Below are 72,089 nucleotides of genomic sequence, written 5' to 3' on the forward strand. Positions count from 1 at the left end.
GTCATGAGTGAGAAAACTGCGGATAAGTTATGGGCAAAGTCAGAGGATTTATATGCGAAAAAATCCTCTGAAAATCGGCTACACTTGAAGAATCAATGGTATAACTTCAAGATAACAGATGGTGGAGATCTGCAAGCTCACATCAACAGCTTTAATAAATTAGTTTGTAAATTGTTGGATACGGAGGAAGTGATGAAAGTTAAAGAACAAGCATGTATATTACTGAATTCTCTTCTAGTGTCGTATGAGTCATTTAAGGACACAATGTGCACCACGAATAAAACCCTGAGTGTTGACACTGTTATCTCGGTCCTTCAAGGGAAGGCTATGAGAAAGCTTAATGTCGACATGGGGATATCTTCTGATGCACTGCTTACAGGGGATGAAAATTTTGAACAAGGTACAAATTCTAGATCCAAATCCAAGGGCAAGGGCAAAGGAAAGGTAAAGTGCTGGAATTATGAGATGGAAAGACACACAAAGAAGGATTGTACAAATCATAAATCTAAGAGAGAAGAATCTTACACTTCGTACAGGGAAGTCAATGCTGCCACGTCAGATGGATCGAGTGGATGTGATGGTAATATTTTGTCTGTGCCTACGATCAAACACTCATACAATGATTATAAGGGTGAGTGGATTTTAAACACAAAGGCATCCTTTCACATGGCTCTTCATCGGAGTTGGTTTACCAGCTACAGGGAGTACGATGGTGGACAGGTATTCATGGGCAATGACAGTGCTTGTAATGTTGTGTTGGTTGGTATAGTACGTGTCAAGATGTTTGATGGGACAGAGCGTACCCTGACTGGGGTAAGGCACGTTCCTAACATGAAGAAGAGCTTGATTTTTGTCGATACACTCGAAGCTATAGGATGCATGTTCACAAGTAATGATAGTGTCCTTAAAATATTTAAAGGGGCATGGATAATTATGAAAGCGCAACGACTCGATAATATTTATAGGTTGATCGGGAGCACTTCAACAGGTGGAGCTGCAGTGGTTGTAGCAGATTCCACATTTGCACGTGTGTGGTATGTTGGGCATGACCGCATGAGCGAGCAGGGCATGAAGGCTGAGATGCACGAATAGATATACAGAGCAAGTAAAACAGCCACCTGTGAGAAGAATCATACGACATAATCGCAAGTATCGCCAAGGTACATGGGTGACTCCAATATCGCAAGGGATCCATCTTCTATTCAGATGGCTCTAGGAGAACCTGGTGCTGAGAAGCGGAAGGTGACTATGGGCGATGTGATGGACTCGTTGTACCAGACCGGCAGATGGGAGCGGGTGGAGCTTCCAGTGAGCAGGAGAGCGATTGGATGCAGGTAGATCTTCAGGAGGATACAACACAGATACAGAGAGAGGTTGATAGCGAATGGTTATGCTCGGAGAGAAGGAATCGGCTTCTTAGAGATATTCGCGTTTACGGTATAGCAGATGTATATTAAATTCGTGATTGGCGTTGGCTGGCCAATACGATCTTGAGCTGCAATGATGGATGTGGAGTCTGCACTTCTGTACGAAAATTAGAAGAGCAGATGTACATGAAGCAATCATAGCGGTTCGAAGTTAAATGGCCTGAGAAAAAGAGTTTATAGGAGGTCATGGTACGACCTATCGCCTAGGCAGTGGTATAAAATTTGATTCATTCATGGTGAGTCAAGTATTGTATGCTGATGACATATACATCGCCAATTATGACATGTCTGAAATCAATGTACTGAAGACTCGGTTAAGTGAGACATTCAGAATGAATGATTGGGGGGCTGCAAAGATGGTTCTCGGCATTGAGACTGAAAGAGGAATGGATTTTGGTAATCATGGGTATAATACCTTGTATAGGTATTGATCAGGGATGTGATGGACCAGACAAAGCCAGATAGCATTTTCCATGCGTCTTTCCTCAAGTTTTCCTCAGGACATGTCCCAAAAACATATGAGGAAAAGCAGGATATATCTCATGAACCTTATTCGAATGCGGTTAACAATGCATGCCATGGTCTGTATTAGACCAGCTATTTCACAGGCTATCAGTGTTATGAGCAAATATCCCGACAAACAATATTGGATAGTGGTGAGATGGTAAGAAGACTACGTCTTTACTTTTGGGAAGATAGGGACAAAGTTGGTTGGGTATGTGGATTCAGATTACACAAGCGGTGTGGATTACAGAAAGTCGACTTCAAGTTACTTGTTTGTACTAACGGGTGGAGCAATTAGTTGGATGTCCATGTTATCCAACATGTGCTTGAGGAAAGAGGCGTAACTCTGGAGAAGAGTCACACCAGCGTGAATCCGGAAGACATGATCACCAAGGTTGTTCCTGCAGAGAAGTTCAAGTTTTGTGCGACTTCTCCAGGCTTGGCGATGGCGAAAAAGAAGGACGAAGTGTGCACGAGAAGCTATGATGTGATGCAGAGATAAGAAAAGAGGTTAAGAAGCTACACGGTTAAAGATTGAAGACATGGTAGAAATTGTTGTAAAACAGATATCATAAATCTGGTTTTACCGCGCTGCTCGACCAGTCAAAACCCAGTCTCGACCAGTCGAAGGTTACACAGATGGCTGCGGATTGTGTAAATTTAAGGCGTTTTCAGAGAAGTGCATAAGTGGAGTTTCCTAAATTATAAATAGGGGTCCCTAGGGCTTTTCTAAGTAATTCTAAGGCTTCCTAAATGTATTCCAAGGGTTTCTAAAAGGGTCTATAGGGTTATTAAAGGGTGTAGCAAGGGTAAGATTCATGTTTATTTGAATCGGGTAAGTCCCCTCTCTTTGTAATTTCTATTTTCATAGTGAAGATCTATCACTTTATGCCGTGATTTTTTTCCCGCAAGAGTTTTCCACATTAAACCTTTGTATTCTCTTATGATTGCTTGATGCTCTTGGATTGGGATCCTAGATCCATATCTATGTGATTCCACATATCAAATTCCTACACACTTTTCAACCGTTGCCCCATCCTTTTTGCCACATCTCGAGACTAGTCTCTCTATGGGCACTACAAATGCCATCACTAACTAATAATAATGGCTTCTGACAACAAGCTCCACTAAACTAAGTAGTGATCCTTTCACCCTTCAAAAAAGAAAAAAAGAAAAAGAAGAAAAGCAAATCCAAAGCTCAAGTGGACTACACCTTAGGAGTCATAAGAACTTTATTAATTTGAATTGATATTTATGTCTTAACCTCTTTTAGGTCTACTTGACATCGTGAGTAAGTTAATGTTGCTTTCTCCATGTTGCTACTATTGTTTGAATTATTGGTATCATTATAAGTTTTGTTGATTGGAGATGCAAAACTAATATTAATATTGATGATAACAAAATATGCCAGGAAATATGAGGAAAATGGTGCATTTTTTAAAGTGAATTTTTAAGAGATACTAAAAAAAATATATATTTATATATTTAGAAATTAAAAATTTGTAAAAAAATACATACGTGATATTTTTTATTCAACGGAGACCTAAAAACATGTACCATCATAAAAAATCAGTCCAAAAATTCCATCCATCCATTGGGCCATCCAACCTTTCATTAAAATATCTATTAATATTTTAATACATATGCATGCACATATATATATATACATATATACAATATAACATAACATAACATATTTTGCAATATGCTTAATATTATTGTCAACAAATATACTCATAAAAGAAGTAAAATTATATATTTTAAAATAATTTTGGTAATATCGAAACATTATTAATACTATCGAAATATCATCCATGGTAGTTTTTAATGGTGGGCGTTTACCCAACCTTTGTTATCTTTTTCTCGTGGTGTGGTTCACTTGAATTGTAGATCTGTCTCATGCTCTAAAAGCATCTGAAAAAATAAATATACAGCTGGATTTTATATATATATATATATATATATATATATATATATATAAAAGGGTGGGGCCTACAGAGCACCGTACAGTAGCCACCTCCGCGTCCCATGAAACACATATATAAAGGTGGGCTCCACAGGCAGAGGCACGTCGTGCTACAGGGGATATTCGTCGAGGAATGCGCCTCAGCGAATCGGCTTTTTGTAAGAGCCATGAAAGTATAATTTGCAAGGGATTTTGGTTACTTACCCAAGAAATGAGCTGAGGTGGATTAGTGTTGATGATGCAGGAGAGAAGAAGAGGGTAAGTGGTGGCTGCTGCTTATGTATTCGATGACTCTTCCTCCGCCCTCTCATCATCTGGTTGGGCCTCTCTCTTACCAAATGAGTTTTGGTCGACCACCATCAGTCTGGATTTCCAATAATTATTGTAGGGCCGTTTATTTTCTTCCCCAAAGAAAGAATTGTCTTTTCCGCTGTTGCAGCAGCAATAGCAATGACAATAATATGAGTTTTACCATTGAAGGACGCAATTTGAGTTTCTCTGTTACAATGAGGAAGAGGCATCTTAGTGGTGGTCAGGTGGAGGAGGTGGTTCCAATACTCAACCACTGTTCCATCCGGATTCCCACTGGACAGTTATGGATGCTTCTCGGACCCAATGGATGTGGCAAATCAACCCTTCTCAAGGTTTTGCTTCCATTCAATGCTCCTATACTCTATTGTCTGTCTGTCTCTCTCTCTCTCTCTCTCTCTCTCTCTCTCTCTCTCTCTCTCTCTCTCTCTCTCTCTCATACACACTCACAATTGGCGTGCGGGCCCACCATGGGTTTGTATGACGTTTCGCCCATCCACCAAGGTTGTCCCACCATGAATGTGGGATGACTTGAAAACCAGGTCTATCCAACAATGAAAATGGGATGCCCCATGTGAATGTGGAGTTTTTTGGGGTTGTTGTTTACGGTTTTCTATGGTGTGCCTTACTTGATAGTTGGATCAACCTGTAATGAAGATTGGTTTTTGTTCCATGAATTGAATACCCCACCCATGAAAAGGGAAAAAGATCTACTAACATGCCTTCTGCCATTATTGCACTAAAATTTGCATTTTCTGATGCGCCTTCAAACTATTTGGTAGCATCTAGATGCACACGCATTATTGCATTGAATTAAGCAATTCTCAATTCAATATACTGGCAATTGGAAAATGACCAAACTAGTATCCATCTTCATTGATGGTGGGACCAGGGTCCAAATGCTATTTTATTAATATCAAGTTGCACTTGTAAAAGAGAAGAAAAGAAAAAAAAAACGGTGGGCTTGATTGCAGTTTAAGGGTTACCTCCTTGTTATTACCACCAAGGAAGGTAACTTGAACTATGTCATTTCTACTCTATATTTTATTGCAATCCAATTCAACAAAGCATATAAATGCAGCCTCCCTTCTCAAATCCTGCTATATCAGCTAGAAATCAGGAAAATAAACCATAGGTGTGGCATGGAACTGTTGAAGCCAGGGAACTTCCCTCGGCCTTCGGTTGGTGCAATGTTAACATGTGTAGATGCAACAACTATGGGCTCTAATGTTGTTTCTTTCAGAAGAACCACAAACTTGAACTTCTAGATAAGTTATTCAAAGTAGTTGGGATAAGGCTTTAGATGATGATAGTGATGAGGATCACACACATCACGTCTTTTTCATGCTTATGATTATTGACTGTCTTTTGATCATTAGGTGGTGGTTGTTTCTTCCAAAATTTAAGATGAGAAAACCTTTTCTTGCTCTCATAATAAATATTAACATTGCAATTGATAATGTTGATATTTTGATACATTGATACTCTTTGAAGTGCCATCAGCCAAAGTCACAATGTTAAAGGAATTTTAAGGTATTTTGAAGTGGCATGAAGGCTCTAGATCAATCTTTGCAAATGTGTTATTTTGAGGGGTTGTGATGTCCTTCCATTATCAATAGCTATGGGTCTGTCCATTAGCAGTAGCTATGGGGTCTGTCCACTAGGGTGGCCATTTTACCTCTCATGTGAGGTTTTTATAGAAGGGGATTCTAGAAGTGCCATTTCATGATCCTCGCAGTCAAAATTGGAGCCATTTAAACTTTGCCCGTTTGTTAAAGAAAATCCGGGAGTTAGTTTCATCTTTACAAGTTTTCTTTAACCTGGTTCTTAGAGAGGCTAATGATTTAGCCAATAAGCTGGCAAAAAAGAAGGGATTACATGCACTAGTTTGTGATGTAGACCAAGGGTCAATCCAGTGTTTTAAATAGCGTGTAGCATATAGCGTGGCGTTTGGCGTGGCATAAGCTACATAGCGTGTAGCATAAGTTACACAATCCTTAATATTTTTAATTAAAATAATAGAAAATATGATAAAATTTACAAAATACATAATTTCTATGAGTTCATGACTACGAATTTGGATCATCAACCACTTATTTCCATGCAAAATCTCTCTTTCTCTCTCTTTCTCTGCCTTTAGACATCTCTAAGTGTGACTTCTTCTTTTAGATTGATCTAAGTGCTCCATCTATGATATGGACCACAATTTGGATGGCCTGGATTAGTTTAATATAGTGCCACGTGTCATAGGTATAAGTCATCGCCATTTTAAAATAGGTGTTAAACTAAAATAGAAAAAACACCCGAAAAAAAACTAGATTTTAAGTAGCTTACGCTATCTATGCTACACACTATGCTGCGCTACATGCAATGTAGTTTACGCTACATACCATGTAGCTTACGCTACCAGGGAATTATGCTAGTTGTGCACGCTACGTAGTGTTTTCGCTACTCTACACTACCTAGCATATGCTACACGCTACTCTATAATGCTACTGAAAACACTAGGTCAATCATAGCTCTTGCAATGTGCCAATGATATCCCACCCAAGCACTTGAGTGATCTGGGATCCTTTAGTTTTAAAAAAAGAATGGTGCTCTATGCCTATGCACTATAGTAAGGTACTACAATAAGTGCCAAAAAAACATGGTACGATGGCTGTATGGTATGTAATACAAAATGCATGCTATAGTTCACTATAATGCTCCTTGTAGTTAGAGTTTTATAAGTTCATATATATATATATATATATTAGTTCTTTAAGCAATGGTTGTTCCACATTTCTAATATGAAGCCTTATATAGGAGAGTAACCGTAATCGCTAAATGAAAGGGAAAAACTAGAGAAACTATGGGAGAGAATGATTGAGCTATACTTTGGAGGAAAAGTATCGTAGTAACTATTTTTAAGAATAAAGTAGACATACAGAGATGTAAAACTGTTGTGGGATTAAACATATGAACCATACTATGAAGCTATGGCAGAGAGTTATTGACCAAAGACAAAGGCATGAGTAAATATATCTAAACATCAGTTTGGTTTCATGCCAGTGAGGTCTACCACTAAAGCTATTTTCGTATTAGACAATTGATGGAGAAATATAGGGAGAGGAGGAAGGTTCAACACATGGTCTTTATCGACTTAGAGAAAGCATACAATAGGGTCCCTATAGAGTTAGTCCAGTGGGTGTTTAGAAAAAAATAGTTTCAAGAGGATGTATTGACATGATTAAGGATATGTATCAGGGAGCGATGACAAATGTGATGACTACTAGTGGCGAGACAAGTGAGTTCCCAATAGCTGTAGGCATGCACCAATTGAGTCTGTACCTTTTTAGATTGGTTATGGACAAGTTAATGAGGCATTTGGAGGATGATATCCTATTGCGTATGTTGTTTGCGGATGACATAGTTTTAATTGTCAAGATGAGGGAGGGCGTAGACACAACGCTAGATTTATGGAGGGGTGCTTTAGAATGTAAAGGATTTAAAAATAGAGTATATGGAGTGCAATTTTAATAACAACAACAGTGAAAATGAGGAGTTAAGATTGTTGACCAAAACGTTTCCCAAAATGATCACTTCCGATATCTTGGCTCAATAATTCATTAGGGTGGAGAGATTGAGAAGGATGTTGTCTATAGAATTCAAGCTAGATGGAAGAAATGGAGATGTGCCTCGTGAATTTTATGTAATCGTTGTTAGCACTAAACTAAAGTGAAAATTTATAGGATGGCTTTAAGACTAGCCATGCTTATGAGATAGAATGTTGGGCAATTAAGGAACAAGATGTTCATATGATGAATGTAGCTGAAATGAGGATCTTGAGATGGATGAGTGGCAAGACGAGGAGGGATAGAATTAGAGATGAAAGCATTCAAGGGAACGTAGTAGTAGTATCAATAGGTAATAAGATGAGGGAAAGTAGACTTAGATGGTTTGTTCATGTGCAACAAAGACCAAGGATTCTACCAGTTGGAGTGGGTTTTTTGAGAGAGAACAACAATTTATTAAAAAGCCGGCCAACAAGAGGGAAAAGAATACCACACAACAAAACTTAAAAAAGCCACAGAGAGATTCATAGCCGAAGCTGCCTTTACATTAACAACCCAATCCAAAACAAGACATTTAACCTTCCTAATAACTTCATCCATCGAGGCATTTTCTTTCTAAAAGTATTGACCATTACAAGCTCCCTAGAGAGCCCATAACATAGTTATGATGGTCAGCTTCCACACAACTTTACCAGCCTTGCCAACCCTTCCTCCATGCCAATCCCACAAAAGATCCTCCATTAAAAAAAAAAAAAAGCCCACAAAAGATCCTCCACTCCCTTCGACATCATCTAATAAGTATGAAACAAAAACAAAAAATGATCCCAAAATTTACTAGTGAATGAGTAGTGCAAAAAGAGGTGATCAATCGTCTTGTCATTCCACATTAAACAAACATTAGGAGAACTAAGGATATTCTTTGAAGATTGTCTATTGTGAGAACTCTCTTCCTCTCCACACCGGGTTGGGGGTTCCATAGAACTAATGATGAATGGGTGAGAAAGTCTTGTTTATTTATTTATTTATTTATTTTTTAAAGCGGGGGGCTGACAGATGCGTGGTCCAAATCATCGAGTCTTCTTTATGATCGAACAAATAAATACTCTTTAAACGATTAAGTAACTTGACAAACTCCCCCATCTCATCTGTCATGTTCCTACAACAAGGTGGGTTTCAAACCACTGAACCAACGAGTCTTCTTTATGATTGGACAAATAAATACTCTTCAAATGGTCAAGTAACCTGACAAACTCCCCCATCTCATCTGTCATGTTCCTACAACAAGGTGGGTTTCAAACCATTGAACCATCGCAATATGAGAAATAACCTGCTATGAAAATGAAATGATTGCGGGCAAGATGGGCCATCCTAGGGAAGAGATCCTGAAATACACGATCACCACACCAAATGTCACCCCATAAACAAATGCGATGCCAATTCCCAATAGGAAAGGCTATCCCTCTTTGCACCAAGCGGTCTATTGATGCAATTGCTTTCCAGACAGTAGTGGCTCTATATAAAGAGGAACTCTTACAAGAAGAGCCACATTCGTGTTACCCAAACATTTTTAACCAGCACCACTTGCCTTAATCGGCTTGCTGACCTCCTACTTGAGGAGATGAAATTTCCTTTCAAACTTAGTGCCTTTCCAAAAGAAACCTCTTCTCAGTTTTTCAAGCCTGTTTGACGACCTACCTAGGGCACTTGAAGAGGGACATAAAATACACAGGAATATTAGAGAAAGTTGCTTTAATAAGAGTCCACCTGCCTCCCAAAGAGAGATACTGACACTTCCAGCTTGCTAGTTTCCTCTCAATTCCTTCTAACACCTTATCCCCAAGGTATCTTTCCTACACAAAGCGACAGCCCTAAGTATGCTGAAGGAAACATTCCCATCTTGCACCTAAAAGTAATTGGTAAGCGCTGCAAATCTTCAGTACCAACGTGAGCTCCCAAAATTTCCATTTTGTTGACATTAATCTTTAAGCCTAGGAGTGAGTTAGTGCAACTTGAAGTCTCCAAAAGGGCAAGGAGAAGGCCTAAAATGACATAGGTGAGGTTATTAAGAAAAGATTTAATAACCTATGGTCTAAATGAAGTTATGGTCCTTGATAGATTGGAATGGTGGGGCACGATTCATGTAGCCGACCCTAATTAGTTGGGATAAGGCTTAGATGATGATGATTAGTTGGGATAAGAACTACCCTACATTAGTTATTTCACTGAGTTGTAAGAAATGGATATTTTGATTATTCCAATACATAAAGAGACTAAAAAACAAAAGCATATGCATGTGGACATGGGGCCACCTGTGGATCCACATATGTGATAACATGGGGCCCATTGATGTCCTGTGTTGCACACACGAGTATGTCTTGCTCGCATAAACTCCCCCTAGATTGGAAGTACTCTTCTCCGTCACAGTGAACTCACTGCACTGTTCTTAGAGCTCTGGATTTAATCTCTGGAACTCTTCTGTGGGGAGTGGGGACCCAAGTGCAATCATGTCTTGGTTGACCTCTCCACTTCACCAAAATCTTTTGGTACCTGTTTCTTGGACATGATCTGGTCACCTATTAGATTGTTGTACAACTCCAAGTACCTAAAGTTGCCAACTCTTCCATGTTCTCATACTCATGATGCTCGAAACAGGTGGGTCAGGTCTTCACATTGAAGATTGGGCTGATCTTCAGCTCAGGTGGAAGCTCAATGAGGTATAAGTTTTCTCCAACTTGCTTTTCAACATGTCAAGTACCCACATTGCCCAAATGTAACTTTTTATATGACCCTGGTGGAAAGTGTTCATGTTTATGTTGGGCTGTCACTTGGTCGCTTAGTTGAATTGTGTGAAGTCTCGCATCATTTCAGTTTATCCCTTATAATTTTCTTCACTTTCCATCATCTTATGCCTGACCTTCTTGTGCATCTCCTGGATATGTTGTACCCTCAGCTTCTTGGCTCAGTCTGGTAGTAATCGGTGATCGATAGGTTGTCAAGGCTTAAGCCCACCAACAAGTTTGGAAGGGGACAATCCTATCAAATAGTTAGCAAAAAATTTGTAGGTGAACTCTGCTCAATTTAGAACAAGATTTCACATGCTGATGTGGTTCATGGTAGAGTTATAAGTGACCACTGCTTGAGGATAGGAAAAAATCCCACATGCTAATGTGGTCACCCACAAGCATGGCATCCAAAAACAGTTATGTAACGTTAATGGTGGGTACCGCCATGTGTCAGAGAGCTTTTTCGAGAAGATGTTTTTGGAGGGCACCGCCTTCTTTTTCCTGTGAACTTCAATCCATCCTCCCTCCTCTTCCTCTTTCCCCTCCGCCACGCTATTTGAATCCTACATCGCCTTCTTTCCTATGACTCCAACAGGTCCGCCATTTGGATTATTCTGTACATCCAATTTTTTTTCGCCATTCCATCCTCGCCATCCCTAGGGGCGTGGAATCATAGCTACGTGCCATCTTAGAGAAGTGATCATCTATAATGCAAAAAAAATCATGATCACGTTGTCTTCAGCAACCCTAAGATGAAATCCATACTAAGATGTTCTATGGTCCATTTGGCACAGGTGGAGTATACAAACCGTTGTTTTGTTATCTTTCTTTACCAAGGTGACATGCTTGAAATCTTCGACACATGGTTAATAGACTCAGTGACTCAGACCAACTCATTTGGTCATGAGTGGGGCCAAATCATGTTAAGACTTGAGCTAAGAAATCAAGCAAATTCAAAACTCAACTGGGCCATTCCACAAGGATGCTTGTATTATTAACCTTTATTTACTTTTCTTATAATTTGTTTTTGAGAGATTGCTTTTCTAATAAAATTACAGTTACTGGTTAAAGAAAGTAGTCATCTATGTATTTACATGGACTGACATCCATGCACAACAGGTCTTGGCAGGGCTCCTAAGTCCAACTGATGGATATGTGTGCATCAAGAGGCCAAAGAGCTTTGTTTTCCAAAATCCAGATCACCAGGTTATTCTTTCTTAAGTAGATCAACATATTCTGCCATGATGTTTTTTTTTTTTTTCCTTCTTTTCTTTTTTCTTTTAATGATGACTATGATTTTATTCTTCAAAAGCAACCAAAATTACAAGCCAAAAAAACAAAAGCAAAGGAAGTGACCCTCTTGTCACCTTCCAGCTGAGCATGGATACAAAGAAGCATATCCAAAAAAAGAGGGATACAATTGGACCATCCAATATGGCACAACTGATGTTATCTTGGCCTGCAGAGTTGCAAGAGTCCAATTGATAATCATAGATGAGATTTACCTGGTCAAGACTGTAGGAAATGACTCTTCGTTTCAAAGTTCTTGATTTTCCTTTCCACCTAACCATCCCCCCCAGAAAAAAAAAAAAAAACATAAGCCACCATTTTTATTTTTTATTTTATTAACAACCTTTGGAAGGACCATGGATCCATTCACAAATCACCTCCCCAACCGAGCCATTAAACACCAATTTCATCCCAAATCCTCACAAAAAAAAAATGATCCCACACTTCCCCACACGACAGTGATGATCATCGGATTCCAGCCCTCGTTTACATTTTACTTTTGGAAGTTATCAACCGAAACACCAGGAGGGGGGCATATTTGTCTTGAAAACATAGGTCTCACTTATGAATGCCTGTCTGGAGACCATTTTCATGATCTCCTATCATCCATGGAGCGGTCAATATTCACAATTGACAGCTGACTCTAGAGAGTTGAAAAAGAGCAACCTCTTCATTGTCCAAATTTCTGCCAGGCTTGATGTTCCAAACCTCAGAATTCCCCAGTAATTCATAGCAGTCACTGATGAATTCTTCCTTACACATTGGAAGAGAAAATAAGGCCTGATGCGACACTGATAACAGGATGGACACAACCAGACGTCCATTCAAAACCTGAATTTATTACCTTTACCTACCAAAAAAAAGTGCTGGCTCAACTCTGCTCCTTTTCTCGCTGCTATGCACCTTTCCATTCCTCTAGCCTGATGACCAATTTTAGTCACAACTTTCCACACCACAGACCACCCAAACCAGGGAACCACTTTCCACGCCGTTCCCCATACTCCCCCTCAAATACTTTTCCCCACAATGTGTTCGCTTCCTCCCCAAATCTCTACCACCATTCGCTTGGCAAAGCCCAATTCTTTTCCTCAATGGTTTCTATCCCAAGATCCCATAACCCATGGGTTTTCGCCCCACCTTCGAATTGACAAGATGGAATTTGTGGACCTCTTTACAACCATTCCGTGAGAAATCCCTTGGGATATGATCAATCTTTGATACCATTGACACTGGAATTTTGAATAGAGACAGGAAATAGACCAGGAGATTTGCCAAAGCCATCTTGATTAGAGTTTTCCTCCCCCAAACTGAAAGATATTTCCCTTTCCACCTAGCAAGCTTTGAGCCAAATCTCTCGAATATGGGTGGCCCAAATAGTTTGATGTGTTAAAATAATCTTTTGTTGTTATTACGAGATCTGAAGTATGAATGGATAGGATGCTGAGAGCTATAGCTAATATAAGGAAATTTCATGTTATTATGTTTACTTAGTGAAATGAATTACGTAATCCTCGACACATGGATATGCATGTTTGCCACATGTCCTTAGTTGGTACAAGTGGGGCCTATGGTTTGATCATCAAGACTCCTAACCCAATGGCTCCGCAGTGGATGGACGATGATCCAAAGATCTTCTGTATGGGACAATTGTAACCCTTTGATCAGTGCTTGCAAATAGTGGGTGACGAAATACAGCCAACATCCACATTCAAGTGAACAAAAAACAAAGCCAAAGATCAATGGCGAGGATGATGATGAAAGATTAATGGCTAGGTTATTCCAATTTGAGATACTTTTGGGGCATGTTTGTTATGTTGGCGATGGGGTCAAGAAGATTAATGGTCTGTATCTTTGAATCTTGAGCTCCACTTGTACAGACTGAGGATGCCATGCACATCCTTGAGTTACTCATATAATTCCCTCTGAAAACCTTTGCAGCATGTGCTGTTAAAAACAATTGCAAGATTCTCTTTCTTCCTGGAAGGAATATTGATGAAAGGAATGGTTCCTCTTTGAATCAGAAGTGCAAGCTCATTGAAACACCACTCATGTTAATCTCAATTATTTATTGCTGAACCTCTCTTAGAAAGAGGTTTCCATGACTTTGAAAAGAATAACTCCAGGGCCTGCTGTATGTCCATTATAAAGTTTATGTAGACAAGGTTTACTATGGAATTAGTTTGGACAAAGCTTGACACATCATCGTTTGTTGTCCTATTCGCAGCCAGATTGCTGAATCCATCTACCTTGTTTTAAGCAGTGTTTTAAATATCAACGATATTGGCCGATATATCCCGTGATATATCTTGTATCCCACGTGCGGTACAAAACTCACAAGTAGTGTGATATATCTCACATGTTCGATTCGGTGAGCATTTTCGATTTTTGATCCCTTTTTTTTTCCCCCTGTAAACTATGTTAAATCAGTGTCAAATCGTTACAAATCCATGGTTTTTCATGTTTTGCATGAAAATCATGGATTGTGAGCTTCAGTTTCGAGATTTGGAGGAGATGGGCCAAGTTGTAGAAAATTGAAAAAAAAAAATCAAAAATTCCCACTTTCTTGCAAATTGGTTGCAATCCTTGTGTCCAAACATAAAATCAAACATGTATATAACCTGATCTAGTGATTCTTCTTTTGCTTTTGAATGTATTGTCTGTGTTTCCACACGTCTTCTTACATTTATAAATTATATGAATATACTTGCATTAATTCAGTTAGACAATGCATAGATTAGGAACCCATACAAAGAAAACCTATCATGTGAACTTATTTTTTTACAATGGTTTGATTTATAATGCGTGTCGATGTATTTTTTAACAATCACTGAAGTTTCATTGAAAAATTCGACCAATTTCCCCATGTTTCCAACAACAGTGATACATTGCGCAATACAACTGATATATCCCATGTAATAACCGATAAGTATATGTATCCCAAGGGTGCAATACGTAACGAGATACCGATATTTCGAACACTGGTTCTAAGGATGTGGATTCTTCTATGATTGTGTGGATTGCTACTGCAAGTGGATTGGCCAATCCATTGAATTTGTTGTAGTCAATCCTTAGGACTCGCGATCGACTAGTTCCTATTCTCATCATGATCATCACAATCATAGATTCATAGTCTTGTCCCAGCTATTAGAAGCTAGCTTTAAGGGTGTTGTTTTGCCTATCCATCCTATCTAAGGCCCTATTGTTGGTAAGTGAAAACCACCCTCCACATCCTCTCTCACCACCTCAATCCATGTTCTTTTAGGCTTTATTTATTTATTTATTTTTTTTTGAAAGGTTCCATTTAAGCTTTATTTCCTATCTTATTTTTGAATTGGCAGTGCTGCCCAGTGTTCGAAATATCGGTATTGTGTTACGTATTGGTTATCGCGCGGGACATGTCGTTTGTATCGGGTAATTTATCGCACTTTTTGAGAAACATGGGGAAACATTGGGAAAGTTGTTGGATTTTTCAATGAAACTTCAGGGATTGTTTAAAAAGACCTTAATAGATACTTTTAAATCATAACATCTCAAAAAAGAAGTGCACATAATAGGTTTCCTGAACTAATGCAACTATATTAAAATTGAATGCATAACATTTAGAGTGTATGTGATGATCGTTTCATTAAACACTCCTAAATACTTTAAAATTAGTCTCAATCGACAGCTGGTTGAAGAAAATAGTTGAAAAAAAAAATATTTTAATAAATTTTAAAATTTCCCAAAATTTCCCAAATTGCTTGCAATGTTGCACTCCAAACATGAAATCAAGCATATGTATGAGGGCTAATCTATTGATTTGTTAAGTCCTCGTCAATTTTTGGAGAATAAAAATCATCTTTTAATTAAAAATTGATTAAAATATTATTATTTCTTAAAATTTCCCTTTAATTAGCTATCAATTGAGACTAATTTCAAAGTATTTAGGAGTGTTTGATAAATTATTCTCAATCGACAGCTGGTTGAGGGGAATTTTTTTTGAAAATAATATTTTAATAAATTTTAATTAAAAAATGATTTTTATTTTCGAAAATTGACGAGGACTTAACAAATCTATAGGTTAGCCCTCATACATGCTTGATTTAATGTTTGGAGTGCAACATTGCAAGCAATTTAGGAAAAATTGGAAAACTTTTGAATTTTTCTCAATTTTCCCCAAATCGGACCACCTACACTCAAATTTCAAAATTAGAGTGTATGTGATAATCATTTCATCAAATACTCCTAAATTTTTTGAAATTAGTCTCAATTGGCAGCTGGTTGAATGAAATTTTTGAAAAAAAATGGAGAATATGAAGAACCAATGGATATCGAAATCAACGCTCCAACTCCATGATTTTTCATGCAAAACATGAAGAACCAATGGATTTATAACCATTTGACACTAATTTAACATAATTTGAATAAAAAAAGGGATTGAAAATTGAAAATGCTCACTGGATTGAACATGTGGGATGTATCAGCACTACCTGTGCGTTTCGTATCGCACAGGTGGGATGCAAGATATATCGTGGGATATATCAGCCGATATCATCGATATTTAAGACATTGGTGCTGTCATCTCTTTTGTAATTGAAGTTGTCAGTCAATTCTAGTAATTTTGAGAAAACAACCAGTCTCCCACACAATGCATGTTGGGAGAGAGTGTCATTAGCTTATATCTTGGCTCATAAGGATATGCAGCTTGGCTTCTATGATGACAAGAGGTAGGATATCTTCAGTAGACTGACATCATTCTTCACCCTATAGTGAGTTGATGCCTTAGTCGCAGACACCTTCTACCTTTCCTGTTCCCACTTAGCACTACTGCTTCAAACTCTTGTGCCCGCTCTCACTCCATAGCCATTTATACTTGCTGGTGCTTCCTTGCTTCCATACCCAAATTTGCTGCCGCCTCCTCTCCTGCTTCATGCCACTATAGTTGATTTTTTGCTTGAAATTTGCTTCATGCTTTTTTATTTATGCTGTGTTATAACTTGTAAGTTGTAACTATATTTCAAAACAGTGTTTGCAGTTCTGTTGCTTCATTTTAAATGTATAAGCATCATAATTTATCCCTTTCATTATCAGAATTCAGAAAATGGAGACAAGGATTGCTAAAATCATGTGCAATAGTTGTATGCTCCGTATAGTTCTAGGCGATACCTACTTACAGTGGTTATCTTAATGTTGCAATAATTGAGTGCTGGCTTGAATTTTACGAAGGTGCCATTCTCCTTGGACCATTCAGGTAGTGATGCCTACCGTAGAAGCAGACGTTGCTTTTGGTCTTGGCAAGTTCGATTTGACCCCAGATGAAGTTAGAAGCAGAGTGAAAAATGCTTTAGAGGCTGTGGGCATGTCAGAATACTTGCGAGTAGGTTATGGAAATTTCATGCATCTAGATTTATAACCCTCTTGAAAATACGACTCTTACCAGACCTGCCTTCTCAGAGGCCTGTTCAAACTCTCAGTGGCGGTCAGAAACAGAGGGTTGCCATTGCAGGGGCTTTGGCTGAATCCTGTGAAGTGCTATTATTAGATGAACTTACAACATTTTTGGATGAAAACGATCAGGTATTTTTCTAGATTATATCAATGGCTCAATGCATTTCACATCCTGGTGCACATATTCTTTCCAAGCATTGTGCCTTATTAATTTTACATTTCATTGTGTGGGTTATTTTTCACCTGTTGAATCATTGAATGGGTTTTCATGGTAGGTATTCATATCTATGAAAAGCTAGGATGTGGGTTTTTCCATTCCATGATGATATGTTTTGCTAATGAGGGATGGCATTGCTTCATACATTTCATTCTTAGATGCTTCAGGTGACCGATAAAGTGCCATTATACATTGAAGTTCTTTATTCACTCTTCTTGAATATCAATCTTAGCCTGGCATAAGCAGTCATCCCTACAATCTTTCTCCATTTCTTGGCTGCAACAGTGCGGTGTTTCCAGCTATGAAAGATATGGAAAGAAGCCAATTCAACTTATTTTCACAATGTCCATTGTACAGATGCGCAGGGACATATGTTCACCTGTAGATGAGTATTCAAGTGAACAAGAAAGGAAAATCATGTACACTCGCAAACACATTCATATTTTGCTCTAATGACGATTTAAACATATTCCAAATGACATCTCTCAAAAGAAGAAGAAGAAGAAGAAGAAGAAGAAGAAGAAGAAAGAAGAAAGAAAAAAATAAAATAAAAAAATCCAAATGGCACTTGTCCCAAAATTTAATGTTTAAACAATTCCTCTAAAGCTGAAAGTGATAGTTCTTTTGTCTAAATCATTCCTGCTCATGCGTGAGGGTAATGCATTAAATAAATGTGTTATCTAGATAGCAATCTTGTCACTATGAAGGGTGCATGTTCATCATTGACAGCTTTTCAACAAGGATTTTCTTTCTCTTTAAGTAGCTCTGATCACAATGTTGACCTGCATGACACCAAGTATTTCATCCGAAGAGTGCAATTCTTTCTGCAATCTTGAATGAACTAGCAAGACAGATAAATATTTATTAGTTCACTAAGGGCTCCTAGTTGAATTCATTGGTCTTGAGCCTGCAGTTAATAATATTTGGTACTTATGTGTGGGGTTAGCTAGGTTACAGGTTTCTCTACTTTTGGTTAATATCATAATAAGGGAAGGTGATGCAGGACCGATGCATGAACCAAATAACATGTGAGATCAAGTAGCAGAATTAAGACAATTAACCAAAAAACACAAGCATTGACATAATCATCACGAATCCCACGGAAACCAAAAGAACATCACGCATGATCCTAGCCTAAGTTACCAACATTGTCATACAAGTTCATTAAATAAAAGGAAATTAGGATCTAATGGATGTAGGAAATTAGCATAGGATATAGTCTATTTCAAAGTAGAAGGCCTAATACAACCTAGGGTAAAAAATTAGGGTTTGGTAATTTAGGAAAGTAGGAAAATTAGGAATTTAGGTTTAGGGTTAGGGTTTTGGGAATGGAAGAAAGGGATTTTGATATAAGGATGATAAAAGACCAAAAGGGGCAAGGTGTGACAGTACGACCAACCCGAAGGATTCACATGTGTGGCTGTACGGTCACACGTGCGGTGTGGGATGGACGGGTTAGGTCGGTTAGGGTTTGAGATTGTGGATAGGTAAAGGAAAAATGGATTTATGAAAGGATGAAGACTTAGGATGGGAGAATCGAAGAATTCGAAGAAAATACCTTGATGGAGGGGAAGAGATAAGATGGTGTGGGGATAGACGGAGGCCTCGCACCTCCATTGATGAGGATTAGCCTCACACTAATCTCTATTCCAAATCGCATGGAGGCATCTTCAAATCGCATGAATATGGAAGAAGAAAGCAAGAACTCTCTCTCTCTCTCTCTCTCTCTCTATCTCTCTCTCTTTTAATCACAAAATCCAATGAGGGAGGGGGTCACACCCACACCCTCTTTTATAGCTTCAAAAAAGTTCAAAAATTACAATTAACACCCTGTTTTGTGAATTTTGACGAAAATAACCCTAGTCTAACTAAAATCAACTAAAAACACCCATAATGGTGTCCAAACATAACATAAATAAAACTAAATCCTACAAACTGATAAAAGCTGCAAAAAAACTAGTATAGACGATCCACGATCAATGGCCCGATCATGTGATCCATTGACCCGATCGTTACGACCCTCCGATCTAATGGTCTGGATCACTCCATAAAGCAACCCATGTGCATCTTCCCAGTGTGGCGTCTTCTAGATGCTTGCACATGCACATGGGGTTTTCAACACAATCATGGATACTCCACAGGGAAATTGGTGCGGCCCGCCTCCTCCTCTAATACGTATGCAAGGGTGTACGTGAAGTGATGTCCTCAGTAGAAAGTGCTATAGAAAAATAAATTTAGCTGATTGCTAGTGACTGTTTCAATAACTAGGAAGGTTTTGGGAAAAATAAGTCATCCAATTGTGAAAATAAGATATCTATTCTATCTAAAGTTACTGAGCAAGAGGTTCCCTTGGCATGTTTATCTATCTCACTTTTGAGGTTTAGCTCTATAAATGCACATGATTGCTACACTTACATTATGGAAAATCCTAAAATTTAAATTGTTCTTTGTTAGAATCCTTGGATATGATCATCTCATCATGATTTATCATTCTTCGGAGAAGATCAACACTTTTATAAGGTGAATAGTTGATAGTTGAAAGCTTGAATCTTGAAAGTGACATTCAATGTTAAATAATAAGTTAATAACATTGATTGATTAAAACTGAAGGTTGGAGGATGCGCTCCTTGTTCATTGTGTGTGTGCGTGCGTGTGGTTTTTGTTTTTATTTTTTATTTTTAGGTCCATGGAATTATTCTTGGCTCTCATTTCTCAAGCTCTAGCAAGTAGGGAATACTTATTTTAGGGGTTGAAGGGCTCGAGAAGAGAATGAGAGGAAGACATTGAAGGACTTCGATCGAGGTGGTGAGAAGGGATATGAAGGCTTATTGATTTTTATTTTTTTATTTTTTTTAACAACATACTGTTAGGCCCTTATAAAATGGAAACTTATTATGTATAGTTTGCCTTTTGCCATATTTTGATTCCTACATATGTAAACATGTGTCTTTTAACACCTCCTGAAGTTTCACTGAAAATTCCACCTTTTTTGTCGATGTTTGCCCAATGTTTCCCTCATACAACGATATTTTCCAAGTATTGGCAATAATATCGGCAATACCGATACATGTTTTCGTATCCTCGGTCATCAATACATGTAACAATATCGATTCTTTAAAGACAAATTAAAACTAACCCAACAAACCTAAAGTAACTCTAACAAACTTTATAGTTCCCTAATTAATAACTAACAACTATACAACATGAGAAAATTACGAAAATACCCCAACCTCCAAAATTTACAAAATTCCTATTTGACATCATTTGTCTCAAACGTGCTCCATGCATCCTGACCGTGGGTAGTGCAATCCAAGCCGTCCAACTAAGACGTGGGTATTAGTGTTAGAGTGCCTAAGCAGGCTCCGTTTTGTTAAGATAGGTGCATTTGTTGGGTTGGAGAAAGGACCTAACTTAAAATGTAGTTGAATATCAATCTTTAATTTAGAATTTCAGCTTTTTAAGGGGTAAATGTCAATGTTAAGGGAGTCTAAAATTGGGTCGAAGTTTTTTGAGAATGGACAACCATGCTTATGGAGGGCATTTGCGATGGTGTTTTTTTTTTTGGTGGAAGTTGTATGTGTGCATTAGTTATTTGGCTAGATGGGACACTTGATATGATGAATGGACCATGTGGCATTCTTGCATTTTATGGGAGCTTGTGTATGATGAAGGTTTCATGTGGGCTTGCAGGAAGGCATGGGTTTTATGATGATGACTAGAATAGTATGAATGAAGGGTGATAATGAGGATTGTGTAGCTGAAAGTTGGTTAATGACTTATAAAGTAAGGGTTGTAAAAAGTGAGAGAGAGAGAGAGAGATGTGGGGTGTTGTTGTTAATGATGTGTGGTGTTGTTGTTAATGATGTGTAAAGGGCAATTGAGAGGTAAAGGTAAAAAAGTGAAAAGGTTCGTGTAGAGAATGGATGGTGTGCCAAGGTTGTGGGAAGAGACCAAAAGTATTATATAATGTGTAAAGGTGCTAGAAAAGAAAAGGTATTTGGTGATGTATAAAGAGAAAAATGTGGTAAAGGTGGGCGATTTGTAAAGGTATAAGTTTGAAAGGTGCTCTACGGGAAATAAACGAGGGTAGTGAGCTTAGATTGGGCAAGGTGGGCCTAGATTAGGGGGATGGGCCAAGATTGTGGGAATGGGCATACTATATAACGGAAAGGTGCTTGGCAGGAAGCAAGTTAGGGTAGTGAGCTTAGATTGGGTGAAGTGGGCCTAGCTTAGGGGGATGGGCCAAGATTGTGGGAATAGGCATAGCGTACTTGGAACTATGTTAATGAAACTTGTGTTCAAAGTATCGGTATTGTTGCATATATTGATGATTGGGGTATGGAAACATGTATAGGTATCGGTGTATTGCCTATAATTCTCGTTGCTACTTGGAAAAATATTGTTGTCTGAGGGAAACATTAGGAAAAAGGTGGAATTTTTCAATGTAATTTCAAGAGATGTTACAAGACATGTTTACATGTGGGAATAAAAATATTGTAAAAAACAACTATACATAATAAGTTCCCATTTTATAGGGGGCCTAACCATGTGTCGTTGCAAAACTAATATAAACTAGATATATAAAATTTTATAGTCTATCAATAGATTGTTCAACAATCAGTGATATATAAAATTTCTACATTAATTAATAGTAAAAAACACATTTTCCAATATAAAAAAGGAAAAATTAGGATTTTACCATTTCTCCCCATTTTAAACTTAAATGTTAAATTTTCTTTTTTTTATTTCCGGCCACAAATCCATGTTAATGCATGAGAGTCATATATAGACCCATGGATTTTCATTGCAATCCGTGTTAAATTTTGAAAAAATGAAGTTTCTATGGATTTTGGTCAAACTTCGACTCGTCTTTGTTTTGAGTTGAGATTTCTCCAAAAATCTAAATTTAGATTTAATAAAAACCATAGTGATTTAAATCACCTAACATTTTTTTTTTTTTTTTTGTTTGAGTTTTTGAAAAATTTCCTAAAATTCTGTTAATTTTTACCTATTTATAGTCCTTGTTATAAGAGATATTATCGTTGGTATTGGGGATATTATCGGTGATTTTAGGTATAATTCGTTGGTATCACCTATACTCAAGAGCTTTTATAAGGGATTCGTCTGAAAACATTGCTGATATCGCTAATATCACTAAATATTGTCAATATTATTGAAAATAACGCGGATATTATCGAAAATTTGGAATTTTTTGAACTTTAATTAGTTTTAGCATCACTGACCTGACAATATTGATAATATTGGTAATATTAATATCGCTAATATTTCGAACACTATGCAATTGATTATACTTTTACTCAGTATTTACAATATCGATATCGCGTTACGTATCGTACCCTTGGGATACAGATATCTCGCAATGGATATATCGTTTGTATCGGGTAATGTTATCGCACTTTTTAGGAAACATTGGAAATTGGTCGAAATTATCAATGAAACTTCAGGGATTGTAAAAAAGACCTTAATATACACTTTTAAATCATAACATCACAAAAAAATAATAATAATAAATCACATAATACGTTTCCTTTGTATGGGGTCCTAACTCCTAAGCCATGCGCTGTCTCACTGAACTGATGCAACCATATTCCAAGTGAATTCATAACAATTGTAAATGTAAGAAGAAATTTATGGAAACATAGCCAATACATTCAAAACCAAAAGAAGAGGGAAAAATTTAGAAATATACATGTGATTGATGTGTTTGGTTGTGGCTTAAACCCAAAAAAGAAATTTTGACTAAAAATTTATTTATTTATATTAATTTTTAATTAAAAATAAATTTTCTTTTCAAAAAATTAGAAAAATACGTGAATCTAGATTAAGCATCATACATGTTTGATTTCGTGTTTGGAGTGTAAAAGTGCAACTGATTTGAGAGAATTTGGTGAAATTTTGAATTTTCCCCAAATTTTACCAAATCAAACCTCCTACCTCAAAAATTTGAAATTAGAGTCTATGTGATGATGATTTCATCAAACATTCCTGAAATCGGATTTAGTTGACTATTTGCTAGAAGTGAAATTTTGAAAAAAAATTATATTTAATTAAAAATAATATTTTTTGAAATATCACAAAAACTTAATAAATCAATAAATCATGCCTCATACATGCTTGATTTCATGTTTGGAGTGTAAGATTGCAACCAATTTGGGAGAAATTGGGCAAATTTTGAATTTTCCTTGATTTCCCCCAAATTGGACCACCTACCCTCAAATTTTGAAATCGAAAGTTTAATTTCTTGATTTTTCATGCAAAACATGAAAAATCAAGAATTTCTAACATTTTCATGCTAATTTTGAAAGATTTACACAAAAAAGGGATCAAAATGCAAAAAACACTCACCAAATGAGAACCGGCCCCAAATCCGGAAAAATCTTGATTCCACTTTGAAATCTTTGGTTTTTCTCTCAAAAGATTGCAAATGATGAACCAAAATCCAACTACAATCTGTTTGGAAGGGAGAAGATTGAAGGAAGAAGTGAAAAAGAGAGAGTTAGAAATGGTTTTTGGAGGAAGTCCCATGGTTCCTATTTGGTGTCAATGATATTTGTCGATATCGATAGATATAGTTGATACCATTTTTTTTTTTCCCTTTTTGAGAGATAGGATAATTTATTAAGAAGCGCTGAAGCAAAAAATCCAAGCCCAAAACTGTAAAGAACTCAAAAAGCAATGGCAACCGAAGCCACCTTATCATACACCATGCCGGTCACTAGCCTTTTAATCCTTGAGATAACTTTGTTTTCCCTTTCATTGATATTGCGAAAACATCGAACATTCCCAGATCCTCAAATGGCCCAAAATATTGCCATGACAAGAAGCCGCCATATTGCTTTCCACACCTTTCCTCTACCCCCACCATGCCTAGGCCTAATGAAGCTCTTCCATTGACTTAGGCATAACCCAATTAGTGCTCAAGCATGAAAGGAAGTAATCTTAAATTCTAGTGGCAAAAAGACAATGGATAAAGCGATGCTCGATCGATTCCTCGTTACCCATACATATAAGGTAGATGTCAGGAAAAACGAGTGCTCTTCTCTGAAGATTGTCAACAGTTAGGATTCTCTTCCGGCCTACCAACCAAATGAAGGTTGCTACTCTAGGGGGAGCTCTTTAGAACTGATGATGAAATGGGAGACCTGGAACCACATTAGAGGGCATCGTAGAGATGAGTCTGTTGAAAGCTTTGACAAAAAAATTGCCGGATTTTCTCCCCACCCACACAATACTGTCGTCTTGGAGAGGCTTCGGAGCAACTGAATTGAGAAGCTCCATCAACAATGTAAACTTGTCAAACTTAGCATCCAACATGTTCCTACGATAAGGAGGGCAACAAAAGATCTTCCCCTTAACCCTTGAGTGGCAATCCACCACACAGACTAGCCTATCCGGCGCGAGCCTAGCAAGTCTTGGGAACATGCCGTGGAGAGCTTGTGAACCGCACCAAGTATCCACCTAGAATCTGATTTGAGAACCCATCTAACTTTGAAGGAAATGTCCTGGCTCACCATATGCTGCTTGCCCAAAATTGCTTTCCAAGCACCTAAATCTTTGTAAGAGGATGAATCTTTAACAAACCATCCACCCTCATCCCACTTGAGGAGATGAAACTTTCTCCCTTCACTGTGCCCGTGTGAAAGAAAATCCCTAATCTTCTCAAGTTTGTTCAACACTAATTTTTAGGCATTTAAATAGAGACAAAAAGTATAGTGGTGTATTGGAAAAAGTTGATTTAATCAATATGAGGCGGGCCCCCAAAGACATCTACGTTTCCACTCAAAAAGCTTCCATTCGATTCTTTCAGCCACCTTGTCCCAAAGATACTTGGCCGGTTTTCCCAAACATAGAGGCAGCCCTAGATATTTAGTCGGGAAGGAACCAGTTTGGCAACCGAATGCAATAGCCTTCCAAGACAAGTCCTCTTATCTCTACATGCACTTTTAAGTATCTCTGACTACACCGCATTTATCTTCAATCTCGAGGCTGCCTCAAAACAAACGAGAATCTTTCTCAAGTTCCTAACATATTCCACATTTGCCTCATAGGAGAGGAGCATGTCATTTGCATATTGGAGGTGAGATATGCTACCTAGCAGGTTTGACAACTGAAATCCCACAAAGAGACCATTTTCCTCACCTTTTTTTAGCATCATGCTAAGAGCCTCAACCACAACCACAAAGAGATATGATGATAGAGGATCACCCTGGCAAGACCACGAGAACCTTTGAAGTAACCTTTGGGAGACCCATTCACCAAAATGGAGAAAGGGGCCGAATGCACACAAGCTTTGATCCATCCCCTCCACTTGATGCCACAACCCATCCTCCTAAGCATGTAATCCAAAAAATTCAGATCAACATGATCGTAAGCCTTCTCGATGTCTAATTTGCAAACTAGACCGCTTTTCCTCTCCCTGTAAATAGAATCAATACATTCATGAGCAATTAAAGCCGTATCCAAAGTTTGTCTTCCTAAGACAAAAGGCCCTTGATTTTTCAAAATAACTTTGGAATTGCACTCCCTAAATCTGGAAGCCAAAATTTTAGCCAGAATCTTGTAAGGGCCCTTGATGGGACCAATAGGTCTAAAGGCCTTCAGTTCTTCGACTCCCTCTTTTTTAAGAATTAGGGCTATAAAGGTAGCCCCAAGCTCTGACGACATACGACCACGCTATAAGAATTCTATCACAAATTCTGTAACATCCTTCCTCACTATATGCCAACATTTATGAAAAAAGGCTATGGGAAAACCATCCGGCCTGGGGATTTCTCCCCACCCATAGATCTGACGGTCGATTTAAGCTCCTCCTCCAATATTTGCCTCTCTAGGAAATCTGCATCTGTAGAAGATATCTGATGAAATTGTACTCCATCTAATTTTGTTCTTCCCCAGTTCTCACTTGAAAACAAATTCCAATAAAAAGAAACAATAGCCTCACTGATTTGATCTTTCATGGAAATGTGTTCCCCATCTACTACTAGACTGGAAATCTTGTTGGCGTGAACCTTGGTGCTAGCTATGCTGTAGAAGAGGCGATTATTTTTATCTCCTTCCTAAAGCTAAATTGCACGCGATCTTTGGCGCCATCTGATTTCTTCCTCTCTTGCCTTGCCCGCATATCTTAGGGATAGCCCATCCCTCTTCTTTTTGTCCTCTCTTGTCAGCCCTAACGCCTCCTCTTTCAAGTCTAGCTCATGTATCTCATTAGCTAGCTTATCAAACTCCTCTCTTTTAGCAAGGACCTCTGTCTTCCAAATTTTAAGCTTCTCTTTCAACATTTTCAACTTTCTAGCTAATCCGAACCCAACAAAGCCTTCAACTACGAAAGACGACCACGAAGCTGCCACTATATCCGGAAAGCCGTCAACTTCCATCCAAGCCAATTTGAAGGGTTTGGGACCCTAATCTTCTTCATCAATGTTCAACACGATAGGACTATGATTGGATATGATTCTTGGCAGCCCCCTTTGCGAGACGAGAGGATATCCGTCTAACCAACATGATGAGATAAGAAATCTGTTTAGACGTGACATGATAGGGTTCTCTTGCCCATTCAACCAAGTGAACCTTGCTCCCCCTAACGGCAGGTCCACCAATTCATGATGACCAACCCAATTAGAGAATGAGGCCATGCTTTTCGAGATCTTGCCTCCCTTAGACTTTTCATGAGAAAAGCGAACTACTTTAAAGTCTCCTCTAATGCACCAAGGGGCAACCCACAAAAGTCTAATCCTATCCAACTCCTCCCAAAACTGATCTCGAAGATTATACGCACAAGGACTGTATACTGCAGTGAAAAGCCACTGAAATCCCAAGGCCACCTCTTAGAACAACATCGAAACAGAAAAAGACCCAACCAGACGGTCGATTTTTCTTAGCCCATCAGAGTTCCAGCCAACGCAAATACCTCCAGACTTCCCCGTAGCATTCAAAACCACCCAGTCTTTGGATTTCAGCCCCCAAAGGGAGTCAAACGTACTTTTAAAGATACGAAGCTTTGTTTCTTGAAACGCAATAACATCAACCATCAATTTTTTACAAACCTTCTTGATTTGGGCCCTTTTGGTCGAGTTCCCTAGCCCGTGCACATTCCATGATAAAATTATCATTGACCATCTCCTTTTATTGAGTTCCCCCTCTTCCCATTAGAGACTCTAACTGCAGAATCATAATTTATGGAAACATCAGATCGCCAATATTATAATTTATTTTTTCAAAGGAAAGATTACCAATATCTCGTGATACATTGCAATGTTGTTGATACATTGCGATACTTTGACCGATATCAGGGAATTTATACATTCCTTGCAGGTTTCGTATCACCCACGTGCAATACCGATAATATCGGCTGATATTGTCAATACTATAAACATTGCTTCTACTGGGGAATGGATTGGGACACCAGATATTGGGTCTTACAAGGCAACCTTGGTCATGGCGCCCAAAAGGGGGTGCTTTCCGAAGCAATACTAAAAGGCTCCATTTTCTTTTTTGTTTTGTTTTTTTGTTTTTTTTTCAAATTTAGTTTAGTTATTTTTTCTTAACGGATTTTAGACATTAGATACTCATCTTGATGATCAAACATGATTGTAGGCAGAGCTGGGCACGGGACGACTCGACTTGTCTGGCTCGTTCAAACCCGACTCGACCCGAACCGAGTAGGCTTCGCCCAATCCGAACTCAAACTGAGTCGAGTTCGAGTTATCCAGTAACTCGATCCAACTCGATACGGTCAGACTCGACTCGATCTGAAACCAACTCGACTCGGATTTAGATACATATATTAAAAACCCTAATTTTTCAGTATCTCTAACCCTATACGCCCTCCCGACTCCGACTCTGATTCCGACTTCGACCTCGACCCTGACCGGATCCCAAACTCTGTCTCTCCCTCCTTCATCCTCCTCTTCCAAGCCCGGCAACCACCCACCACCATCACCACCCTCCTCTCTCTCTCTTCTTCACTCCCTCCCTCCCTTCTCTTCCAAACTCGGCAGTCACCCACCACCATCACCAATGTTTGAAATATCGGTATCGCTACAAGTTTTGCTGGCCAGGGACACGGAAACAATATCGATATCGCTGATAACCAGAAATGGGGGGAAACACGGGAAAAACGGTGGAATTTTCAGCGAAACTTCATGAGCTGTTAAAATGTACATACTTGTATATTTATAAATAAAAAAAAATTGCAAAAAGGGCCTTAAAAGTATGTTTTGTTGTAAGAAATCAGTCCAACCATCCCATTTGGCCAGTCCAGCCATCCCATTTGGCCTGTTTAACCAGCCAACCTTCCATTCAAAACATCCATCGATATTGCAAAATATCAACAACATGATATTTCACCAAGAAATCATCAACAATTGGAAAGGAAACGAAAGATTGTGGTCTCAATATCACGCATGTTGCGATATCGATAATATCGAGATATTATTAATGACAAATTGAACACTACCTACGACCATGTGCCCATGAAAAAAAAAATTGAAATAATTTTTTTTGTAATAAACAAAATTTTGATGATATCAATATGTTGGCTACATTATTGAAATATCATCGGTACACTTATGATACAAGCATTACCTAGAATTTACATAGTCGAAAATATTGGCGATACATTGGGAATATTGATGCATTGGCAATACAAACGACACTTTATTGGCGATTACATTAGCGATATTGATACGTTGGCAATACTTAGCGATACATTGGTAATACCTGGAATTTCTGACACTACCAGCGTTATCAGTATCGCTAGTTTGCTACCAGTGTTATCGGTATCGTTGAGTTGGAGATAAAGATAATATCGGAGATAATTCGAACACTGACCATCACCACCCTCTCTCTCTCTCTCTCTCTCTCTCCCCTCTCCGCTCCCTCTCTCCCTCATCTCTCAATCCGAATCGGTGCCAACTCAAACCGACTCGGTACTTTTGACCGAGTCGTACTCGGTTCGGATTAGTCTAGGCCAAACCCGGACTCGGATTGGTTCAGGCATGCTGGACTCAGTATCAAGTCAAGTTCGGGTCAGGCCTATTTCAAAACCGGATCGAGTTGGGTCAGCCCTAACTTGGTCCGACTCGACTCGATGCCCAACTCTAATTACTTGTGCAGAATGGAGGTGTATAGTGTCTCATGCTATGATGTTAAGGTGTTTAATGTTTACTTAGAGCTCTTGTTCTGGTTGCTGCTACCTGCTTGCTTACATAAATAATATTATCACATAACCCCTCTTCAAGTACATCATTCCTTTAAGAGAAGTACATTTCCATTGAAGTATAGATTTTCACGGAAGGCTTCCATTAGGATTTCATGATTTTCTTTCTTCACATATTGTTATGTTTTGGTTACGAAGGTTGCTTTCATACCCTTTTGTAGATTGGATTATGATATAACCAAGATCTCTAGTCCTGATATATCGAGTGATAGTGGCCAGGGGCCAATGTAGAGATGGTTCGATATGGTGGATATCTCAGCAATTGTTTCTAATATTTTCCAGTCTTAAGAACTGAGGCTTTGGACAATAAATTGGCCGTTATGGCTGTTATTGACTGTTATTTTTGGAAATAGTTATAGACATTGTACCATTATAGTATGATTATTACTTATTTTACTGTTAAATGTAATTATTATGCATATTCAACTCAAGTAAATTTAATTTCATAATTATGTAAAATGAGTCATTGGATGCAATGAGCCAATATGTCATCTGTGATACTGCAATAACTCGGTTTATTTTCGACCAGAACATATAGCAGGTTGATATTGAACCCCTATGTCATTAGATATGGGCTGTTGTAAACCGAAGTAAGAACCTCGGATATTGCAACAGATTTTCATGTCTACAGACTACAGTTGACTAGGTCCACAACAGGATGCTTTCTGTTCAGAATGCTATGGAAGTTCCAAAAATCAATTTCTTTTATGAACCTTGAAATCAGCATGATTGATGGAGTCTTCTCTTGACATGTCACCAGTGAGATTTCTGAGGTCCTTTATCTTCACCTTGTAATTGATTCTGTTTACTAATCTGTAGATTTTGATACCATAGACATATGAAGCATGCCACATTTATCTCAAGCATGTGCTAGATGCCATAGACATGTGAAGCATGCCACATTTATCTCAAGCATGTGCTATTGTGCATGCTACTTTATGTACTGATGGGAAAATGACAAGAAAGCACCTACTTTGACATAACCTCAATTAAGGTATGCACTCTGTGAAACCACCAAGTATGACATTTAAACTCTCTTCTTCTTCTTTTTGGTGACGAAGTGGGATATTTCTCTCCTCTCAGTGTATTAAGATATTTTCCCCACTTAATATTTAATAAGTTACAATAGAACTTTCGGTACTCTTCAATTCCTGAACTACCCATATGTTCTACTATTATTTTAATTAACTTATTCTTTACTTGCATCTATTTATTCTTTATCTTCTTCGAACATGTGGTATGTTGGTAGAATAGGTAGAATAGTTGAGCTTAAGTAAGTCCATGATGTTCCTTGCTTGCACGTGTGTTACTTGACATGTGCAACAAGACCTCTCCACCACTCGTGAGTCCCATTAGCATAACTATGTCACCCATACAGTGATGGAATAAATAATATTAATGTTTAATAGCATGACAGCCTGTCTAGAACAATATGGTAGTTTAGAGAATATGGAAAGGAATATTGGTAGTTCTGATTCTCTAGAACAATATTAGTGACACCGTCTTCATCAGTGAAGATCTCTTGGACATCTCATCTTGTGTTTTTTTTTTTTTTCTTCTAAAGATGAATCAATTTATTGAAGCAAAGGCCAAATAGAAAAACCAAAAAGAAGAAAAAAGAAAATACAACCAAAGAAGACTAGCTACCCATCTTGTGGTTTCACTAAGCATATCCCATTTCCAAGTTCTGTCGAAGTGGGTAGTGATTTAGATATTGATAGTATTAGCTGATATATTGGCCAATATTATCGGTATTGCACAATGATGATACGAAACTGGGCTGAAGTTGGAAAACTCGGCAGTAGTGGTTGATATATCATAATATATCGCAATTTATCTATGATATTTCGATACAGATATATCATGAATATTGCAGTTATAAATTTGACAATATCCTAGATACGTGCGATACACATCATATTGATGATATCGCAGTTGCATCAGCCCCCTTGTGGAAAAAATAAAAAATTACCAAAAAATTCACCAAAAACCAATTCTCTCTCTCTCTCTCTCTCTCTCTCTCTCTCTCTCTCTCTCTCTCTCTCTTTTGGTGATTACGTTCCTAAGGGAATTTTGACCAATCCTTTTAATTTGTTTGGAAGTAAAATGGGATTTGGGTGCGGAAGTCGAGATTAGAGAGCGTGTGGTACTGGAAATCCAATTAGTGAGTTTTTGTTTATTTAAACTCTCTTTGCTTATTTAAATTGTTTGAATTTGTGGAATGAAGTCAATAATCTATGACTTTACATGTTTTGCATGCTTAATCATGGATTTGACCTCCACTTTTCTATTTTAGGGAAAATGAGTGAATTTCCTCAATTTCACCCATTTAGCCTGCAATTATAGTGTGATTTTTTATTTTTTATTTTAATAAAAAAATTATATTGACCAAATGTTATTCGCGACTAATATCAATGTATTTATGAGTGTTTGCTGATCTTAACATCGGCCACGCTCATTTATTTATTTTAAAAATGAATTTATTTATTTAAAAAAAATATAAAAATATATTATTAAATAAATGCACAGAACATTGGAAACATCCTTTTTTTTTCTCTTTTTAAAATGTATTTTCATATATGTCATCTTGATTTATAAATGATATGAGTAATTTTGTATATAATTGCATCAATTCGGTCAGACGGTGCCTAGTTTAGGAACCTATACTAAGGAAACTTATTTTGTGTACCTGCTTTTTGTGATCTTTTGAGTTCTAAGTGTGTAATAATGTCTTTTTGAAGATCCCCTGGAGTTTCATTGAAAAGTTCAACCAATTTCCCACTGTTTCCCACTGTTTCCCAAAAACAGCAATACATTTTGCAATATGTGCGATGTTTCCCATACGATACTACTATGTTTCCATTTCCCAAGGGTGCGATAAATGCATCGATATCAATAGTTAAATCACTGAAAATGGGTATGCTTTCGTGTCATTTTCCATATACTGATTTTTCTGTTCTTTTTGTTTGCCACCACTGTTATGCATGTGTTCATGTGCGCTTATAGGACGTTTTCATTCTCACGCCCTAGAATCGAAGCCCTAGAATCGAAGTAAAAAACTGAAACAACAGTCATGTGGTGGATGGAAATACTAATTTACATCCAAATATTTATGTATACCTAATCATTTATCTTGTGAGTTTGGTAATTAAATTTTTTTAATACATTCTTTATGGAGTCAATTGTGATTTAAGTATGTGTTAGTGAATTATTGGGTCACCCCCAGCATCTTCTTTCTAAGGATTTTGTTGTTTGGCAGAAAGGAGTCATAGAGGCAGTTAAAAATTCCTTGGGTGGTCCTAGAGAAGTTGCAGCATTGTGGGTGACTCACCGCTTAGAAGAACTGAAGTATGCAGATGGTGCTGTCTATATGGAAGATGGGAGGGTTATTATGCATGGTGATGTTCCAAGTGTTAGACTTTTCTTGAAAGAGAAGCAAGTCGGTTATGCTGACCTCAGCAATTCTTAAAGATTCCGGATCAGTTTGTTTCTAGCCTTAGGTCTGCTGGTTTGTGATTGCTTCTGAATTTGAGTCAATGCCCCGATCTATGAATTGGAAGAGTACCCTTCTAAAATGGAGAATCCTACTGTTGTTCTCTCACCTGCTCCTCTGGACATGCTTTCAAATCTTTATCATGCAAGCTAAAATTTGGTACAAAAGACTTACAGCTATATGCATAGAAAGATTGCAACTTAAGATTATGTGAAGGCACCTATGGATGCAAATATGGGTGCTTGGCTAACATACATGCATGTAGGCACATATTTCTATGAAATGTAACAGGGATTGATGTTCAAAAAATTGATCAATTGAATCAGAGAGATGCATTACTTGACTCGCCTATGGAGATCATACTGCGGGTTAGTTAATCACCATAGTTGGGTGGGAGCATACAGCTTTGTGGTGCATCACTTGATATGAGGTTGTCCTGACTATAATTTACCTGTATTGGATGTGGCCTAGCACTAGTAACAATGGCCCCTATGAAAATTTATGAGATGTTTAGTAATTTTTAATGTTTCATTTGAGATGCTGTGATGGTCTTCTCACCAACCCTCTTGCATTTTGTATTCCAGATCCCAAGAACTCTGCCATGGGAAGTGTTGGGTGCAATTCCAACGTACAGATGGTTGCTCTAAGACTGGACAAGCTAACCCCAGCAATGTTCCCAGCCCCAATCCTTCCTTCCTGTGACCTTCCTCTTCGTTGCCATGCTTCTTGGATAAAGCAGGCAGCTCAAATCCTCCATCACTGCAAGTTGAAGCAGAAAGTCGCCGAAACTGGCTCCCGTGCAGGTGCCTGAACTCAACCGTTTGTACCATTTTGACCATCCATTAAATATCTATCAATTGGCCAGCAAGAAATTAAATCCATCATTTTTTTTTTCTAAAGAGTCATTCAAATTTGGGTTGATGATTTATCATCATCATCTAAGTCTTATTCCAATTGACTGGGGCTGGCTACCTGAATCCTGTTCCACCATTCCTCTCGGTCAAGGGTTAGACCTTCAATTAGACCCTAGGTCATCAAGCCTTTTCTTACTTCACCCACGTCCTTTTGGGTCTTCCCCTTGTCCTTTTAAAGCCTTCAACTTGAACCAGCTCACTCCTAACCTGCGTGGTTCTTGGTCTCCGTTGCATATGACCAAACAGTGTTAAGTCTACTTTTCCTCATCTCATTACCTATAGGTGCTACTCCTAAGATCCTCAATTGCATTCATTTCTAATTCTATCCTTTCTCATGTTGCCACTCATCCATCTCAACATCCTCATTTCGGCTACAACCATCCTATCAACGTGTCGTTCCTTAACCGCCGAGCATTCTACCCCATAAAGCACGGCTGGTCTCATAACTATCGTATAAAATTCCCTTTGTAGTTTGAATAGTACATGACGATCACATAGAGTCCAAGGCAACATCCTTCTTAATTTCTCCATTCATGAATTATTGAATAGAGGTACCATAAGGGGGTTTTTTGGGAAACTTCTTGGTAAAAATCCTTAACTAATTCCTTGTTTTCACTCCTATTGTCACTACAATTGTAGTCCATATACTCTGTTTTAGTTTGACTAATTATAAATCCTTTAGATTCTAAGGTATCCCTCCATAAATCTAGTTTTGTGTTTAGGCCCTCACTTGTCTTGTCAATCAAACCTATAGCATCTGCAAACAATAACACCATGGGATCTCTTCGTTTAAATGCCTCATGAACTCGTCCATAACCAATGCAAAAAGGTTGGGGCTCAATGCCAATCCTTCATGCAAGCCTACAGTAATTGGGAACTCACTTGTTCTCCACTAGTGGTCCTCACATTTGTTACTGCTTCCTCATATATATCCTTAATCATGCTAATGTATCCTCTTGAAACCACTAGATTAACTCTCTATGGACCCTGTCGTACACTTTCTCTAGGTTAATAAAGACCATGTGGAGATCCTTCCTCCTCTCCCATTATTTCTCCATCAGTTTTCTAAGTAGGAAAATAGCTATAAAAGTAATGAGGCTAAATGGAAGACTTATGATGCCCTTTTCAATAGTTTGGAGACAAGAGAAGGCCAAAAACATGTCCTCAAACTTGCAAAGAATGTTAAAGAGGAAGGGTAGGGACTTAGATCATGTTAAATGCATTAAGAGCGTTAGTTAGAGTGTATTGGTAAAAAGGCAATAAGATCAATGAAAGGTGGAGAAGCTATTTTCCCAACTTGTTAAATGACAACCACTCTGGGAGCATAAGGATAGAAGGAACCATAAATTCAAATGATGTTGGAGATCATAGATACTTTCGTAGGATTAGGATATTAAAAGTAAAAGAAGCTTTGAGAAAGATGAAAATTGGAAAGGCCTTTAGACTAGATGGTATAACAGTGAAGGTTTGGAAATGCCAGATGAGTGGAGATATTGAGTTATTTTGGCTGATAAAGTTGTTTAACAAGATTGTAAGATCGAAGAAAATGCCAGATGAATGGAGTAAAAGTACCGTGGCACCTATTTATAAGAATAAAGGAAACATACAGAGCTGCACTCACCAATGGTTTAAATATCGACGATATCGGCCGATGTATCCCGCGATATATCTTGTATCCCACCTGTGTAATACGAAACGCAAAGTAGTGCTAATATATCTCACATGTTCGATCCTGTGAGCATTTTCAATTTTTGATGCTTTTTTTTTTTTGTCGAAGTTATGTTAAATCAATGTCAAATGGTTATAAATTGATTGGTTCTTCATGTTTTGCATGAAAAATAATGGAGTTGGAGCTTTGATTTCAATATCCATTGGTTTTTCACTTTCTCCATGTTTTTTAAAGAAAATTTCCTTCAGCCAGCTGGCAATTGAGACTAATTTCAAAGTATTTAGGAATATTTGATGAAATGATCATCACGTACACTCTAATTTTGAAATTTGAGTGTAGGTGGTCCGATTTTGGGACAATTTAAAATTTTCGCAATTTCTCCCAAATTGCTTGCAATGTTGTACTCCAAACATTAAATCAAGCATGTATGGGGCCTTATCTACTGATTTGTTAAGTCCTTGTCAATTATAGCAAAATAAAAATCATTTTTTAATTAAATAATAATAATAATAATAATATTTTTTTTTTTCAAAAATTCCCTTCAACCAGCTGTCAATTGAGACTAATTTTGAAGTATTTAGAAGTGTTTGATGAAATGATAATCACTTACACTCTAAATGTTATGCAATGAATTTGAATATAATTGCATTAGTTCAGTAGGACAACACATGGCTCAGGACCCTATACAAAAGAAACCTATTATGTGCACTTCTTTTTTGAGATGTTATGATTAAAAGTGTGTATTAAAGTCTTTTTTAACAATCCCTAAAGTTCCATATTTAACCGATAAAATGATATATCTCGTGTGATAACTGATACGTATCTGTATCCAGTGTTTGAAGTGTCGTTATCGGTACAAGTTTCATTGGTTGGGGATACGAAAACAATATCAATGTCGCCGATAACCAGAAATATGACGAAACATTGTGAAAACAATGCAATTTCTCAGTGAAACTTCAGGAGGTGTTAAAAATACACATATTTGCATATTAAGAACAAAACAATTGCAAAAAGAATGCATATATAATGAGTTCCATTTCATGGGAGCCTAAAAGCATGTGTTCTCATAACTAATCAATCCAACCATCCAATCTGTCCATCCAACCTTCCATCCAAACATCCATCGATATTTCAGAATATCGACAACACATGATATTTCGCTGAGAAATCATCAACAACTAGAAAAGAAATGAAAGATTGTAGTCTCAATATCGCCATGTCGTGATAATATCGCGAGATTATCGTTGACAAAATTGAACACTGCATGCAACCATATGCCCTTAAAAAAATTGAAATGAGTTTTTTTAATAAATAGATTTTTGGCAATATTATAAAAAATATTGCCGATACATTAGTGAGACAATACAAGTGACATTTGAAATTTACACTGTTGAAAATATTGGCGATACATTGGTAATATCGATACATTGGCAATACAAGCGACGCCTAAAATTTACATAGTGGAAATTGATGATATCGATACATTGGTGATACTTAGCGATACATCGTCAATACCTAGAATTTCTGATACTGCCAGTATCATCGGTATCGCTATCGATGTTATTGGTATTGCCGAGCTGGATATACGGATAATATCGGGGATACTTCGAACAATGTCTGTATCCTAAGGATGCAATATGTAACGTGATACTGATATTTCAAACACTGGCACTCACCATTGTGGAAAGTAACCAATTTATGCTAAAAACGCATGCTGTTGAGATTTGTGTGTGTGTGTGTGTTGGGGGAGGATGCGATGGTAGAATGGTGATCAGATGGAAGATGGGAGCGATGATGGTGATGAAGCAGAATGGTACTGGGATTGGTACTGCTCTGATACCACTTGATGTGGACAGGTAGTGCTGAATCCATGTCATGGCCGACAACAGTTAAGAAACAGCATTCGTAGGGTTCTTTCAATGTGATAACCATCACAACACCTACTAGCTAAGAGGGGCAACAAAAAAAAAAATCCGCATTCAGATCATCTATAGGGCCCTGCTAGCAGAGGGGCAACTTAAAAAAAAAAAATCCCTAAACCCTGCTAGCAGAGGGGCAACTTAAAAAAAAAATCCCACATCCGGATCATCTATAGGCCCTGCACATTTGGTCCACTATACAATGGAATTGACACATCCTTGCAGCTACCACTTTTACAATTTAGCGAGTCACAGGCCATGTAACCACACGTATCTTGTCCCAGATCTTTGTTCTTTTTCTTTACTGTTAAATTCTGTCTTCCCCTTCCCAGTTACATCCTTGTCGTACCAATTGACAATTATGATCTGATAACATCCATTGAAGTCAATACCCATGCCCTCCTCCTTTCTGATCTCTGTTGCTGTTATCAAAAAATGATTGGAAGTTGCAACCTTAGGCTCATCAGGTGGCTCATTAGTACCAGACGGTTTTTCCTGTATTTCTGCGCTTCTGCTTCCGTTTACGAACAAATTCTCAATCCACCCTCAGCTTATGAATCACCATTCTCAAGATGAAGGCCAGAAGGTTGATAATTGGAATTACCGAGGTTGGTGATTGGAATTACCTTCTGGAGCCCTGGTTATCCACCGAACATTTACAATTGAGACCGGTATGATCTACTGCCCCACAAGACTTGCATAAGATGGATCAGTTTCATACAAGAACAGTGACTGGAATCCATTTGGCTTCTTGCACAACAAAAGACCTTCCACATTCAGTTTTTGAAGGGTCCACTTCAACACAAATCTGTGCAAAATTACCTTCCAATCGGTTTCAGCTTTAAAATAGTCAAGCTTAATAGGGGTCCAGCTGCATTAACAATATCGTTGATAACCTTCTTACACCAATAATCAATGGGTAGATCATTCAACCTCATCTAAACTAGAAGGAAATTCAAATAGGTTTTAGAGAGAACAATGTTAGGGGCCCATCCATGGAAGGTGATGGGTTTTTCATCAAGGAACCATGTTAGAACTTAGAAGAACCCTGGCAATATTCCAAAGATCGTTCCTCTCAGTTAGAGAAAAACTTACCATCTTGTAGCTCAACAACTCGAGTGTCTAAGGGCGTGTTTGATTTTCCGGTGAAATGGTAAATGCAGGGTAAAAAAGTAATAATTACTTCCCCCTACATATACAATTTTATCTGATTTGACTACTTACTTTTTGACACAAAAACCAAGAATATTACAAAATATTTGTGGGTCCCACTGTGATGCATTTCGCTTATCTAGACCGTTCATCCATTATTCCAGTTGAATTCATAGCATGAGTAAAAAATTGAGGCATATCCAATACTCAATTGGATCACGTCATACAAAAACAGGAATGGAATACTTACCGTTAAAAACTTTGTAAAGCCACCGTTTCTTTTGGCGTGGGCCACTTGAGTGTTGGATCCGCTTCATTTTTTGTCTCATGCTCCAAAATATTGTAATAAAACAAACTGACGGAATTGATATATCATTTGCATTACCTTGCAGTTCAAAAATTAAAATTATATCTTTTGAATCAATTTCTCATGCACAGATTCCCCTGAATTTTCAAACGCAGTCAAATTGTAATAATTACCATTTCCCAGTTATTTTCCATTTCTTTCAAAAACAAACAGGGCCTAAGAGTCTCCATACTCACATAAGCTTGGGCATTTAGAGTGGGGATTGGAAGTTTATTATCTGGAATATGCCCTACCAAATTATATTTCTAGCAGTCCCTGCTCAGTTGAGATCTTCCTTATTAACCTGGTAAAGTAAATCCTGATTGTCAAGCTCCAGAAGGTTAACCGAAACTGTAGGAAGCAGATCTAGCCCATCCTCATCAACTTGGGTTGGACCCGCTACCCTAAGGGCATCACAGAAGGTGAAACCTTGCCAAAGTTGTTTCCATTTACTGTTTGTTGAGTCCAGTGAAGGTGTCTTTGTTTCAGCATCAAACTTTCACCTGGGTTTTTGGGAATATTTGTCATCCTCGAACTCTCAAGAGCCCTTACCTTTCTGGATCAAAGTCTCTTCCTCCATTTTCTCTGCCAATATTTGGCTCTTGGGGGATGGTCTCTAGATTCCTAAGGGTCCATAAATTCCCATCGATTGACTTGGTTAGATCCCAATTTAGGATATGTTGTGCAGTGAGTATAGCTTCACACCAAAACTTTAACGGAAGGTTCAAATGACTCATCATGGATGGGACCAAGGTTTTATTTCCCCTCTCAGCAGCAGCAGTTTTGCTATGATAAGGAATAGTTATTTCATGCACTTTCTCATGTTTTTTTTTTTTTTGGAAAGGTAAAAAAAGACATTAATTAGCTTTTGTCAAAAGACATTAATTAGGTCAAAGGTATACTCTCCTCCCCTTGTCATTATACGAATTTTAGTTCTTCGTCCTAACAAGCTTTTGACTTCAACCTCTAGAGCTTTAGATTTTATGTATATCAATATAGCCATATCTATCATTTAAAAAGGTGATAAAGTACTTAGTCCCTCTATATGTTTGCATGTTCATAGAGCTGCAGATAACAGTGGATGATAGGCAACAACTCCTTAGCCTAGATGCATTACGCAATTAATCAGTGATGGTACTCTTGGCAAACCAATCTGCATCACCTATTCATTCGATTTGGACAATTGGAAGTGGTATGTATGAGATAACTTGTCAAAGGTCATTTCAGGAATCAGTGGCAGAGCAAAACTAAATCAAGGTTATATGGTACAAGAGAATTGAGTGGAACAGTTGATATATAGAGATGTTGTGTTGCTGCTGATGTAGGATTATTTGTGGATGAGATTTGAATTATTAGAATGGTTTTGTATAGGCTAACTGGACCAGAAAGTAAGCTTTTCTTGGGCTTGGTTGTTACTTTGAGTGATACTGGCCATTGAGGTGGGCATCAAGCAGATAACTTTGCTAGTCTGCCTAAATGAAAGAAGGTGAAGCAGTCAAGATAGGCATTGAAAAATGACTTGCTTTTGTGCCATGACCAATCTTGGACCGATGTACCAACATTTGCCAGTGAAAGTGAAAGGTAGTGGGTTTGATCTGGAGAGCTTAGTTACCTGGTCCTTCGTTGTATGCCAAGCGTTTGGCAATGTTCTCTATCATTTTTCATTCAAGGGATATTTATCTACTTGAGATTAAACACATCACTTTTGGTAAGATTGGTGTCGTGGTCCCAACCCATGCACGATCTCTACTGGGACATTGGTGAGGTTGCCTGGCATGTCATAAACCAATGAAATGGGTACATTGAACTGCATTTGTCTGTTATATCTATTTTTTCTCAATTATGACCTGCTGTTCTAATGCTTGCTGATGTACTTTGGCCTTGATCTCCCTTGGATTCTACAAGTCATGTGATGCATCTTGTATTAGTTTGCCTATTTTTGTTTAAGTTCACAGCATGCTATCGGAGTTAGATATGAGAACTAATGAAAGCTTCTTTAGTGTTAAGGAGATGTTGGTGGGGGTGAGCCTTCTCTAATGACAAGTCTTTATTCTATCTAGGTGATTAAGGTTGTACGCTACCTTGGTTTGGTTAAGTCAAGTCAGTCATGGCAAATTAAGGAAAAGAGGAGTTGCATTCATGCCTTGTACAATCAGTTTTGAGTTGGGTGTGGAACATGTGATGTTGTTTTAGCAGCCTATATAAAACCTCAATCAATTGTGGGTTGGAAACCTTAACCCCACACACCTTTCATCAAGGCATGCATCCTTGTAGAATCCCTTCCAAGCGAGATACTTGGCATAAAGATGTTGGGGTGATGATGAGGACAATACGAACATGAAAGCATAATGCACACTCCCAAACGAGGTTATGTCAAGCAACATAGGTCCCACTTGCGGTCTACATCTTGCCTCAAGTTCCAACCTGACCACTATAGAACTCGCTTTTGCTTTGTAAAATTCTCATTTCTTACTGTGACAATAAAAGTAGTTTTGTAAATTGCATGTTATTGCCAAGCATGGTAAGTTATCTCTTAACATATTTCCACTATGAAGTACAGGAGAAGCTTCGAGCCCACCCCTTGTTGCTAAAGGTGTCCATAGCTTTTCCTATCATACCCAAGATGCCCTTGTACCAAGAAGCAAAAGATGCCATTTGAGGCATTGTTTGATATGCAATGTATGTCCATACCTAATTTAAGGAGATTTTGCTCGAATCTTGTTGCATGCATTCAATGGCAACTCAGAACGCATTAATGCCTAATTATCGCTTGTACCAAGCCTTTAGCCGTGTATTTTCTATTTTTGCCTCCCTTCAATAAATGTCTTTAACCTTTAGCGGAACCACATTCCGGCAATAGGCAAAAGCAACACTAATAAGCAGGCTTTCATTTTGAGGATTCATTAAGAGAGGAAGGCAACTTCATCAAGAAACATAGGAGGGAATCAGGCACTCTCAAGGACAACAATGGGAAGGTGACGCAGGACAACCCTAATTATGATGCATGCTCATGGACATAATTAAACAGCGGAAATAAAAGGAATAAATGATCTAAAATTCTAACAGTAATCATCATAACTGAGAAAATCATAAAGGAAACATGCAATGGAGCGGGCCATTACTACAACTATGGATTATGGAATTCAATTACTACTTAGGTTGGATCCAGCGAGGGATGAGACCTTCCGATCTTGCATGGTCACACCCAATCGATCAATGAAGATCACTAGTCCGAAGAACCAAGAAGTTTCTCGGATTAGGGATTTGAGAATTTAGGGGTTTAGGGTTTAGATCGGTTCTCAAGATTTTGATCGAAGAAGAATTAGCCAAAACTGGAAAATAGAAGGAAAAAAATTATTACCTTGAAGAAGTTGGAGGGGCACAAGAAGAAATTAGAAAAAGAAGATCAAGGGAAGAGAAGAAGCACCATTAGAGAGAAGAGAGGAATGAGGCAACCAAAGGGTTTGCTTTTCATTAATCAATAGTTAAAATTCGAGTTTAGGGCTTTAGCCCACTTAAATAAGCAAATAAAGACATAAAATTACTAAAATACCCCTACAATAAGCAAATAAAGACATAAAATTACTAAAAGACCCCTAACTAAGTCAAAAACGCGCAAATAACATAAGTACGGAAAAGTTTGGGCGCTCGGTCTTCTTTCTCCAATCTTCCTTCACATGTGTCTTCCTTGAGTGGGGTCTTCTATATGTCCAATCACATGTGAAAGGTCTTCAGCTCCTCAATAGTCGCCTATCCACAAGGACGGTACTTGTGGTTGGCACTTTCTTCGTTGGTACACCTTGAATGCGCTTGTGTCCGCATCAATTCCCCTCGGGTGAGAAAAACTCGACTTCGACGAGTTGAAACTTTTGTAGCGCTCGAGTAGATCTGGATCAATACCCTGCAATGCGTTGCCCGACAGCCACGTAGATTCAGACAATGGTTTGTTCTTCCACTTGACAAGATACCTTTGGAAACCCCCATCTCTCGTGGATACTATCTCGTCATCCAAGATTTTCTCAATTGCTTCTTTATGGGTAATGGGTGGAAGGGGTTGGGTAGCAAACTCAGAAAAAGGCCATGAAAGGGACGATGTATCAATAATGGGAGTATGGGCACGGACTAGATCTTCCACATTAAAAGTTGGATTAATGCTCATTTCAGGTGGAAGGTCAACCCGATACGCGTTGGACCCAACCTTTTGTAATATCTTGAATGGTCCAGCACTACGCGCTTGTAATTTCTTTGCAGATCCTTGAGAGAATCGCTCTGGCCTTATTCGCACCGTTACAGTCTCCTTCTTGAAATTCTTGCACTCTACGATGAGAATCAGCTGAAACTTTATAATCATCATTGCTCTTATTTAACCGCCGTCTAATATGTGTATGCAAATCATGAATATGCGTGCGAATGCATCGGCTGACTCAGAAGACCTTTGGGTAACAGACATAGGTAAGAGATCTATGGGCATTCTAGGTTTCTAACCACTTACAATTTTAAAAGGACTCAACCCTGTAGATCTATTAACTGACCCATTATAAGCAAGTTCAGCAGTTGGTAAAATTAGGTCCCAAGTCTTAACATGTTCACCCACTAGAAAACGTAGAAGATTTTCAAGGCTACGGTTTACCACTTCAGTTTGACCATTTGTTTGTGGGTGGTAAGCAGTAGAAAATTGCAAACGAGTTCCCATAATGTGCCACAGTGTCTTCCAAAAATAGCTAGTAAATCGAACATCACAATCAGACACTATGGTTTTAGGTAACCCATGGAGACGCACCACACCATCAAAAAAGAGACGAGCAACATGAGATGCATCTGACGTCTTCGAACATGGGAGGAAATGCGCCATTTTAGAAAAACGATCCACAACGACAAAAACGGAATCGTGCTTTTTTATAGTCTTGGGAAGCCCGAGCATGAAGTCCATACTAATGTCCTGCCACGGAGCATGTAGCACTGGCAATGGCGTGTACAGCCCGGTATTTTGCTTTCTTTGCTTCGCCAGCTGACATGTTCGACACTGTCCTAAAACTTTGGCTACGTCTCGCTTGAGGCTTGGCCAATAGAAACGATCTTCCACGAGGGCAATGGTCTTATCACGACCAAAATGGCCAGCTATCCCTCCTGAATGAAGCTCCCAGATGAGGAATTCACGAAGGGACATATGGGGAATACAAAGTCTGTCTCCCTTGAAAAGAAAGCCATCTTTAAGAATATATTCACCCATAATATGCTCGTCACTAGAGAGCGACGCGTAAGTACCCTCAAAATCAGGACATATGGGGTATTCATCTTTCAGTTGCTCAAATCCGACTACCTATACACTCAAGGAGTTGAGCAACGCCACTCTCCTACTAAGGGCATCCGCTGGTTTGTTTTCAACCCCGGCCTTGTGTTTCAAAACAAACGAATATTCCTGAAGAAACGCTACCCACTTGGCATGCCTTGGGTTGAGTTTCTTTTGAGAATGCAAATATCTCAAAGCCTCATGGTCAGAAAACAAAACGAATTCTTGCGGTAGGAGGTAGTGTAGCCAATGTCTCAAGGATTGCACTACCGCATAAAATTCTTTGTCGTAAGTGGAGTAATTTTGTTTTGCCTCATTCAGTTTCTCACTGAAATAGGCCACTGGGTGTCCTTCTTGACTCAACACTCCACCTATACTGACACCAGATGCATTGCACGCTACTACAAAGACTTTAGAAAAGTCAGGTAGACGCATGACAGGAGTTTTCACCATCTTGCCCTTAATTTCTTTAAAAGCCTTGACGGCGGCTTTAGACCAAACGACCTCTCCCTTTTTCATGCACTCGGTAATGGGAGTCATGATCGTGCTAAAACCTCTAATGAACCGACGATAAAAAGTTGCTAGGCCGTGAAAACTTCGCACCTCATGAATGTTCCTTGGTTCTGGCCACTCAACTATGGCCCTGACTTTTTCAGGGTCTGCGCGCATCTCTTCAGATGACACTATAAATCCTAAGAACACAACTTGGCTAGACATGAATGCACATTTCTGAAGATTAGCGTACAACTTTTCCTTCCTAAGGACACTACAGACTTTCTTTAAATGTTCAAGGTGTGATTCCTTAGTGGTGCTATAAATAAGAATATTGTCAAAGTACACTACTAGGAATTTTTTCATGAACTGCCTCAAAGCTTGTGTCATCACCCGCATGAAAGTACTGGGTGCGTTAGTCAAGCCGAGGGGCATGACCAACCACTCATATAGCCCATCTTTCGTCTTCAACGCCGTCTTCCACTCATCTCCTGGGCGTATATGGATTTGGTGATATCCACTCTTGAGGTCTATCTTAGAGAATATAGTGGACCTGGCCAACATGTCAAGCATATCATTAAGTTTAGGTATAGGGAACCTATACTTGACAGTAATTTTGTTTATGGCACTGCTGTCCACACACATGCGCCACGTGTCGTCTCTCTTTGGCATCAACAATGCAGGCACGGCACACGGGCTCATACTCTCTTGGATGAAACCCTTTTGCAGAAGCTCATCAACTTGCTTCTTCAACTCTGCATGCGCTGCAGGGTTCATCCTATAGTGAGGAAAGTTCGGTAGAGTAGACCCTGGGACAAGATCAATGGCATGTTGTATGTCCCTCATAGGTGGCAATTCATTCGGTAAGTCTTCAGGAAATACATCACTGTATTCCTTCAGGACCGAGGTCACCTCACGGGGCAACTCTGATGGAACCTTAGGTGTAATTTCTCTAGCCACAAGGGCATACACCATAGAATCCTCCTTAGCCTCTTTTTCAAACTCTCTTGCGCTGATTATATGTAAAGACTTAGGTTTGGATTTCCCCATTGCTCTAGGCTCACTTGCCTTCTCATCCTTCTTCTTCCCTAGTGTATTCTCAGGTGGCATGGGATTAAGTTTGATCTTTTTACCATTATACATAAAAGTACACGCATTCGAACGGCTAAAGATTGTGACATCATTATCGAATAGCCATGGTCTACCTAGGATAACATGTCCCACATCCATAGGTAAAACATCACACCACAGGGACTCTTTGTATGACTCAAACTCGATGGGGACACGACATTGCTGGGTGACAAGTAGGGATGTCTTGTCAACCCAAGAAACTTTATACGGGTCTGGATGAGGTGTAAATTTCAGTTTTAAGCGATCTAAGGTGCTAGTGGAAATCACATTCTGACAACTTCCACTGTCCACTATCACCTTACAATTCTTTTCACCACACTTGGCAATAGTGTAGAAGATAGTGCTTCGACGCCAGTCAGCACTACTTCTAGACTGAGCTAACACACGCCTGACTACTGCAAGCGTTGCTTCTCCATCCACTTCTTCTTCATCAGTAAGTCCTCCTTCAGGGTGATACTCTTCAACTTCATAATAACCCTGGTTATCTCTACCCTCGTGGGACTCGCCTATAACTAAGGCTCTCCCACGGCTCTTCGTAGGACACTGATTAGACATGTGACCAAGGTTGCCATACTCATAGCACCTCACTTGGTTCATGTTACTAGGACCGGCACCAAGAACCCCTTTGTCCTTGTCCTTGTCCTCCCTAGGCCTAGGCGGAATGGTCGCATGTGCCCTAGGTTGATTACCAATATTAGGTCTAGTTTCTTGAGAACTAGATCTAACACTGGAGTCTCGGGACTCAAAACGAAGAACGACAGGAGCCTTCAGATATTGCTCTAACTCCTGCACGACTTGATATGTTTCATCTAAGTCCGTTAAGGGCCGAGTAATAAGCTCGCACTGAAGATCTGCACAAAGGTCCGTCTTGAAACGCGAGAGCATTACTAGAGGATCTTCTCGAATATCACATCGCATCACATACTCTTCAAATTTAGCGATGTAGTCAGCGGCAGGCATTGACCCTTGGCGTAAGGATTGCCATTGGTCAAGGAGCTTCTGACGATATGAGAGGGGAAGGTACTTCTCCTTCAACTTCTTTTTCATCTCATACCAATGTGTGATAGGGGCTCTACCAACTCTCTCTATCCTACGCTCGGTGTTGGTCCAGAAGAGCTTGGCTTGACCTACAAGCTTCATCTTAACAAACCGCATTTGACGGTTTTCCGACATGCCATACCACTCAAAGTAGTGGTCCATGTCAGCAACCTAGTCAAGTAACGCCTTGGGATCCAAGCGCCCATCAAAACTCGGGGCCTCAACTCTCACACTCTTCATCGCACGCTCATCTGGATCATAGCGGTCTTGATGACCACATGTGGCTCGTGCCTCTCGCACCACACCACGACCGTTACCACGATCTCTATCCTCACTATCACCACGTGTGGCAGCACGTTCTTCAATGATTCCTTCCACTTGGGAGTGCGCATCTTCCCCTACAGCGGGGTTTTCCTTTTGGGACGCCTCTATTTGCTCCACCTTAGTCATGGTAGTGGTAATTTGGTTCTCAAGGCGGGCAAACTCACGCTTTTGACCCGCTTATAGGGCGGTTATCTTTTGTATCAATTGAGCAAGTTGCTCAGATAACTGCTTGTTATTCATGGTAGGTTGAAGTCTGAAACCTCTACCTCTTCTCGTGGGCATACAATGAAGACTTGAACTAAACTCTACCTAACTAAACTACTAGGTGTTATGACTTTCAAGATGAATGCGCTGAATGCAAAACTACTATGAACTGACACAATTAAGTTGAAACAGGAAACAACTCAAAGCTGAAAATTTTCCAGATTAAGAACTTTCTAAAATTGGAAAGTTTCTAAAATTGAAAACTTTCTAAACTTGAAACTTTCCTAAGTTAAACTTAAAAATCAAAACCCTAATTTGATAACTCGATCTAGACAAAAACCATGCAAGCCTAGGCTTTGATACCAAATTTGATGCAGGACAGCCCTAATTATGATGCATGCTCATGGACATAATTAAACAGCGGAAATAAAAGGAATAAATGATCTAAAATTCTAACGGTAATCATCATAACTGAGAAAATCATAAAGGAAACATGCAATGGAGCGAGTCATCACTATAACAATGGATTATAGAATTCAATTACTACTTAGGTTGGATCTGACGAGGGATGAGACCTCCCGATCTTGCATGGTCACACCCAATCGATCAATGAAGATCACTAGTCCGAAGAACCAAGAAGTTTTTCGGATTAGGGATTTGAGAATTTGGGGGTTTAGGGTTTAGATCGGTTCTCAAGATTTTGATCGAAGAAGGATTAGCCAAAACTGAAAAATAGAAGGAAGAAAATTATTACCTTGAAGAAGTTGGAGGGGCACAAGAAGAAATTAGAAGAAGAAGATCAAGGGAAGAGAAGAAGCACCATTAGAGAGAAGAGAGGAAGGAGGCAACCAAAGGGTTTGCTTTTCATTAATCAATAGTTAAAATTCGAGTTTAGGGCTTTAGCCCACTTAAATAAGCAAATAAAGACATAAAATTACTAAAATACCCCTACAATAAGCAAATAAAGATATAAAATTACTAAAAGACCCCTAACTAAGTCAAAAACGCGCAAATAACATAAGTACGGGAAAGTTTGGGCGCTCGGTCTTCTTTCTCCAATCTTCCTTCACATGTGTCTTCCCTGAGTGGGGTCTTCTATATGTCCAATCACATGTGAAAGGTTTTCAGCTCCTCAATAGTTGCCTATCCATAAGGACGGCACTTGTGGTTGGCTCTTTCTTCGTTGGTACACCTTGAATGCGCTTGTGTCCGCATCAGAAGGGCATGTCCATGATAGCGGTGAATTGATGAGGATACCCTAATTTACCAACCTGTCGACGAAGGCAACATTCCCAACCTCCTCTTTATTACATTCCGTCGCCCTCATTTCCTTGCTTTGCTAGGTAAGCAAAGAACTGACCAATCTTCGAGAATTTTTACATAATTAAATTTGTATCCATTACTCTCCTATCATTTCTCCAGGTGCGGCGTCACATCAGCGCTCCTAGTAGGGACACATGTTTTTGGCTTCCCCACTGTCTTCAACCCATTTCATGTACCGTTTGTTTTCTAATTAACTACTCTCTAGGATCTTCCATTCCACTCACTAGGAACAAGCAAGAAAATAGAAGATGGAATCTTCTTCTCAAGGGCCACCACCATCATCCCATCAGCATCATTGAAGGTATACTGATGTTGTCCTCTCTTTGCCCTGTAATTTTTCCTCTGTTGCTTCAATGAATTTTCATTCTTTTACCGGTCAAACGAAGGGGACAACCTCTGATGTTGGAGAGGAAGCAATGCTTTGTTCCTGCCTCTTCTGTGACAGGAAGTTCTTGAGCTCTCAAGCTCTAGGTGGGCACCAGAATGCCCACAAGGAGGGAAGAGCAGCAAGGAAGGCTCTGACAACTGCTACCAACCTCAATCTCCTCTCAAACCCATCATCCCTCTGCATTGCTCCTCGTGCATGCAAAACTCATCCCACCCCTGAAGCCTTCCCTACTGATATTTCTGAGAGGCCTGGTTCAGGTGGGGGTGCTCTGTTCAATCCCCAAAACTTCTCGACTGGCATAATAGATGGAAGAGGACCCTACTCGGAAGAGTCATCAATGGGTATCGAGACACCAGATTTGTTGGAATGGCAAAGGAGCCTTTGTCACCCCCCAGTGTCAACAGAAAACTGCCCACCGAAGGGCCCTTCAATGACAAAGGTGGAGCCGTCGTGCTTTGATTTCGATCTTAATGTAGCCTGTGGTGCTTCGTCTTCTTCTTCCTCATCTGATGGGGAAGATGTGGCAAAGCTCGATCTTAATCTGCGCCTATAATTCAAGGCTTTTTGGCTATATATATATATATATCCAAAAGTGCATGGGAAAAAGAGTTCTTGCTGTATTTGAGCTAAAATGCCATTCATTATCTCCATCACTTCTTGGCTATAAACATAGGCCTATGCTTGGATTGGTTTCTGCCGTTTCCATTTCTGTGCGTCCATTCCTTCTACTCTTGCTAGTTATGTAATACGGAGAAGGGTGGAAGAAACATGCATGTGGTTTTGTTACTTTATATGTAGTGTGGTGATGATGCTATCATAGTAAGTTGAGGGAAAACATCTATGAGATTGTTAAGTCATCTTTCCCTCGTTTGTCTGGTTTGACTTGAAGGTTTGTTGTCCCCAAGTCGGGAAGATTTGTTACAATGAATTTGGCTGGTTTATGCTTTTGGACCTAATACTGATTTTGGAAAGGGTGACTATCCATGCTTTTGGCCATGGAAAATAATAAAATATCATAGAAAAAGATTTCTTGGGAGAGAAGGATATGGAAGATTAGTTGCCCCAAATACTCATGTAGGATTGGAGGACTGTGCGTTTAGAATTTGCTTAGTATGATTGAGCTTGAGTTTGTGAAACTGCGGCCCATGGTTTGGTGATCCAGATTGTTATCTGATTGACCACCCCACAGAAACATCCTGCAATGGGAAATTTCTTCCACTTTTGGCAGCCTCCAAATGGATGGTTAAGGAAAAATTACAGCAGCGGTCCACATCCAAAGGTAAAAAACATGATCAAATATTGGATGATCAGAACTTTCCAATCCGGTAGTTTTGGGAGATGGTCTATCCACAGAGAGGCTCATGAGATCAACCGTCTGTATTCTCAACTATGGACTCTATCTATATAGGATATTGTGCAGTATACTAAGGCAGCCTGGGTCTTGTCATGATTACCATTTATTATCATTATCATTATTATTATTAGTAGTAGTATTTTTGGTGTGCATGTGTGAAATTAAAATAAATAGAAAGGAAACAACTGGACTGACTTGTATATTACACACTTCACTAAAATTCTAGTTATGAAAATTTTGTGATTTATGATTTGGATTTGATTTCAATGAGTTATTATTATTATTATTATTATTATTATTTATAAATGTTTTCCATAAATTGAAAGAGTTAGTAATTAAAATATAACAAAATGGAAGTATGTCTTATATGGATGTAATGCAAATGGAGTTTTAGACAAAGTGGTTAGGTGGCTTTGTCATGCACATTGAAAGAGTGGGTAAGATTTCTAATGGTTGGGGATTTTGATGTTAGTCGCAAATGGACCGTATTGTCGGATGAGCTCCAGATGCAGCAACAACCAGATGATTAGAACCACCCAACTTACTGATGGCCACTACAGTGGATGGAAGGTGTCCAAAAATCGTACTAATCTTATGGTACTGACCACTGATCGTTGACAATTCCCCATTTGAGTGTTGAACATTGGTTAGTGTCCCTTCCAACTCTGTCGGAATGACACCATTAGATGGTCAGGATCATCCAGTGGCTCCCACAGGATGGATAATCCTGCTGTAGTTACATGAGCATCCCTTGGGATTCCTTACCACTGCTCCCTGTTGTATTGCTCATGCATGTGCCCAAATGTTACATGTGAAGGAGACCTGAGCTGTTCATAGGTGGGCCCTAACACAAAAATCCATAGGGAGGGCCACACATGTAAGATACAGTGGACACATAAAACGAAAATGAGAGAAATGGAAGCCCGTTTGGGAGGGGAGAGAGCTTGATAATTTTAGTAACAGTATATAAAGGCCGATGTGCTAAACTGGTTTAGAAAATCTTGCCGCACTCTTCAAAACTGGCAAATGACGTTTTAAGGGCTGTAAATGCTGTTTAAAAATCAATGCTATAGTGCTAACCAACGTGCATAAGATTTTCTCTAACCTGGGGAAATGACTCAACGTGCATAAGATCCTACCCGTCCATTTGGCGCATCACTCCTTTACCCTTGACCCCAAAAATTCAGGCTTATACAACAATGGGGTGAGCTACCCTGTAAGATTATATACCTAAAAGCTTCTTAATGCACATGGTATGGCCCACTCGAGTTTTGGAACAATATTATTTTTGGGTAGTTCTTTCATCCCGACGAGGTACATCAGATGAATGGATTGGAATGCATAATCATGGTAGGTCCTCCACAAAACTGATTGTAGGGATTCCATCCCAATTGTTTCCTCTGAGTTTTGGATGGTCATGGTTTTGAGGCTCTAAGGTGAGCATGAGGCAGTGTATCTGATGAAAGTTCCACCCTGGTGGCTAGCGCCAGGTATATCAAGGTAGTTTTTTTTTTTTTTTCCAAAATGTCATTTGATTAATATGGCACTTTCTAAATTGCATCCGCGTTGAAATGTGATGTGCGTCCAAGTGTAATGACCTTATTTAACGGAATACAGCATCATATTTTGTTAAAAAAAATGCCATTATTTAAAAATTATGTCATTGTATCATTACACCATAAAAAAAAATAGAAATAACAACGTCAGTTAATATATATATATATATATATATATATATATATATATATATATATATATATATTCTTTCTCAATTAACAACTTCAGTTAATTTGAAATTATCAAAAACTCAATTTTAGTGATGTCTCGGAGGGTAGCGACTCTTGAATTTTAGTTCAAGAAATCTATTTTCATTGATTGGAATGAATCCATTAAAATCTATGTAATAGTCTATTACATTGCATCTGTGAGAGTTTTATGCTCTCATTGCTGGTCCCCACCTTAATAAAGGAGGAGGATTTCGTCAGGCTTATGCCACAACTACTTATGCAGTGGACCAATCAGTTGGGATAAGGCTTAGGTGATGATGGTGACTTTCCACAAATCTAATTTTGTCTTGAATTGTTGTTTGGAAGACACTTTGTTTTGTCTATTTTTCTTACAATATTGTTTAGATGTCAACAACATCTGGGTGAAAAAATATGTTATGAAATAAAGCAACTCCCTCTCTTGATCTTCGTATCAAAAATCAATGGTGGACCACAGTTCTTGGATAATTTAAATCAACAAGTTAACCTCTACTATAATCAATATGGATGGTTCATTTTGCTAACCATTGATTAGATGGTTAGAATCATCCAATCAGAAGAGTATGCAATGAAATATGGGCTCCACACGATGGAGCGTCCAAATCACTAATTGGACCTTCTCTAGTTTAACAAATGTGGGTAATCCATTTTCATAGCTATTGATAAGATGGTTAAGATAGTCTTTTCAAGTTATTGACAAATGTGGGCATCCTTAATAAAAAGGTTGGTAAACGAGTATTTCAAACTAGAATGTCCAATTTATGGGTTCCTGGTCAGATGCATCATGAATAATAATAATAAAAAAAATTACACTTATTTGATAACCGGGTGAGTGTTGTACATTCATTGGATGATTAAAAATGAAATATATCCAGTGTCCTAGTGATTTTAGGGACTGATGTAATGACAGTTGGTAGAATTTGAATTAATTTATTACCATAGGTGTGTACAATTTGTTAGTTCTTGCATATTGAGTGTCATACAAAACTGCCAGAGTATCAACAACCAGCCGCACCAATTTTATACCTTGGTTGATATTTTCACTTAAGAGTATAATAGAACTTGAAAATAAATTTTAAAATTTGGCAAAAATCTTGTTAAAAAACAAACAATGGAAACAATATTCCCTTTCCCATAGTTTCTTGGAAATAGGGTTTCCCAAGAAACATTATTTTCTTTCTCATGCTTTTCATGAATCTAAATAAGCTTGAGAAGACGGTTAAGAACATTTTCTTATTCTTCCCCTGAATAATTGAGATTGTTCATCCATGTTCCTCTCTCTCCTAAGTCACAGTGCTTTCAAGGGGCTGGGCTTGGATAAACCTGAGCATGGACCATTCATTTTCAGCTGGAAATTCAGGCCCAGTCCAAGGCCTGGCTCATGATGGTCATTAATGGGCTGAAACTCAGGCTTGGGTCGGGCCTCAATGGAGGTTCAAAGTTTGTGTGGCCCAGTCCAATTGGAATGACATTGCAAGCCTCTGCCTAACAAGATCCATTGACAATTCTAGTAAAATTAATTTTCTGATCTGTATGATTTTACATCATCTTATAAACTTTCCCATTGGCTCATTCATTTCAATCAATTCAGGTTGTAGTTTCCTGGGACATTGGCTAGGCTAGTTCCTAATCAATGAGTTAATAATATTTGTTTCTTATGATTTTCTTAGACTGTTACTCTGTTGCTTGTAGTTAAAGAGATGGCATTAGCACTGACAAGTTATGTCTTCTAAAAATTAGAATAAACTCATAGTTCTAGTTCTACAACTTTTAAGCTTAGCAATTCATGAGCTAAACATGAAATCATCATCATCGGCATAGCTTTGTCTCAACTATTCAACTTCGGGTTAAACATGGAATGTGATATCAAAATACTGTGTGCATTCTGTATTTCTATTCAGGAAAAAAAAAAAGAAAAAAAAGAGAAAAAAAAAGAGCAGCATTCGCAGTGGTTTAGGCTTGCAGTTAGTTATCAATGTGTATTAGAAAAGAGCTACAAAAAAGACATCTCTATAACTGCCATAGAGGAGAAGGCCATTTGTGAGTGATTGCGGCATTTTTTTGTAAGAAAAGAAAAAGAGTGAATTGTAGTACCTGTTTGGTAGGCTCATATTAGTATATTTTGACGATGATTTGACACTAATATACGATGGGGGATGCTCTTTTATAATTCCATATAAATCTATTAAGTGTCGTTGGATGTTTGTAAGTTTCTAAGTTATAACTTTTACCTAGAAGTGACTTTTAACTATTAAGTCCCTTATAAGATAAGTAAGTACTTCTCATTCTCATAATCCTCATGAAGTTTTCTAACAATTTTGCCTATAAGTGACTTAAAAATGAATTTCATCTCCCAAACACTACCTATTACTTACCTATAAGGGCCCGTTTGGCCTGGTGGATTGGAAGGGATTGAATGGTATTAGGGTGGATGGCATGGATTTCTAGATAATGATGGTGTTGTCAGTGGATTGTCTGAAGATCCCTGCGATTGATATATCCCTGGGTTGCTATATCCAGTCTGTTTGGCGTGCCCGGCGTATCCCGGTATTAAACCTTTTCATCCCTTCTAATCCCTCAAACCAAACACGTCCCAGGCAAATTTGAAGGATTAGGGTGGATTTGATGGGATTTAAATGTAACGATGGTGTTGTCAGCGGATTGTCTTGAGATACATGGGATTGGGATCAGATCACCGACTCTGTTTGGCACGCCAGGCCAATCCCGGGATTTGACTTCCAATCCCTTCCAATACCATCCAATCCCTTCCAATCCGACCGGCCAAACGGGCCCTAAGTCACTTCCTACTTATAGAACTTAATAAGTATCCAAATGAATATAGATGGAGTCTTGTTGGAGTGGGCTTGGACATGATTATAATAATTGGGTTAATGAGGATGGTTGACATGACGAATCAGCTAGAAGTTTTCACTCATCATTATTCTTCATGCCTAATGGCAATCCAAGTGTGATACTGTGACTGCCAGGTGCAGACTTGGTTTGGTTATTGTTTGTGCCTATATGATGTAGAGCGGGTTGCAACAGTTTCATGGCCAAGATGGATTAGAAAAGGCTGGTTGATGACAGAAGTGATCCAGACCGTCAGACTTTAAATTGGGTATATCTCACAATCCGGAATGAGATATTCGAAGTACCATATATGATTTTGGGGTAGGACGAGCTACTTTAGCCACATAACCCACTATGCTGGGTTGCACAAGCTGAATTTGCAAAATACTATCAGATCGATGGTTGTTTACATGTTTTAATTTCATTTTTACTATAAGTAGTAAGTTTTAGTTTGATTATAATTCTTCATCCGTTGGGCTTGAGGAGTTGCGCCCAACGTGAAAAGTGCTTAGAATAATTAGGAGAGCAGCCTGGTGAAGCCAAATAGGATAGTTACTATTTCTGGTTGAAAACCTTGTGTACAAGTAGATATCACGACCATATATAAATAGTAAGTTTACTAATTATAGTAAGTTGCCAATTCTAAGAGTTTTAGTTGTAGTTTGAGTATGAAATTTCTTCCATTGCTTAGCATCCCTATTTGAAGGGTTGTGAACTCGTTTATTTCATTCATCAATCAAACTACAAATTTTATAGAATTTATTTATATTTTTCTTGCCTTTTCTTCGTGGATTCAAGAAGTCTCTGTGAGGAGTCCAGAGAAGCTCGGTTGATTCGGAGTAGTTATTCTTGAGGAAGACGGTGATCGACCTCATCATGTTTATCCCTGTGTCACTATACTAACCTCAGTGCGGCTTTGATTGGACCGCAAGCTGTGTTACACAAGTGAGGCTCACTTAAAATATATATTGCACTAGCTTTCAAACATATTTTGTATAGGTTACTCTAATAGCAGCCTGTCATCTAATGGTAGACTCTGAAGAGTTTCAACACGAGGTCTTGGGTTCAATACCCATAGGTAGACTCTGAGGAGTTTCAACACGAGATCTTGGGTTCCATACCCATAGGTGGTGAAATCCCACTATGGTGTGCATGGGTGTGTATGTGTCGGGTGCATGTGTAGAAAAAAAATAAAAAATAAAAAATAAAAATCTAATCAAATCGAATCGTAACATCCAATCCAAGTTTATGAGGTATTTGCTAATTTATCCTTAATATCCTCGATACATATTCGACACATCAACATGATGGGTCCTAACAAAATAAGTATATCTACCTATATGATGATGCCACGTATACTTGGTCAAACTCTGGACAGGTTGAGCCTTATTATTGGCCATATAGTATATGGAGCTGCATAAATATCACCAAGTGGGCCCTGTTGGGACTGCTGCACCTGCATCTCAGATAGGCCAAAGCCCCATAAGCCATTATTGTACACATGTCAGATATGGACTCTGGACACGTGGCCGAATAAACGGTCAGCCGATACAGTACTTGGAACCGTTACCAGCTTTTCGAGTCATTGTACTTGTCCCTCTTTAGCCGACAGTAGAGGCCAACACCTAAAAAAAATGATTCACGACGTTTGCAATTGGAGGGTTAGTCATCTGCCACGTGGCATTGATAAGACACGTCCATTACCCACTTACTCGGACCTCTCTCCAAATATCTCACCCACGAGCTGCCTGTACGTGCCAAGGTGTCATGTGTGCAAGACGAGTGTGTGACACGATAAAAATCAAGTGGGACCTTTGGGCAATTGCAAACTACAATCTTTTAAAGTGTTTGGATGCACTGCTTAGCGCACACAACTATAACGGGATTATCTGATACTCATACCTTGTCAGACTGAACTTAATGGCCTTACTCTGTAACTGAAATTTTGGCCCTCTACAGATTCGGTGAAAAAAATATCCACGTGGACGACTACAATTAGTAGGAATAAGAATAAGATGATGATGAGGAGGATGATTTCCAACAGATTGTGATGGTTGATCCATGGCTAGTAAAGACTCTACACATGACATGCGTTGACTCAAATAAAACCATCCAAGTTGTGTGAACGGTCACCATCCAAAATTCAGATCAATTGAAATATCCCAAGCTTTGAATTATGACCGTACATTAAGGGACCGTTGGGATACCACCGAATAAGTTACTTTTTCTACTTATAGCAGTAGATAAGTATCTTATTTAAGATAAGTAAGTTTGGATTAAAATCAATTATAAGTAACTTTGTTTTTCAAAAAACTTAAAGGTATTTAATCCTTTTAGCTTAATAAATAGAAACCAAGATAAATTACTTGAGGAGCAAGTAGCTTATTTTAAGTAACTTAGGATCTAAACGCCCTCTAAATGTTCAGCAATTAATTCCTTAGAAAGTCAAAACCCCTGGATACTACCAGATCTAGATTCATATCCTGATTTTGGCATGAGAGAGTTCCCTGCTTTAGTTAAGCTCTTATTGGTCTTCTTCTTGTATAGGTACTCGAAGGTCTAAAAAGAGTTGACCAGATTTTTGCATCAACACATTCAAACATATCCCTTGTTTGATAGCAAGTGCTAGTTTGTCACTTGTTACAGATCATAACAGCACTTGGGTAAAGGTCATCAATTCTATTCATTGAACTGATGAGCACGCTCATCCTGTCACCCATCCTTGTTTGATTCATGATAGGACTATTCTATAAACAATTCATGGATAAGTAGAGATTTCTGATGGGTCAGAACGATGAGAATTTGTCGGTGCAGCTAGTACTAACGAATATTTTACAGTTGCATGACTCGTTCATCCTTTCAAGAGTTACGGATTGGGTGCCGTCCCTTTTAAAGTGGCCTATATGTTTCCTTTGTATATTCATTCTTATCTTCTTTCCTTGAAGTACAATTATAGGTAGTTCAACCTTAGCTTTTGGGCTGATATTTATATAGGATAAAAGATAACAGAGAAATTAATTTGTGCCCATGTGGAGGGTAAGGGATAAAAGAGTCCCAAGTATAGATTGGGGGTCCATTTTCATTCCAATTGGGAGTTGGTTTGTCAAGTGATTGGACCCAAGAGGGTGGGTGAGGTGGGGTTCCATGACATTTTCAAGTGGGTTTTTATCTTTGCTATTTTGGGTCTATAATTCAATTCCTTGACCTCTGGATCATGCGCATATGTGCCACTGAATTGGTCCTTTGTCAGTAGAGAATATATTTTTTCAGGCTCGTGTACTCGTCTCCTGGAGAAGAGCAGGGGCCGCTTTCGCTGGTCGTGGATTCAAGCCACTTGTAAATGTGTCACTCCATTGTAAGGATCAAACTCATGAAGATAGGAATGTATGTAAGATGGGGAGCTATGTGGTATATTAGGACTAATGAAAGAACCTCGAGTGCTTAAATTAGAGATTATTCTTATGAGGAAATGATGTGACTTTGGTATTCCTTTTAACTCATTTTGAGGCTTAAATATGAGGTTATTTTAATCACAACTGTAATTTCACAATTAAATTCATCAAGAGAACCTTGAGAGACTACAAGTTTCGGGCAAACGTGTTGGAAATGGACCCAAATCATGTATGTCTTTGTGCAACTAACCAATGGCATGGATAAAGTTGAAAACATCTAGGGTTAGGCTGGATTCATTCAGGTATCCAACACCTAAATACGAATGGTTGATAACGTCTCTGTGTGGATCCAATTCCATACAGAGAAGGTTTGAAGTTGCTTTTAGTTAACAAGTTACACTTGATTGAATGAAATGAAATAAGCGCAAATTGCACTTATTTTTCCGTAGGGCCCTTTATGTTTTTCAAATCCCACGGTAAATGCAATGTAAATGGGTGATTATTACTTTTTCTACCTGATTAGAAAATAGGAAATGAGGTTGTAATTTCATCTTGAAACCGTGGCGCAAAACAATGTTATTTTACCAAAATTATGGTGGTAAAATTTGTAGGGGCCATCGCTTTACATGTGTCTAATCCACGCCGACCATATATTCTACGTGCTCATTTTATTGTATGAGACAAAAAATGAGGTAGATATAAAGCTCAAATGGTCCACACCACAGAAAACATGAAGAACTGAACGTTTGTCGTTAAAATTTTAAATAAGCCTAGGGCCCACAGGGATGTATACCTTCCATCCGACCTGTTCATAACGTCACACAGACATGGATGAAAGGAAAAGAACAATGAGCTTAATTTAAAACTTCTTTGCCCCAAAGAAAAATTGAGTGGTAAGCATTCATTTCCCCCTGTTTCTTTTGGTGTGGTCCACCTGAGCTTTGGATCTATCTCATTTTTAGGCCCATACTGTAAAATGAGAGGAAAAAGCGAATGGGTAGTATGGATTAAGATCATACATAAAGTGGACCCCGCATATTTTAGTGGAAAAAACCTTTGCCCTCTCCGTTCCACTATAAGAGAGCTTTCCAAAGAAGCTTCCTATCAACATCAGGTCATTGTCAAGAGGTGGCTACTGGGTATAAATACATTGGTAAATAATAATTATCCATTTACATCGCATTTACTGTGGGATTTGAAAAACAAATAGGCCCTGAGCTAACCATAATGCAAGTCTTGGGCAACACCACAATGGAGCCCACATTCATAGATGATTGCAAGTTTGGAAAGTTTGAAACTCGTGTAAAAAAAAAATGAATTTAAGACCACTGAAAATGAATTTCAACAGTTGAGATTCAACTTCATGAATGATGTAAGTGTGATTAAGGGCCAAGAATGTATCGTGGACGGTCTACTGATTAATTATTAAGTATTGTTGATTGATGTTTTAAATATGTAAATCAATAGGTTTGTCGATGATAGCTCGATGTCATTGATCAGACTTCAATGGCATCGAAAAAGATCTAAAAAATCTATGTTTAGTCGCTGGAACGTTTTGGTATTTAGTTCGATGACATTGAAGATGTTCGGTGCCATTGACAGTTTGTCGATGCCATTGAAGTGTTATCGAATGATCGGGCAGAGTTACGTAGAGTTGCGTAAGTGCATGATTTGTTTCCTATTTTTATTGTGATTCTCATAAAGATTATGTGTGTGTGTGCGCGCGCGCGCACACATGAGTATAATCGAGGATAGGATGTATCCCAGAGCATTCTAATTCATTCTAAAGGATTTCAAAAGAGAGATTCGAGACTTGTTCAAATTGGGTAATCTCTCTTTTGTAATTTTGATTTGCTTGTAAGAGAGATTCGAGACTTGTTCAATAGTGCATTAAGTTAATTGCTTAAGTTAATATTGTGATTTTTATAAAGACAATATATCTCTCTTACAAGCCCCTAAAACTCATTGCTTAAGTTAATTCCTGAGTGTTTGAAGACCGTTTATCTTATAGATTTCGTTGGCATATCCGGATGACTGTATTTCTACTACTACAACATATATAAGGTGAAGCTTGTTAGTTTAGCATGATTATTAATTAGTTCAATGGTCTATTGTTAAATTAACTAACAAGAGTGAGTAGAAGGTGGATGGTTCCCATATTTTTGAACGTGGGGTGCCAAGGAGCAATGGCCCACTCTTCAATGGCTAATGGCCGTACAAGTTTGTGCCTGTATTAGGCACGTCACATGCATTAGGCTGCTGATCCAGTACCAACTTTTCTCTCTCAAGAAGAGGGGAGCGGATTTGGTGCGACTTCGCCTCACCCAAGGCAATCTAGCCCTTACAGTGAGGCCCATCTTGATGTATGTATTTCATATCCACACCGTCCATCTTTTTTTTTTTTCAACTTATTTTAAGGCATGAGACAAAAAATGAAGCAGATCATTACTTATATCAGGTGGACCGTACCAAAAGAAAGTGGCGATTGGTCATTAAAAACTCGTCATGGGCTTCGATCAAGCTGATATTTGTTTTTAACGTTCATCCAGGTTAGTGTAACCTTATTAACATGTTGAATGGCAAATAAACATTAAAGAAATATTACGGTGGGACCTAGGAACTTTTTAACGGTGGGATGTTCAATCACCACTGTTTCCCATCGTATGGTCCACCTGAGATTTGGATCCGCTTAATTTTTGGTCTTATTACTTAAAATGATCCGACCAAAAAGATGGACGGTGTGGATATAGAATACATACATTAAGTTAGGCCCATATGGGAAGGGTCGCACCGGACGCGGATTGGCTACTGACATGTTGAGTAGCGAGAGTGGCTACTGAAGTAATGTCACCAAGTTATGTGGGCCCACCATGATGTATGTGTTGTATCCAAACCGTCCATCCATTTGGAGAGATCATTTTAGGACATGATGTAAAGAATGAGTCAGATCCAAAGCTGGAGTGGACCCCACCACAGAAAATAGTGGGGAGAGTGACGCCCAGTACCATTGAAACCTTGCTAAGGTCTAAGGTCGACCGTGATGTTTGTTTGAGATTCAACCTGTTCACGTGTTAACGCTGACATGAAAGAAGTGAAAACAAAAATATCAGCTTGATTGAAAACTTCTGTGTACCGTACAAGTTTTTAATGGTGGGCGTCACTCTCCCCACTGTTTTCTGTGGAGGGGTCCACTCGAGCTTTGGATCTTACTCATTCTTTGGTTCATGCCGTAATGTGATCTCTCCAAATGGTTGGACGGTGTGGATACAAGACATACATCATGGTGGGGCCCAAAGAACACTTATAGCAACGAGTCTCGCCACTCAACCTGTCGTCCCTCTCTCTCACGCACACACGCACACACACGCAGAAAGTTATGAATGTGCACGAGAAAGTCACGGGCGGGATAGTAAGTTCTAGAAGGAGAAGTAAAGGACGCGTCAGCTAAGGAGGAAGAGCTGAAATGGGGCGGTTATGATACGATTACAAGATGAAATGAAAAAGGGTTTGACGGGATATGAATATGAGAGAGAGAGAGAGAGAGTCACCCTCCCTTTGTCTAAAAGCGATGAAACATCTATACGTGGTCGGCCACTCCACACGGTGTGGGTCGAGTCAACCAGTCAAACACCGCGTGCATGCGTGGCTATTTCTGGATGGTTGGGCACCCTCGACTCCAAAATAATGTTGTTGCCATGACCTGCACGTGGCCGATGCCTACCGGTTTACATCCCAAGAAAAGTCTGTTTGCGGTCACACTCTCTTGTTTTCATTTCAAACATCACATTCAATTGCTTTGTGGAATGTTTTTCTCTATGATTTTTTTTTTAATTCAATAACCGAACCTAAATCATACACGTTTGTGTTTTTCTTTTAATCATTTTATGGACAACACACCCCTGCTAGTAAGCCACCGTTTAAATGGGCATGACACCAAAAAACACCAAATCAAGTAATCTAACCGTCCAATCACTGTCACTCTAACAACGAATGGTTAAAGATAGAACAAAACAGTCAATATCTACTATACCTTTTATCATGCCATTTCTGAAATAGTCAATGAAGAAAGGACACATGTTATTTTGTTGCACAAAGAGATTGTTACATGCGGAAAGATATTAAAAGATATTTAGAAAATATAATTGCTCAATATCATATAAGATAATGTTAAATGATTTAGGCAAATGAAACACGGTGAGCTATACAAGGGGCATTATTCCACATCTTTTTGTTTCCTAAATGTAATAGAATAACAAGGGTAGAAGATGTAAGCATTGTCTTTTCACTGTTAGTGGCTCTACCCGTACAACTTTGTAAAAGATAAAGAAATCTGATTAACTTCTATCTTTAATAATAAGAAAAAAGTCTTTTCTAAGATGGTGCTTTCCTGTGTTTAATCGTCTTAGATTCTCTTTTTCTCAATAAATCAAGCTACATTTTTTTTATTGAATATATTTTAACAGACGAAAAAAAAAAAGATAAAAACTGCGCTCACCAAATTATAATTAAGAAAATGGTACATGAGCAATCATGAAATTGCCATTAAATTTGCACAAAACCTTGACTATGACTTCATACAAAATATGAGGAATTGTCAACGTACTTAAAACATACACATATATATTTGCGTGTATTTTTGGTTAATCTATTCTTATCATCATCATCACCTAAGCCTTATACCACTGAATGAGGTCACCTACATAAATCTTGTTAGATTATTTCAGACTTTATAATAGACCATATTCTCTGCTAATCATAGATTCCCAAGTTCCCAGTTTTTTTCTTTTCCTTTAATTAACTGCCCTTATATTCTTTTACTCTTCTTCTTGTCTTTTTAGAGCCTTCAAATTTTATGAGCCCACTTCTTTTAACCGGTGAAATATATATCCTTGTTATAGGTGATTGTTATAGAGAACCAAACCATCCAAGTCTACTTAACCTCATCTTATTAGTTATTGGTGTTACTCCTAATTTTTGTTTAACACATTCATTTTTAATTATATTTTTCCTTGTTCGCCACTCATTATCTCAGAATCCTTGTTTAGCTACACTCATCTTATTTAGGGCCCATTTGGATAACACCAAGTAAGTTACTTTTACTACTTATGACAATAGATATAAGTTACTTATTTGAGATAAGTTTAGTATAAGAACAATTATAAATAACTTTTTTACTTAAAGATACTTAATTACTTCAGCTTAATAAGTAGAAACTAAGATAATTTACTTGAGGCATAAGTAGTTTAAGAAACTTATGATCCAAACGCCCCTTTATTGTAGTAGCAAATATATATATATATATATATGTTATTCTTAAATTAGGGTTCTATCGGAGATATGATCCATTGGTAATGGTAGAGGCCGATGAAGGTAGCTTATTCAAAATCTGCCTAAGATATATAAGCACTCAAGGCCTAGTCAAAGTCTCCTCTCCTTTTATATATTTTAATTTTTTGCTCCATGGATTATATTTAAGCTTTGCAAAATGGTGACTCTAATGCAAGGGATGGATGTGATTAGGTCGATCACTGTCTTCCTTGTCTTCCTCAAGGGGTTAATTGCTCCAAATCCACGAATCTTCTCTGGACTCATCAAAAAGATTTCTCGATTCCATAAGAAAAAAATAGGAAAATAGAAATAAATTCTAAGAAATGTAAAAATAATTGATTAATGATAAAAACGAATTTACAACCTTTTAAATAATGATACCAAATATAGGAAGACGTTTAAGAATCAAACTCTCTAAAATTCGAGACTTACTATAAATAGTAAACTTACTATTTATTAATGGTCATGATTTCTACTAGATTTCATAGTTTTTGGCCAAAAATAGTGAGTGTCCAATTTGGCCTAACCATTTTTATCTTCTAAAATTTCTTAAGCCCTTTTCATGTAGGGCACGGCTCTTAAAGCTCAATGGATTAAGAGTTAAACTTACAATAAATAGTAAAAACGAAATTAAAAAGAATTTTTGACCACCGATCCAATGGAATCTCGCAAATTCGGTGTAGGTAACCTAGCGTAACAGGTTGGCTGGCTAAAGTAGCTTCTCCTATCCCAAAATCATATATGGTATACATCGAATAACTCATTCCGATTTACGAGATATGCCTCTTTTAGGGTTCCGATGGTTCCGATCACTTCCACCTGCTATTGGGCCCCTTCTGGTCCATCTGGTCCATCTTGGACATAAAATTTTCCGCGACCCACTACACCTCGTACTCTTAATTAAGAGAGTCATCGTAGTCACAAACATCTTGCTCTTGACTTTCTTTGACGCAACTTTCCCTTCTTTTTTTCCTATTCCTAAAAAATAGAAAAAAAATTCCTATCTCTCTCATGTAAGTCTCCAAGTCAACTTTAATTTTCAAGGGAGAGAGAGTGTGGTGTTTTTTTTTTTTTTAAAGCTTGTGAAAGTGGGCCCATGGTTGAGTGCTCAAACCATCGTTTTAATGGGATTCACCGACGATGGTGCATGCCCCAAAATCTGCCAGATGTATCAGTAAGTAATGATAGCTCATTTCTTCAAATAGACAGTAAAGAAAAGGAATACAGAAAGGGTTTGAGTGATCAGCTGAAAAATGTCCAGTGTTTTGAGGTCTAGATAATCTGAGAATCTGGGATATCTTTGAGGTAAGGCTCATCCAATATAGGGCCCATAATAACAACGATTTGGATGGGGTCTACTAAAACAAAATGAAAATCAGAAGAGATATTGTACATTATCCATGCATACATGTGTGGACCAAAGCGCGTATAGACATTAGTCAAGAACTTCTAAGGCGCGTACGTGCATTCAGGGCTCCTATCCTATGTCATGCCACCATCTGATCATATGTTTTTTTTTTTTCATAGGAATATTTAATAAGAAAAAGGTATATGCGTGTGACGACGCGTGGCATGATGGTGACCAACATCTCATCTACTAGTAATTATCTTACGTGTATTTATTATAATAATCAACAATCCATAATTGGTTAGATGGGGTCTGGTAGGTTTTCGCAGAATGAAATGGTAGCCTTACATGTGTGAGCGTGTGGGGTGTGTGTGCATGTGTAAAATAAAAATAAAAATAAAAAATAAAAAAAATGGTAGCCTTACATGTGTTTTCATCCCTTCACACCACGTGTCCCTTTTAAACCTTTCAAGGGACAATTATCATTCCTTCCACTCCCAATACTACGTATATGATCCTCCACATGATGAGTTGGATAGCATCCTCGGGTTTTTAGTTTTCACATGTGGGATCTATCATTCATCGATCTGAACCATTGATATTACGGGACCCATGGAACCTTTCCAATGTGGATGGATTTGACGATGACGATCTCAAATCTCGAAGAGTTTCCACTATATCAACGACCTGGATCACCTACCATCATGCAATCTCCAAGACGCTGCATATCCTTCGGTCATTATCTTCCTACTCTCGAGCAAACCGTACAGTTTACCCATGTACTATACCATCCTTCATTTGGGGGCCATGTTTCGGTAATCCCAACCTTTGATCGGAAAATGGAAGGGTGTGGATCTTCCACCATAGGAGATTTCTATCGTGGGTCCCGTCAGATCAACTATTTGGATCTTTAAGGGCCTGTTTGGTTTTCCATAATCAAGGTAAATCGCCGTGAGATATTTTAAAAATAAGCTGTATATAAAACTCAGATAGGACACACCATCTATATATTACAATAGGAAATCACGGCTAAAACATCTTAAGCACTAGGTAAGGCTTACTTAAGTTTTAGGAAATTGGACACACATAAGCAATGCATTGAATGTTTGAACCACATTTCAGTGGGCCTGTAAACGATTAGAAAGATTTCAATGGGTGGGCATTTATTCTTAATTATTGTCTATGGTGTGACTCATCTAAGTCACGGATTAGCTTGATTTTTAGGCCCATGACCCACCATGGAAGAGTGCATCTAATTGATGGGGGTGGATGTTTGATGGATGTCACGGTGGGGCCCACCAAGCTCAAGCTTATAGTAGACTATAAGTGCCTCTTTCTATCGTAGTGGGCCCGAGTGTGATGTGTGTCGGACAACCACCCCATCAATCAAATGTCATGTAAGACATGTTCCTATTCTAGCGGATAAAGTCCCTTTCTACCCAAAGTAAAACACAAAATAATTAATATCTTTGTCTAGATTATATTAAAAATATATAAATGTGGCCCTTTCATGCGGGATGGACTTGATGAGGTCGAGCACCACCGTCTTCCTCGTGGGATAATTTCTCCGAATCTATGGAGCTTCTCTAGACTCGTAGAGATTCTTCGAATCCATGAGGAGAGATAGAAAATAGAAATAAATTTTATAAAATCTAAAATAAATTGATTGATAATAATAGAAAAAAAAAAAGTTTAGAATCCTTTAAATAATGATATGAACCTTAGGAATAAGTTTCGGAATCAAACTACAACTCAAACTCTCCAAAATTATGATTTACTATAAATAGTAAACTTACTATTTATTGACAATCATGATTCCTACTAGACTTTATGGTTTTCATCCAAAAATATTAAGTGACCTGTTTGGGTTAACCATGTTATTCTCCTAATTTTTTTTTTTTTAAAAAAAAATTCATGTTAAACACAACTCCTGAAGCTCAAAGGATGAAGAATTATAATCAAATTAAAATTCACTAGAAATAATAAAAACGAAAATAAAATGAATTTTCGACTGTCGATATAATGGAATCTCACAAATTTCGCGTGGGTAACCCAGTATAGCAAGGTTGGTTGGCTAAAGTAGCTTCTCCCACCTGAAAATCATATATGGTACGTCAAATAACTCATTCCAATTTGCGAGAGATGCATGTTTTAAGGTTCTGACGGTCTGGATCACTTTCGCCTCCAATCGGGCCTTCTTTAGTACATCTTGGCCATGAAATTGCCCACAACCTGCTGTACATCACCTTTGGAAAGTCCTATTTACTTAGGACCTCCAACAATGATGGTTAAGCTTACATGAGTTTGGAACATTGCCATTCTTGAAAAGATAAGATTGTAAGGAAACAAAAGTATTATAATTTTATAGATTTTATCAGCATTAATTATTAGAATATACTAATCCTGAAATTTATTTTTAATAAGTCTTATTTGGATAGCAAATAAATTTTTTTTTTTCTAAATAAGAATTTGACAATAAGAACCCATTTAGATAACACTAAATGATTACTTTTTATACTTACGTTGCCAATAAGTAACTTATTTGAGATAAGCAAGTTTGGTTTATGATCAATTATAAATAACTTTTTTATTTAAATTTACTTAATCACTTCAGGTTTTTTCCTTTTTCTTTTTAACACATGCACACATACCATCACACACTCAGGTGGTAGTGGAATTTCACCACCTATGGGTACTCGAACCCTTGACCAGGTATTGAAACTCCTAAGTCTGACACCAAAGAGTTTTTAATCACTTCATGATATATCCAAACACCCTTGCAATTTTTAATCTTATTATTTTCTTCATTGCCATAAAAAGCCTAAATAATGGATTTTTTTTTTTTTTTTGTCTTTTCCTTCAATCAGAACATGGTGGTCCCTCCATGGTGGATCCCACTATATGTGGATGTATGGGTGGATTGGATTCCAAGTAGACCGCACGACTAGTTATCTAGTAGAGCGGCAAAAGATCAAATGATTGCTTGATATTTGTTGAGTATGGAGACGGAAGGGAAAGTGAGGAGAAGACGAAGTTTCAATAAGAGAGTTATCCCAATTTCTCAAATGAAAAGGGGAAGCTGCAAAATATCTTTCGAAACTTTTACTCTTTCGCATTTGCTTCGGGATCTAACTTGGCTAATAATCTCTTGATTTTTTATTTTATTTGTTTCTTTGGCACATTCAATTATTTGATTGGAAGACGTTTGGTGAAAAAAAATAAATTAGATTATAGAAGAGAAGCTAACCAAAGCTGGTACTTTTGACAATCCAATTTTATTTTATTTTTTTTCAATAAAAAGAAAACCTACAATCCGAGGGTTACGCGGTCCAATTTGTTTGAATTCATAGAAAGGATAAACATCCGAGGAAGGATATACTCATCTCATGGGTGCATTTTCTTTTCTCTCGCTCTCCTTTTTTTTTTCCTTTCTTTTTTAAAATTATTATTATTATTATTCTTTTAATTTTATGAGAACTCCATCTAGGGAGTGATGTCCCAAGGTGCATGAACTTTAGAAGATTTTGGACGGTTAGCTGAGCCCACAAAAATATGCATTTGGCAGAGGCCACTACTCAGGCATGTGTTGGTGGGCCACACCGACAAAAGAGTTAGATGGATCCATAGCTTAAGGAGGGAGGACCATTATATCGGAAATAACGACCCAATATATGTGGTTGCGGGTGATTGCGTGTATCCGTAGGGATTAGTCTCACTAAAAAAAAAAAAAAAAAGAGATGGGGACACCCCCTCTTCAAAAAAAAAAAAAAAGGGAAAAAAAAAAAGAAAAAAGAAGAAGCTATGGAGGTTAGGTATGTGTCATGCCCGATTGATAGGATGGGATTCCACCGCCGTTTGGCCATCACATCCAATGGCTGAAATGCATCACCACATTTGCCCCCCCCCCCTCCCCAACGAGGAATTATATTCCTGATAAGTGGGGCCTATGATTCTGTAATCCAGACCATTGGTTTGTTGTATCCTATCATCAAAGGGATATGCCTAAAAGATGTCACTGATAAGATAGACAGTAGAGAGGAGAAATGCAGCAATAGTCCAATTCAACTGATAAATGTCGTAAAATTGACCACTGGGATCATCCAATCTAGGAGATTTTGAGGTATAGTCCATCCAAGATGGGGATGAAACCGACCAATGTTCTGGATTACCAAACAATGGGCCCCACTTGTCAGAATAGAGAAAGCGTGCGTGTCGTGTGCAAGAGATGGATTACGGAAGAAATCTGAGGCGTTAAGATGATAGATAGAGAAATAAAAATAAATATAATGAATATAAGTGGAACTGTAACATTACCTAACAATATGTCTCTATCCAACCATAGCATGGATGGGTGGGTATACACAGAAATCTCTTTTAATTAAGTGGACGTGTCCAACACGTTTTGAGTCCCAACTTGGTTTTGTCATAACCATCGGTTAGGAAAACATATTGCCACGTAAGCTTTGGTACATGGATAAATGGCCCACTTGGCCAAGTGACCAAAAAGATCATTGGAATCCCTCCTATACCGCACCATTACACCATTGTGTTGAGTTGGGTTAGTCACAACATCCTAATTAATTGCATTGACAATGTTGGTAATTAGTTGCAGCTGGGATCATCATCCAATCAATGATGCCATGTTTATGGGTCCCACAAAGTTTAGTTAGGGCATGTTTGGATACACCAAAATGAAGGGGAAAATGATCAAAAGAAAATTGAAGTTTGCTTTTTCGGGTTTTTTTTTTTTTTAAATGATGGAATGTTTTACTGTATTCAATGTTAAAAATAGTAGTGGATTATAGGTAATAATCATTATAGTTTTCTATATCCATTTTTTAAGCAAAAGAGGTGACATAAGAATTATATAACAAAATTGAGATTTGCAGTTGGTTTTCAAACATAACTCTTAAAATTGAAATCTACATAAATTCATGTTCAAATGATGGCATTAAAAATCCTCTCATATTGATTTTTTTTTTTTTCTTTCATTCTAACGTTGTAAAGGATGTAAGGAAGAAGATCATTGTTTATCTTAACATGCCAAATCTTGAATTTATAAAGTAGTTCTTAAATCTACAAAATATAATAAGAAAAAGCTCAAATATTTTTTATTGAATAATATCTAATGTGTATGATTTCTTCATTACGTAATCAATAAAGAAAAAATAATATTATAATTCAAAATTATCCAAAATTATAATTTTCTATTCTAATTAAAAATTACTCAAAATATTAAAACTTATCTAAACTTAAATTATGAAAAATAGAAAGTCAAAGTAAATTTTACTGGAGGAGTCCTAAAAAAGATGAAAATCTAAAAATCTGAAATTAAGAAAATATGATAAAAATTAAAATTACTAAAAAAATTAAATTTTCTCTAAAATCTTGCTTTTGAAATGGAAGCGTGCTTTTTTTTTTTTTTTTTCACAAAACAAAACAGACACAACCCACTATGTGGGTGGGTTGATCCCAGATGGCCCATTATGGTAAAGAATGATACATCATGCATCCTATAATGATATCCGAATAAAAAATAATGGTCAATTTATAATTCACACTTCAAATGATAATATATGATATCCGAATAAAAAGTTATGAACGATTTATGATTCACACTTTAAATGATAATTTTTTTCTTATATTGATTGAATTTCTTCGAATTGAACGCATTTGAAGCCAATTATGTCATGCCTTATGTAGAATTGAGTCCGGATCTGATGAACTACTATCACCCCTGTTTAACTTTCTTTTGGTCCAACCATACTAGCAATGTATGTGTGCCACCAATACAACTGCCATTCCTACCATCCAAACAGGCACTTAAGATAATACCTATCATTTACACAATTTTAAAGTATTTGTGGGTGAACCATCACACTAGAGTTTTCTCAGGAGCCACATTGAAAATCTTTAGTAATGCCAGAATAATGCATCATATATGGGTTAGGTAACTTACTTTGACACAAAGGTCAAATACAGGCCTTTTAACACTTTAAATGGGATTAGTAATCCTAAATGGAATTGGAAGATGACCAATTGGTTAGCGTTAGCGTGCAAAACTCTTGCTTTGGATGCGTGATTCTCTTACAAGGACACTTGAAGCAAGAGAAATCAGTACCCTTTTTCATTTCATCTGCTTTATTCTACCTAAACCACTGTACCATTACAGTACTTTCATTTCAATGCTTTTCAACCAAACATCCAATGGGCCCCACCATCAGCTAACAACCTTCAATTACGAGATACCCTCCTCCATGTTTCATTTTTCAATGCCCAAGGTCGGTCTTTCTTTGAGTCAAGGTCTTTGCTGCTGTGTGCCAGAGCATATTCTCTTTTGAGAATGCATTTGTGATTGAAAGATGGTCCAACAACTAAAAAGAAAAATAAAATAATAATAAGGAAAGCTCTATAATCCAAACCATTCATGAAACTTTGTGACAAACCACCCATTTTCCACTCCACAAGAAGTAAATAAAACGGCCTTTTTAAAGTGTGAATATTCATAAAAATAAAAATAAAAAAAGACCCATTTCTTGGAGAATGTAGCCTCTCATTTTGAGCTATGTGTTTCCAACCAAAGTGGTTTAGCCATTAATAATAATAATAATAATGGGTTCCTTAGCCCTCTATGATTAGGTGGGTCCTGG

The 72,089-nt window shown here is 38.1% G+C and overlaps 2 protein-coding genes across 17 annotated transcripts; both read left to right on the forward strand.

Annotated features, from left to right (window-relative positions):
• The first annotated feature begins 3,996 nt into the window (after nucleotides 1-3,996).
• Nucleotides 3,997-33,554, forward strand: LOC131220701 (ABC transporter I family member 10). Of its 16 annotated transcripts, XM_058215490.1 has the most exons (7): nucleotides 4,005-4,214; nucleotides 4,378-4,541; nucleotides 10,413-10,474; nucleotides 11,663-11,749; nucleotides 17,064-17,189; nucleotides 17,267-17,389; nucleotides 32,978-33,554. In XM_058215490.1, the coding sequence occupies exons 2-7, from the start codon at nucleotides 4,493-4,495 to the stop codon at nucleotides 33,185-33,187; spliced, it is 657 nt and encodes a 218-aa protein (XP_058071473.1). In that variant the 5' UTR covers nucleotides 4,005-4,214; nucleotides 4,378-4,492; the 3' UTR covers nucleotides 33,188-33,554. The 16 variants fall into 16 exon arrangements, 14 of the variants coding, with proteins under 14 accessions (XP_058071475.1, XP_058071470.1, XP_058071471.1 ...); XM_058215487.1 differs by lacking the exon at nucleotides 10,413-10,474 and having other exon boundaries at nucleotides 4,001-4,214; XR_009158789.1 differs by lacking the exon at nucleotides 10,413-10,474 and adding an exon at nucleotides 30,376-30,491 and having other exon boundaries at nucleotides 4,003-4,541; nucleotides 32,978-33,115.
• A 15,358-nt stretch (nucleotides 33,555-48,912) lies between these two features.
• LOC131220702 (zinc finger protein 6-like) lies at nucleotides 48,913-51,510 on the forward strand. The gene has a single exon (XM_058215496.1). It carries the CDS (start codon nucleotides 49,367-49,369, stop codon nucleotides 49,952-49,954), a length of 588 nt encoding a protein of 195 aa, XP_058071479.1. The 5' UTR covers nucleotides 48,913-49,366; the 3' UTR covers nucleotides 49,955-51,510.
• Nucleotides 51,511-72,089: the final 20,579 nt, after the last annotated feature.

Source organism: Magnolia sinica, chromosome 12 (genome assembly GCF_029962835.1).
Source record: "Magnolia sinica isolate HGM2019 chromosome 12, MsV1, whole genome shotgun sequence".
NCBI classification, from domain to species: Eukaryota; Viridiplantae; Streptophyta; class Magnoliopsida; order Magnoliales; family Magnoliaceae; genus Magnolia; species Magnolia sinica.

What these genes read in the sequence shown, in the direction of transcription:
- LOC131220701 (XM_058215480.1), top strand. Translation starts at nt 4,176, where the DNA reads ATGTATTCGATGACTCTTCCTCCGCCCTCTCATCATCTGGTTGGGCCT. An exon ending in GCAAATCAACCCTTCTCAAG is followed by an intron (nt 4,542 to 11,662) that starts GTTTTGCTTCCA and finishes CATGCACAACAG; the next exon opens with GTCTTGGCAGGGCTCCTAAG. An exon ending in GCATGTCAGAATACTTGCGA is followed by an intron (nt 17,190 to 17,266) that starts GTAGGTTATGGA and finishes CTGCCTTCTCAG; the next exon opens with AGGCCTGTTCAAACTCTCAG.
- LOC131220702 (XM_058215496.1), top strand. Translation starts at nt 49,367, where the DNA reads ATGAATTTTCATTCTTTTACCGGTCAAACGAAGGGGACAACCTCTGAT.